Here is a 71,563-nt window from a genome sequence, read left to right as displayed (position 1 = left end):
GTGTGTGGAGGACCCAGGTGCGGACAAAGGCAAGAAGACAAAACTAAACTTGAACACAAGACGAGCCTTTATTTTGGAGCTGATACTCACAAGCATGAAATAAGGCAGAATGAGGGAAAACCAAAACATATACTTAGAAGACTAGCTGTGAGAGAGAACTGAAAAAAACTGCAACTACGACTCTATAACAAAACAATAACCATAACTCAGAAGTACGACTTTAGCTCTGAGAGTAACTAGGATCACGGCTAGGGTAACTGTGACGTGACGTGGGGTAGGTAGCACAGACGACATGACAATGAACAAAGGAAGGCACGCAGACTAAATATGTGACCAGGGGACGGGAAACAATTGGGGATACAGCTGATACAAATTAGCATGGCAACGCCACCAGGGAAAGTGAAACTACAACAATGAACACAGAACACAAGACCTCTTTCAAAATAAAACAGGAAACATGGAGACTTAGACATGACACCATGAGCCTAAGAGACCTGAAACACATGACAGACGAGACAAGCAACCAAACACAGAAAACAAGGACACAGATGATAAGTAATGGCTAACCTTAACCTCCACTAAAACCTAAATAAAAATAACACACTAACTTATAATCACCAGCCTAACAAGATAACCTTCAAAATACAAAATAAAACCCTGTGACAATGGGAAAGGAAAAAAAGAATTATTTGCCTTCGAGATAAAGATACAACCACCCACCACCAACAACAAAAAACCCAACAAAAAAAACAGACTGCTTAACTCTATATAATACAAGAAATCATACAATATACAGAACTCATATACCTTTAGTGTAAATGCACACGAAGAACGAAACCCACTGTAGAGTACTCATCTCCTCTTCTTCTCACTGCCACATCAGCAAATACAGCAATGAATATTCGTAAAGCTGCTTTTAGTTCTTTTTGGAGAAACTTGACTTGTATGGTTTCTACTCTGCTTTTAATGCTCATTGCTTCAATTTTATCAAACACACAATCTCACCTTTTTCACATATACTGTAGAGTAATGTCATATTATGCTGCTTTTTTAAATGTGCATTTTCTTCTGCTTTTACTTTCTTCTTTAACTTTTTAAAGCCACTAATTTGATGCTAACTATGAAATGTAGTCTCACAATTATAAACTTTGTCCGTTTGGTTATGCCTGTAATTCTCAAAGGGTGTGGTGCGCCCCACTGGTGTGGGGCAGAGTTCTGACAGGTGGGGCGCAAGTTACCTGGCAGAAAAGTCATGTGGAAGTCATGTTTAGCATCGGAATCACTTTTAAAGCCGAACAAAGAAATTCGCAGCAGTCACATTATTAATAATATGGGCACCCACTGCATCTGCTGAAAAACCGCAGCTGCGTGTGTAAGTCGACAGCCGCAATAAAGAAGTGTACTGAAAAGTGCGAGCATGGTTTTCACTGCCCTATGCATGGTTTTCACTGCCCTATGCATAGCCAAGAAAACAGTCCTCATGAACTGGAAAAATAAAAATAATCTTAATTCTAACCAATATAGAAATTATCTATTAGATTACATTAGTCTTGATACAGCCTCTGCCACCACATCAGGTCAATTGCTCTGGGCTCCTTTGATCAGCTCCATCACCTAGTGGGGGTGGGGGGTCATAGTTTGGTCCCGCCTTCACTGTTGTGATTGGTGTGGGGGTAGGGACAGGCTTAGGGCGTCGGGGGGTTCCCCGGAGGCATCTTCCTTGGGGGGCTCAACCCGGGGTAGCGGTCATGTCCGGTTAGGGACTCTGTTGGCTCTCAGGTGACTGTTTCCTCGTGGCTACGTGCAGCGGGGCTAGGGGAGGGTCTGTGCTGACGGACGTGGGTTACTGCCCTTGTAGCCTGGCTGCCCCTGGGTGGGTCCGGGATGGGCGTGAGGTTCTGGGGGCGCTCCGTCTCTGGGCTGGGGCCCTGGCCGGGCCTCGGGGGCTTGGGTCCTGGTTGGTGTGTTGCCGGGGTTGTGGGCGGGTGGGTGCATGGGGGCCCGGCCCTAGCGCAGGGTGCCGCCGGTGCGTCGAGCCACCTGGGGGGCTCTTCAACTGGTGGGGGAGATTGTCACATCTTGCAGCTTTCCTCTCTTCAGGAACTCTCTCTGCAGGAGGGGGAGATACAGGAGAGGTGGAGGAAGATCTCAGCCTGGGCGTCTATTGTCTTATGTAGTCTGGAAGATGAGTGGATGGTGGGGTGGGTGCAGTTTTCTCTGTGGTGGGGTTGGGTGGACTGTCCCGGGCTCTGTGGGGCCGGGAGGGGCTGCTTCACTGGGCCCCGGTCTGGATGGGCCTGGGCCCCCTTTCTCTGGCGGGTCGCGGAGTATGGGGGTGCCTACTGGGGTCAGCGGGGGAGCTGGCCCCAGGGAGGGGTCACTTGCCCCTCCCTTCCTTCCCTCCCCATCTCCAGCTGCCTCCCTCTTCCCGCTCCACCACAACCACCCACACATGCAGGGCCTTGGAGTAGGGGTATGTCACCAGGGTGCAGAGGAGGCAACCCCCCCCCCCCCTCTGTCCCCTTCTGGCTGCCTCTGCCTCAATTTTATCCCACAACTTAGACATTCACATTACTCACACTCTCATTACACATACATATAGGACCTTGGGGGTGGGCACGCTACATGGAATCCAAATTACCATCAGGGTGTACACCTCACCCCTGGCGTCGTTGCCCACCTCTCAATGTTAAATACACGTAGACATTGAGGGCTAGCAGGAGGGGCTATGCGCTTACCTGCTGCTCTCTGGCAGGTAGCTCCATGCCCTCCTGGGTTTTAAATGCACCTTAGAACACACATGCATCAACACTACAATGAGCGGGTGGAGGGAGGTTTGGAGTCTTCTCTCACCCCCATTCTCTGCGGCCTGCTGGAGCGGGGGGGCTAAGAGGAGGAGTTGGCCGTCCGACTGCGGTCTGGAGTGTGGGGCCTCCCTGCTGCTGCGGAGTCGGGGCGGTCTGCCTCTCCCCACTGCAGGGAAAAGGGTAACACCACCTGGGTCTGGGTGCAGTTCCCCCCTCCAGGGGCAAGGGTACCTAGACCTGGGGTATAGAGTACGCTTGGGGAGTGTGATCGTGTGTACAGCGTCTCTTTATGTCTGTCTCCACGTTGGTTGAGTGTGGAGTAAGTGCATATGAGAGCATGAGGGTGGGAATGGATGTTTGTATCTGTGTGTGCCTGTATTTCTGTGTCTATATGTCAGGTTGGGTATCAGACGCCACCTCTCTGGGGACATCTCAGGCCCTCCAAGGTTTGGAGGCCTATCTCCCCCTACCACCACTTCCCCTGCCAGTGGCGGACTCCCTCAGACATCGGTGCGTTGGTGGTTCTTTGTGTCCGGGGATGGGCGTCCAGGTACACACCGGCTCACTCCTTGGCGGCCGCTTATCGGGGCCTGGAGCCTGGGGCTCGCTCGGGCCACTTCGGAGGTGGGGTGCCCCCGGCCTCTCGGCCTGGGGCTCGGTCACTCAGGCACGGCTGGCTGCCGGCGGAGCTCACGGGCGCGTCACTACAACTCCCCCTGGCTTCTGCTCCGCGGCTGCTGAGTGAGCCCTCATCTGGGACTCTCCTCAGCTCTTTCTGGGACAGTGGCGCGGCTGCCCCTCTGTTGGTCTTCCTTGGTCTCTTGTGTTCTGGGGGCCTCTGGATGTCTGGAGTTTTGATCTCCTCCATACCTGCTTCATGCCCTGGAGGACGGGGCTGTGGCCCCCCCACACCCTCTAGCAGATCATTACATGAAGGAACCTTTTAAAAAAACAAGCGTGTCCATGCTCACAGGTGTACACACGGGTGATCACACCCACAAACTACACCCTTTTTGGCTCCTATACCTCAAAGCACACTGTGTTCTGTTGATCTTATGTGCTGCACAATAATGTTTAATATTTAGTATTTACTGTCATATTCCCATTTATCATTGTGATGTTGTTTATTCTATTACTCTTGTTCTCTTCTGCTTGTTTTCTTTTTTCTTTCTCAACAGGTGATCCAGGTGATCGATATATGCATTTTTTTTTCTCTTTTTTTTTCTTTTTTTTTTTCTGCCCATTCTGTTGGTTTTTGTTTTTTTGCCCTTCTCCCCCGTCCCTCTTCTCAGCTGTTTCTCTTTCCCTCTTTCTTTTTCCCCTTCTTTCCCCCAGTCAAGTCTGTCCCGTATTCAACAAGTGAAAAAAAAAATAAAAAAAATAAATAAATAAAAAATAAAAAAAATAAAATGTACATTTCTTTTTATTCATTATTAAAGATGTGCAAACCTGTTCTCATTATGACAAACTGTATGGTGCATGTGTGGTGTAACTCTTGTTTTCCTGTAGTTCCCACAGGTCCTGATCATCAGCTCCTGTGTCATAAGCCTGCTGTTGCCCGTCATCCTCATCCTACTGAGTGTGAAACGAAGAAGAAGCTACAGAAGAACAGCTGTTGTCTGCAAACAGTTAAAAAAAAAGTCTGCCTTATGGCTGGAATGAGCTGGACATGTAATATATTACTGCTAAATTAAGAGCTACTGCTGAATTAATGATCAGTAGGAAAAAGCTGAAAAGGTTAGTGGCGTGGCTACTGATGAGGTTCCCAAATATCTGCTGGTGAACCAGAGGAGTGAACTGACGATGTGATCATCATTTGTAAAGCTGTAGCAAGAACTTTATCTGATTATTTTTTGTGTTTTAAATACTTTATACATTCTGGAAATTTGAAATGAGCCCGCACAGAGATTTTACTCTTTGTGTTCTGACATATTTGTGTTAATTTTAGTCAGGAATGTGTTAAAAGTGTTCTTGGTGAGTCAGTCAATTTATTGATGCCTTTTTATAATTTTATTATTACCATCAGTTTAATTCAGAGATGTTTGATGATGTATTCATTAGTTAGTATGAGCAACAACATTAGTAACATGAAATGAACACAGTCTTTTTAAGAAATGAAATCCTGGTGACATGAGATTAAAACTGTACGTTGTGTCAGGGTTTCAGGTGCCTTGACTTGCCTCGGCCACCAGATGTCACTTTTTTGATAAGACTGAAGTCTCTAAGTCTTGAGTCTTTACTTGCATAAGTACAATATTGAGTTCTTTGAGTTTACTTTCCAGACTCCAGCTTACATTTGAACATCATACTTTTCCACATATATAACAAAACTGTAATACTGCATGGTAATAAGTAAGAAAGAAATGTCACAATCCTGTGGCCTTCTGATTGGTAGACAAATTAATTGCCACAGTGAGAAATCTAAGGATTAAAGTGAAGACAGTTGATCTTATTGACATAAGTTTCACCTTCCTCTATTATGATGTGCCACCTGAACAGGTAAACATGTATATGTTTGTACCATCTTCAGCTAACAATTCAAAGGTCTTTTCATGATTTCAATCAGGAAATGACTGAATGTAAAGATTTTACCTCACAGGATGCACACATCATCAGTCAAACCATACAGGGAAAAACCACCTACTAGCTCTCTTGTCTTTGTTTATGTACAATACAGTGTGTGGCAAACAAAGTCAGTATATGCTGTCACTGCTGCAAAGATGATGCCACTGTGCTGGATCATATTATTGATTTGTTGTTATTCTCATTCAGGTATGTCCATTTTTTTTTCTTTTAAAATATTTAAAAGTTTAAAGTCTACTTGGAACAAGACTAGGTGAGAGATTTTTTTAAAAAATAAACTTTTTTTTTTTTTTACCTGTACCTGTATAAATTTTTGTATCATTTATCACTGATATGTATCTGTAACCACTTAAATGGTGATGTCTTATGTTATATTTCACACCCTGTAATCAGACATTTTGCCTCTTTTATAACAGAGAGCACTATAATCATCAGAGAGCCCGGTGAGAGCATCACTTTGAAGTGTTCATCAGAAGGATGCCCCCAAAACAATGATGGATATACAGGGATGTATCTGTATCATACCTTTCCTGAACATAAAGAGGTGTACTTTTATAGTAACTATACCAACAGCAAATTCATGGAGCGACCACGATACAAAGGCAGAATCGAGTCAAACGGAGCTCCCATGAACCACGACATCACCATCAGCAACTTGGGGCACGACAGACCTGACCACATGTACTGTATTGCTCTTTCATTGTGATTTCTTATGTTTCAGTCATTTTTTGCAGGGTTTTAGTTTGTTTCTTGTCTATTTGGGAGCTGACACAGTCTCTAAGGGGATGGGGTTCTGGGGATAACAGGATGAGAGAAGCTGCAGAGAGGCATGTAAGACTGCAACTCTGCTTCCTCGTCCCAACTCTGGATAGTCACGTTTGGGAGGTTTTGATTAATTTGGCCAGATTTCTAAACATGAGATCTGCTCCATCCAAAATGGGATGGATGCGGTCCCTCCTAATAAGGGAGGTTTCCTCCAGAAAGTTTCCCAATTATCTATCAAGCCCACATCATTTGTGGGACACCACTCAGGCAGAGTGGAATTTAAGGAGAACATGCAGCTAAACTTGTCATTCGTGGTCCAATTGGGGAGGGGACCAGAGAAAACTACAGAGTCTGACATTGTTTTGGCAAAGTCATCCTTTCAATATTGATTTTAGTGTCCTCTGATTAATGTAACCAGGTGTCATTACTGCTTGGAATTAGGATTTTAGTGAATTTACATTTACCCTTAGCCAGCAGTTTTAAATTTCCCTCAATAAGATAAGATAAGATAAGACTTTATTGATCCCACAACGGGGAAATTTTTGCGTCACCTCAGCTCAGGTACAGATATCAGAAGGAAATACAAAAATACAAATAAGTACAATCAATGAAAAAAAAATAAGATAATACACTACATACAATGGTAGCATACACAGTATGTGATTATGGATATGGTTGGAAATATGGAAGACATAAACTATATAGCTTGATATAGCTATTGTAATATGATGGAATTAGGTGTTTTTTGTTCTGCAGTTTGCCCTTGAGTGGTTGTTTTGTGTTTTTTCACTCTGCAAGATCTAGTCAGGGGCAGTTTCACCTGTGTTAATCTGTTGCCATCCATGCCTTCACTGTTGATAAACTGCATTATCTATAATTAATATAGTTTGTTATCACTGAAACAACTTGTGTGCGTTATTATTTGTTGTGAAAGAGTGATATAGTTTGTGGTTTGACTCTAATATGCGCATTGAAGGCTCTGGCCTCTGGAAGACAATTGGCTATGGTTGCTGGTGTTTCTAGCTTCACATCTCAGAACAGAATCGCCAATTACTGGAATTTAATCCTTGGATGGTGTGTCGCCGAGTGGAGAAGACACATGAACATGTTGGTGCTACCTCTGGAGCTTCTGTTTAAGACTATGCTTCCTCATCACCATCACCCAGCAGTCCTGTGCTTGGGACAGTTTTCTTGGGACAGCTTGCCAGGGGTCAGCAAGCGTTACAATCAGCTACAGGGGCCTGGCTAGATAGGGGTTTTTTCAAGGGTTTGAAGCAAACTCTCCAATTCAGGGATACTAGCCTCCAGAGCTGCAAATATTTATCAAAAGTTTATCTGTATGTTTTAGCTAATAGTAAATCATATTTATTTTTAATCAAATATATAAATAAAGTGTAAGTCTGATTAAAAAGATACGATCCATGCTTTATTACTGATGAAATGAATGATGATGATGATACAGACAGCACTGTAAGCTCTATGTGCAGGCAAATACCATTGCATCAAATGATGAGTACATAGCCAGGTCTCTGGAGAACTTCAAGACATGTTGAGGAGGTAATTTAGCCATTTAAATCAGCTGTGTTGGATCAGATCACATCTAAAACCTGCAGGACACCCGCCCCTGCTTTGAAACGTATTGCACACCGCTATGTACTTCCCCCTTGTGGTCCTCTTACAATCACTGTTGCATGCAGAAGCTGCATGTTGCATGTAGTGATACAATGAGAATCTTCTATAGGATACCTAGAAGGTAGTAGTGCCAGTCAGATGTTTGTAGCTGTGGGTTTTTGCACTTTTAAAGCACTTAAAAAAAAAGTTCGTGTTCACTTTTAGAGAACAACTCGATGGTTCCTGAGGTTGAAAAACAAAAGCAAGCCTTTATTTAGGCTGATACATGAATAACAAAACCAAAACCGACAACTAAGACTAGACTATGAGTTTGACTATGATTTTAACTGTGACTATGACTATAACTATGACTGTGACTACAAGGGGGGGAACATAAGCAGACGACCTGACAACAGTAAGAGACACAAGACTTAAATACACAGGAGTGTAACCAGGGGCGATTTTAGCCCATTTTTGGGGGTGCTTCAGCATTTAACCTTCAATTACTCTTTATATACTTAGGTAGGAGTCAGACCATGTTTGTTTTTAGCTGAAAAACATTACACCAGGTAACCTGCTGTGTTGAAAACGTGTTTCCTGACTATGTTTGCTACCCTACAATCCGTCCTAATCTGTAGTAAATTCAGCGATATTTGACCGTCCTGTTGCTCCCATTGAAATTTATACAGCCTATTTAAAATCTATAACTTAACATTATTCGTAGCCTGCTGCTGTTACCACTGTCCTGTTTGAAATGTAATGAGAGAAACTGGTTATTTTATCATATGTGCATATTGAACCCAAGGTACTAACTAGCTAACTGACTGGATGCACATTAACCTTATAACTCCTGTTGTGTGTGTGTGTGTGTGTGTGTGTGTGTGTGTGTGTGTGTGTGTGTGTGTGTGTGTACAGAGAGACAGCCAGGTTCATATTGGATATGAGGAAGTTTTTTCAAAAACAGGAGCCACATTCAGGTAAAAGTGTAAGATCAAATGATCCGTCAATAAAGGATAATGTTGGATCAGTGTTTCAATATTTATATCCTTTATTAGTTGTACATGTGCTTTGGTTATTTGCCCTTTGGTTGAAAGTACACTGAGAGAGGACTTTTTTATTAGTGATCTTAATAATATATATTTTTAAATCTAATTGAATACAATCTATTTGTGTATGATTGTCAGTCCAAAGAGGGAGAGAGGAAAGAGGAGAACATGAGGAGAAAGTACAAGATCAGGAAGAACCAGGTAAGAAAACAGACAGGGAGTACTAACAGGTGTGGAGATACAGAAATTATTTTACTGCAACAATATAACCTGCATTATTAACATTGCATTAATAATATACCTTACAGCATTGATATTGCATTAAAGATGTTTATGAAACGTACTGCTATTAACCTTTTTCTTACAGGTGCAGCCCTAGTCAGTTTATACACACATTGCATGTCTGTGCTTTATTCAGAGTTGATGCTCAGTCTCAGTCTATTGAAGGTTTCAAGCTTCGATGAGCGCGATGTCTCAGTCGAAATATTGTGGGTGACTTGGAGCACAGAAGGATAGACACATACACGCTTACAAACACATATAATCCAGAAACCTGCCAGGCCAAAGGCCTGAAATTCATTTAGCTTCTGACTGCATTTTAGTCTACTTGGTAACAGATGACAGAAGACCCGTCAAGAAGAGGACAAGCCCTCAGGGACCATGTAGGGTTGATATTTATTGCCATGTATGGAAGGTGTTATAGAAAAAGGGAACTTTTGTGTCTGTTTTTAGCCATTTAAGATGTATCATTTACTGCAAATCGATGTATCTGATCTGTAATCGACGCGAGAAGGGGCGTGAACCCTGATGTTATAAAACACTTCCACGTGTATTCTTAGTAGGAGACGTTTTGCTGGTGTGATGCTGTATACTTCTCCTCCTGCGTGTGTTTAATAAACTCCTTGTCTGATTGCACTCTCCTGGGCCTCTGTTGGTTTGTTCTGTTGCTCAACATTTTCGAATTCGGGACACAGGCAAAACAGAAACTGTTAAACTAATTTTACTCATACAATCTGGAAGTTGTGTTCTCCCTATATTAAAGCTGCTGTACAGAATCTGCAAAACAAACTGGGTTGTCAGCCCTGGCACTGCATTACCATATTGAGCTTCAGTCAGAGGAAGTCACGGTTGCCAAAAACTTTTTGAAGCTCAAGAATGAGGCTGGTGCCATCCCAGATATGTTAACATTGTACAATCTTCTGGATAATCAGATCGTCCCCACACTGAAAACTGTTATTCAGGTTGCCCTAACAAACCCAGCTAGCAGCTGTAGCTGTGAAAGGTCTTTTAGTGTCTTGAGTCAGCTCCATACCTGGCTGAGAAGGACCATGGGTCAAAGCAGACTCCAGCACCTGGCTGTGATGTCAGTTGAGAAAGAGATGCTTGAGAGGCTTGACCACCAAAATGTGATAGACAGATTTACCAACCTCAAGGTGAGGCGACATAGGATAAAAGAAAAGAACAAATCTGCAGAGCCATAGTAGTATCTGCAGTAAAGATCTTTTCATACATTGTATACATTGTACCAGAGGCCAAGGTGTCTCAATTTTTCTAATTTTGTAATGATATTTTGTACATTTCAAGGACTCTTCTATTTTTGGAGTGTATTTTTATGTATCTGTATTATATTACACATACACATTAAAAGTGTATCTCTGTCCAAAAAATGCACTCACTGTGAGCATCATTCATTATTCTCCCGCAGTAATTAATGTTAGGATGTGTATTTTTTTAAAATTCCAATCCATTCTTCTTTAGCAGCATTTAAATAACCTTTATCAGATTTGATGGTTTTGTTACAAACTTTTCAAAGAAGTGTTTTGCTTTTCTTTCACAAATGTGGGGATTCAATTGTGTTAAAATGTACAAAACAGTGATGTCATGTTTTGTGACGAGGACCCAGGGACAGAGAGACTTGATGAATTTAAGAATCTTATGATTTAATAAAGAAATTTGCAGACTTGCACAGAGAGGGTACAATTATGATGAGTGATAATGGAGATGAAGACAACAGACGATGAGGACAGGGAGGAACAGGGGTTTAAATGCACCAAGGAGACAGTCAGAGGGAACTCGGGACAACTGGAGACATTTAAGGATGCAGGGACTGAAAGAGACAGGAAAGATGTCTCATCTAGACGACTAAAGTTTACCTTGCCTGGATGGGCAGCTCTCTGGGTGCTCAGCACCCCCAAAGCTCTGATCCTAGAATTGCCCCTGAGTGTAACAGAGGGAAGTGAACACACATGGAGAAACAGCGGACACAATTGACCATAATGGCACCACAGTGGAAATACGCACATAGAACATGGAAACAAGACTTTCAGAATAAACAGGAAACAGGACAACAAGAACCACACAGACAAGAACCATGATAGGTAGACACACAAACCAGGGAGACTTACTACAGGGGCAGATGACACAAAAGGATCTAAAAAACAAAGGACTAAAATGGCAGAAATTAACTAGATAAGCTAAACTGAAACTAGAACACAAATGAATAACAAAATACAACGAAACTGGGTCACATGACCCAGTACCGTGACACAACCCATCATTATACGTGATTGTGAATAAGAGAAATGGTATTAGGTTTTTTTTTTCTGATAGTCAATTATGCTTAATTGCTTAATACTGATCAGAATATAATCAGGTATGTTTAACCGTTTCACGCATAGTGGTCACTACAGTAGACAGCTATTCAAGGGCTATTTTCTTGTATTTGTGTCAGTGTCGATGGTATACTTGCACATAAACCACTACACTGGACATTGATGTCTCACTCTATACACTATAAATTGTCCACCTAAGTGAAAAACTCTTTAAAAAGTACATGTTTAAAAAATGAAGTTCTAAAATGTTCTTTTTATGCCTAAAGATGAATAAAAAATACTTAAATATGTATCTAGAATATCTAGAATATGAAAATATCAGAAAAAAATTTAAACAAAAAAGGAATTATGTTATTTTTTTACTTAACCTTTTGTACTATTCTTCATTGTGTTCTTCTTCCCCTTAACTCTGATTTCCAGCTTCCCGAATTCCTGAAAGTTGTGGTGGTGGTTAATTTCTGATGTTTTCAGTTTGTTGTTTTCTGGACTGATGGTGTCCGTTAGTTTACATCACCTTCATATGACTTCAAATATTAATCACTTTTTCTTTCTTTTTTTTTTTTTTTTTACACACATGCTTTACTCCGTGACTTTTGAGCATGTTTTTCTTGGTTTTATTTTGTGCTTTGTAATGTTTAATGAAGAATAAACCATATTCCATTTTATCTATTGTTGCATGTTCATGTTTTTCAATATTTCAAATTCAGATTTTTTGCTGAACCTTTTCAGGAACTGCTATATTTAAATTTTGGTTAACAGCCCCATCTTCTGACCAGTATTAATATTTTCATTGACTACTGAGTCACAGTCTGTTTAAATATCTTTGATATAAAGGTCTGTGTTAACTTGAGTTGAAAGCAAGCTGTCTCTGGCACAGATGATTGTTGTAAGTCTTTGAATTAAGCTTTTTCCACACATTTCTAACAACAGAAAGATCAAACTAATAAAACTCTGAGCAATTCCACTAATCTCGATCAAATATTCAAAATCATTTTTTCAAAGCAGCATTTACTACATTTGTTCACCTTGGCATGCTGGCCTGCAAAATCCAGACCCGATTACCAATTAGTCTCACTCATGTTGCAATTGAATTGCAAGAACTTTGGTCATGTATCAAAATATAAAACAGGCTGTGAGTATATTGCAGTGGTCCTAGGAAACAGAAGGAAATTAGCATAGAATGTGTAACATGGCTTCATGAAGCAAAAACATACATGAATAATTCTGATGGTAGTTTTTTAAATATTTTTATTTTAAAACATCACTGTGTAAACGATTGTGTAAGACATAAAATATGGTTGAATAACACACTTTTTTTGTTCTTTATTTCATTTTGCATAAATGCCCAGGACTAATCTATAGTTATTCTCCACAAATACCCACACCCCATGAAGGTCAAACATCCTTCAACTAGACCTGTGCTGATAGACCAATATCATATAACTTGACTGATGTTGTATTTGATAACCCATAACAGCTCTTAACAAAGGTAATAATAAAGAAAAATGATATTGAGTATAAATAATGAACAACATAGTTTCAAAACATTTTTAGTAATTTGACAAGTTTGCACATAATTTAATCAGACAATATGTTGCGATAATTTTGAACATGAGTACATTCTTAGTGTAGATTTTTACAAACCTACAGTAAGAATGTACAAATGTGAATTACACATTTGTGAAAAAAAAAAAGTCATATATTATATACTTCATAATAATAATTTTGCGATTGAATTTTTAAAAATCTGCAACCTTTGCAACCTAGCAACTTAAAGATTTTTACAATACGTTATTGGTAATTTTTTAAACAATATAATTTGATAAGCCAAAGGAAATGTTCTAGATGAGATTAACAAGAGCACTTTAACAAATACTATTTACTTACTCTATTTTCCAAAGAAAGTGTGAAAAATATATGATAGAAATATGTGATAAAGTTGCACAAGGATGTTTTTCTTGATTCATATCAGAAGACACAAACATGGACTGCAGCTGGTTTTCCACACGCTACACATTGTTGTATATTGACTCATCGCAGTCAGTCTGCACAGAGAAACAAGATTAATTCACTCCCCTTTTCATGCATGCACAAAATAAATGAACTAATGAAGAAAACATTACTTATCCCTACATTGCCATAGACAGGAGAGTTGTTGTACATGTCAGGGCAAGCGATATCCTTACAGTGGTTTTTTCTGGAGAAAGAATGCAAGAGGTAAAGATGAAATCTAATTGCATATCTTCTTAAATCATATTTAATCATCAGTAAGATTTGTTTGTTTTCAAACAGAAGTGAAGAATTACAAAAAAACCTTTTTTGTGGGGCACTATGAGGGAGCTCCACAGGTCTGTCTGACATCATGTTGCTCAGGTTAGTGGTTGTTGTGTCTCTTGATCTCCCCCTGCTGGCAGTAAAATGTTTTTAATTAAATGAGAAAGGAAACTGACACTTGTCACAGCCTCTAACCAAAAAGACTATCTTTTCTCTATCTATCTATCTATCTATCTATCTATCGATCTATCTATCGATCGATAGATCGATAGATAGATATGCACACACACACATACATTCTGGTGTTCATTTGGTTGTAATTATGACTATTATTTCACAAATGATGCAATAATAACAAATGCTTATTTTCAATGATTATGTTCATGACAACTTACCATTTTTTAACAACTCCCACTCCACTTCCTATCAGAATAATCAGAAAAATCACACCTGCTCCAGATGAGATAAGAATATTCTGCATGTTGTCTGTCCAGATAGAAACCATAATGAGTGTTTTTGTCATGTAAAAACAGAGAGATCAGTGCATCCTAAGTCTTTCTTACCATTAACAGGTAAAGAGAGCAAGATGTTGTCATATCCCACCACGTTGTTTGCCAGGCACTGCACACGCCTGAAAGACCCAAAGTCTGTCTGCAGAGTCCCAGTAGTAACAGAGCCATTCATGTCTACTTTGCTGCTTTGCAGGACTCTGTCACCCAAAATAAAATAGACCATGCTGGGAGGCTCGGACTCTACGATACAGTCACACTTTATGATGCCGTTCTCAGAGGAGCACTTTGAGGAAGTCTTGATGTCAGGGGCAGCTTTAAGGACAAGAAATATAATTAGTGGGGATTTATCATATCCTGTTAGCATCACTGGAGAACTTCAGGTGTACAGATTCTCCCTCATTTACATCTGACTTATACTCAACCTTTAAATTAAAGCTTTAAAATCTAAATCAAATCAAAATGTATTCCTATACCACATTTAAAAGCAACACAGTTGACCAAAGTGTTTTACAATTAATTAAGAACAAGAGAAAACAATAGAAAAACAATGCATTAACAAACATAAAACAAGCGTGATGCTACTCAAACTAAACTTGAATTAAAAGCCAACGCTAAAAAAGTGAGTTTTAAGATACAATTTAAAAAGACTGAATAGACTCTGAAGTACAAATATCATCTGGCAGATTATTCCAGAGTCTAGGCACTGCAACTGCGAAGGCCCGATCTCCTCTATGCTTCAATCGAGATTTTGGCTGTAGTAAGAGCATCTGGCTAGACGATCTCAGTGCTCTTTTGGGGTTATACATGTTGAGGAGTTTGCTTAAATAACTGGGCGCCATATCATTTAACTTTAAAAGTAAGTGAAAGAATCTTAAAATCAACATGATATTAGACAGGGAGCCAGTGTAAATTTGCTAAAACTGGAGTGATATGTTCATACATTCTAACACTAAAAGACGTGCAGCAGCATTTTGGTCTAACTGCAAGCAATGGAGAAATGAGTGTTGAAGACCCAAATAGAGAGATTTGCAGTAGTCCAGTCCAGAGGTGATGAAGGCATGAAAAAGTTTTTCTAGGTCTTTTGGAGGAAGATAAGGCTTTGCTCTGGCAATTTCACATAACTGATAAAAATGGGTTTTCACCCGTTTTCACCTGTTTCACCCGAATTTGATTATCTGCACTGGTAGAATTATCTGCTATTAGTATAAACTGATACAGTATACTTACATTTTACTTGAAGTATCTTAGATGTTTCCAGGTGCAGCCCTCGATGGTATGTTATGTTGCATGTTAAAGGCTTGTTGTGATCAGAGCGGTTTGGGCGAAAGGTCAGAGTAGATGTTGAATTCCACTGGCCTTCATGAAGCTGCTGTGTTTGATTTTGCTGTTCTCCAGAGTGACTCCAGATGAAAGAAGGTGGATATGTGGGGCAGGAGTGAAACACGGAGCAGGATGCAGACACATTCTCACCCTCCTTTATCTCCTCTTGCACAGATAAATCAGGTTGACCTGTGTTAACAAAAAAGATTATGATCATAAACCGAATGCAGTTGTGATGGTAAGTGTACTGTATTGGAAATACAAATGCACTTAAGCGGTATAGCTGCTGATGTTGTGTTTTATGCAGCTATCAATTTTGATCAAGTGAATTGATTTGATAAGTATTTAACTGTAAAAAGTAAAATAGATTAAAAACAGTGACTGGGCATAGGGATTATTTAATGGAGAGATATTTCCTATTTTATTGCAAACAAAACAGTGAAAACATCCATTGGATATTACTGATGTTATCTTTTCACAAATATAGTTATGCTAATATTCACAACATGCTTACAATAATTTTTAAAATAAATTATTTTACATACTGACTGAAATTGAGACTTTGTTATTTTTGTAGGAGTACTTGTCATAGTCTTTGATTTCAATCCGAAAATAAAAAGTCCCTCCATCACTTTGTTGAAGATCATCAATCATCAGAGAACAATTCTTCTTGCTGAGGTCTCCCAGCAGCTTTGTCCTAATCCGAAACTGACCTGGAGTTTGAGATGCATCAGAATGATAGACGACTTGATCATTGGCATTGTACCAAACCCCTGTAAAGCTTGTGGTATTGGTTTTTGGATCTGGGTAGTTATAAGAGCAGGGGATCACCACACATGATCCAAGGAGACCTTTCACTGAGGATGACACAGCAGCAGTCCAAGATGAAGCTTCAGGTTGAGTCACTGCAATAAATTTGAGAGCAAAACGTGATGAAGAAAAGAACAAAAACAGGGTAACCAATGAGAGGAAGACAATGCACAGGACAAAATCTTAATAATGAAATTTTTTTCCTCAGCTAAATAAGATAAAAAAAACAAAACAAAACACATACTGTTTAACTCTGTATATTTTAAGAATTTATACATTATACAGAACACACATACCTTTGGAGCAAATGCACATGGACAACAAAAGCCACTGTAGAGCATTCATCTCTTCACTTCAGCAAATAAAGCGATAAAGCTGCTGTTTTTTCTTTTTGTAAAAATATGACATGATAGTTTCTGTTCTTCTTTTGACACAGTACATTTAAGTCAGACCTTCCCAAAGTGTGGGGCCCGCCCCCCAGGGGGGGTGCAGAGCCATTGCAGGGGGGGCACGGTATGAAAAGGGGGGGAAGAACAAACAAAACGCTTGAACACTGCTAGCACAGGGCGCCCACAGAAATGCAAAGCAGGAGATGAAGCATCGCTGAATATGTTTCGAAACCAACTTCATTCTAAGCCAAAGACTAGAAAATATGGCGAAGCATATCTTCCCTTTGGCTTCACCTGCACAAGTGCCGAGGCAGGTCTCCCCTGCAGGATTGGTTTTCCCTGCGTTGGGAGCACGCACTGGGCTCTCCAAATCACGGACAAACAGTATCCCACAGTTGTTTATGTTTTTAAGCCCATTTTGCACAGAGAGGCATTTTTTGAAAAATGCATTGATAGCAATGTTGAATATTATTACACACATACAGTAAAATAATCACACCGTGACGCCTCTGCCTTTCTAAATGGAGGGACAGTAACTGCGTGTGTATATGTTAGTGTGTAAAACTTGAAGACAGTAAGATTAACAGCATTTTGTCTCTACCTGCCATTCTGTAATTCATCTCATGTAAACAATAACGTGGCGCACAGCGTGACGTGAAAAAGGCACATACCTTTGACGTTGCGTGACGAACTCTGTATTCCTCGTCCACACGTAAACAGAAAAAAAGGAGTTTTAAAAAATCTGCGTTTTCGGTGATTCGAAACGCCGTTTACGTGTGGACAAAACAGCTGTGTTTTCAAAAATACCCATGTAGGTGTGGACATAGCGCAATAGAGTTAGTAGTTTACTTTCTTACTACCTGTAATTTATTGCAGATTACTTGAATTTGCTTAATTGTTTACTAAATGTTTGAGGTGTGAAATAAACCGCAATGGAGCAAAATATGGGTGTGTGTGGTTGAAGGATGTGGTTGTGCGTGTGCGTGTGCGTGCACGCGCGAGAAAGGGGGGGGGGGTGCGAACATTTTTCTTGTAAAACAAAGGGGGGCCTAGCAAAAAAAGTTTGGGAACCACTGATATAAGTCAAACACAAAATCTCACCTTTGTTTCATATATTGTATGTCTGTGAAAGGTCTCAGTGATCCAGGTCATCTTAGTCTAAGTAGCTTGGAAAGAAAAGTGTCTGGACTTCTTTAAGTTGCTTTAAGACCTTTCACATCTCATTCAAGAAGGTCAAATGGTGGAGAGTCCCAGATTTTAAGCCCTGTGGGAGTGTCCCCAAAAGGAACATGGACCCCCTATTTGTCCTCTACCTAATCACATGAGCAAAGGTGTGAAAACGGGTGTGGGTCACAATCAACCAAGGTTTCAGGTGAACCCACCATGAAAGCTAGCCCCACCCTATCATGTGATTTACTGAGGTCAAATGGCCCAGGATGTAGGTGGGTGTTAAGGTGTCTGGGGAGGGATCTCAAAACTGGATTATAGATGGCAGAGAATTGGTGTTGTAAGCCACTAACCTTGTTCAAAGATGGCCGTTCACAGAGGACATAGATGGCTTATTTTACTCTTCTTTTAAACCATTTGTCTTCTCTTTCCAAAATGTGAACATTGGCATCCTTGAAAGAGTGACCTTTGTCCTTTAGGTGCAGATGAACAGCTGAGCCTTGTTCCGCCGAGGTGGCTCTTCTATGTTTTGCCATGTGGCTCTTCACCCTCCACATTTTCTGGAGCTTTTCTCTGGGCGCTTGGTACTTCTCCAGCTTCTTGTGTACATTCTTCCTGATGTTGCTGTCATTCGGTATCGCTATGTCTATCACTGTAGCCGTCTTACTCTGTCCAACACTACTATACAACCACTATACCTAAGATAATATAACTATATTTATACACACACACATGAGCACATGAGCGTGGCACAGAAAGGAATTGGCAAGAATATCAGAGGAGCGAAACACCAGTAGAACAGTCACCTGAGACTGCAAGGCTAGACGGACCAATCTGTGCATTGCCTGGATTGGTTACAACAGTGACTCCCAAAACTTTTTTTGCTGGGCCCCCCTTTGTTTTTACAAGAAAAATGTTCCCCTTTTCATACTGTGCCCCCTGCAATGGCTCTGTGCCCCTCCCTAGGGGGCGGGCCCCACACTTTGGGAAGGTCTGGGTTACAAGAAGGATCATGAAATGCCTGGAATGCCTAGAACTGTACAAGATCAACAGGACCCTAAGAGCCTTCATCAGGAACTTAATGGGACTGTGGCATACAACACTAGAGGCCAACTTCAAGCCCATAGCACAAGTCACCATCAAGCCAAGGCGATGCTCTGTCCCCAGCGCTGTTCTGCATAGGCCTGAACACCCCACCAGCCGCGTGCTCAGTGAATACCCTAAGCAGAAACCCAAGAAAGAGGAGGAAGAGGAGGAACTACCATGGAAGGACAGACCCCTGCACTGTATACATCACTGGCAGATAGAGGAGGTGGCTGACATCCAGAAATCCTACCAGTGGCTAGACAAAGCTGGACTGAAAGAGGCACAGAGGCACTAATCATGGCAGCACAGGAGCAAGCTCTGAGCACAAGATCCATAGAGGCTGGGGTCTATCACACCAGCCAAGACCCCAGCTAAGATACTGCACAGGACCCTCAAGCTCCCAGGCCTCTGATAGAGGACCTGAGCCTGAAGGATAGACCGCAAAAGGGGAATTTTATTTTTATTTTTTTTTACAAATATAAATCACGTGACAAATGAGGCCTCAATTCTCTGAAATGACACGGCATCGGCTTTTTATGTTATTCGAACTGTTCAAAAGACGCAGGAATTGGATCTGAGGTGATTCTGAGGTTGAGGTGGATATTGTAAGCCCATTATTGTGCCATCAAACAGGTTAAAAAACACACACATATAAGCACTGTTTAATGAGGCTTTGTGTGCTCAACCTTTTGGCAAAGCAATTGGCCGTCTGTGATGAGTGAGCACAAGGAGAATAAAAGTTTACAGGACAAAAGACCTTTCAGCAGAGAATGAGGCCATGAGCTGGTCCATAAATGCTGACTCTTAACTGGAAATGATGGGATGCACTTGTGTTGGGAAAAGAGTGGGAAGCTGGACTAACCAGGAGGAAGGAACCTGGATTTTGTGGCAGGAACAGGAAAAGACTGTCCCACAACTTAACACTCAGCCTGGACTTTGCTACAGCTGGGTTCATGCAGCGTTTTCTGCTTTTTCAGAAACAAAGGCAATCTGTACTTAAGTTACAATCATTTAAAGATTAATTTCAAATTACTTGGGGTTTTTTTTGTTTTACTAGTTTATGTTTGTGGATTTGATGTATTCTATTACATGCGTATGATATGAAGATTAACTTAAGAAGAAATAGCTGTTTCCTATTAGTCCACAGACCTAGATTTGTCTACATAGAATAGGAAGAAATAATTAGCAGAAGACAAGTTTTTACTAAAGGTGTCTTTACTAAAGGAAAGTAATGGAGAAAGCAAAAAGATATTTCTGTACGATGCTGTATTTTGTGTTGTGGATCTTACCGAGGGCGGCCTCAAGGTTCAAGGTTCAAGGTTCTTTATTTGTCACATGCATAGTTATACAAATATAACACACAGTGAAATGTAGCCTGACATGCTCTCTCTATATATAGTATATACATTGGGTGAATGTGCAGTAGTAGCAGCAAGCAGGTGAATTCTGTACATTAATATGAATAGACATCTGACTATTTTACAGGATAGACAATATAAACATATTTAAAATTAAAGGAATTTGAAATGTACATTGTTCCTTGGTTTAGTGTCTGGAAGAGTCCTGTCTCAGTCAATTATAGATGATGTGAGAGGGCAGGTGTGTGTGTTTAGGGCCCGGATGGCTTGGGGATAGAAGCTCCTCTTGAGTCTCTCTGTCCTTGCCCGGAGGATGCGGAACCTTCTACCAGATTGCAGAAGTTGGAACAGTTTGTTGCCAGGATGGGACGGGTCCTTCAGTATCTGCGCTGCTCTAGTCCGGCATCTCCTGGTGTAGGTGTCCTGAAGCGGGGGGAGAGCAATCCTGCAGCAGCGTTCTGCTGTACGGATCACTCTCTGGAGAGCTTTTTGGTCCTTCACACAGATGTTCCCAAACCACGATGTCATGTTCTGTGTGAGGATGCTCTCCACAGCGCCTGTATAGAAAATCCTGAGGATCTTTGGAGAGACCCTGAACTTCCTCAGTTGTCGTAGGTGATACAGGCGCTGCACTCTAAAAAGTAATTCATCAGGCCTTTTACCACCACTTGATTAAATCCATGGCTGCAACATAAAAATTCTAATTTATTGATTAAGATAGACCTTCTAAGTTGCAAACTTTATTTTTTTGGGTTGTGTTGAAATAATAATGTTGGTAATTACATTAAATTAATTTTATATGTAATTTGAAATTAAATCCCAATGTTAGTGGGTTCAAAATAAAATTCAAGTTGTAATTACTTAAAGAAATTGAATAGATAACTTATTTTTTTTCCACTGTAACTTCTGATTTCAAATTCCCTCCCCTACCGACTTAACTAGCCCAGGCAAATTCACACATGTTGGGTTGCATGGTGCAAGCTTTTGTAAAAGACATTTCAAGGTAAGTAACATTTCATTAACAAATAACAGTTCTACCAAAGCAAAGCATTTGTGCTAGTCACCTGTAGTGGATTTGTGTATGATGTGATACTCATACAGATAAGGAAATACTTTGCACTACCACATGTAGCTAATGCTAGCCATTCTAAACTTTAGCACAGCAGAGGATAAGACTTATAAAGTTTCATTTGACAAAAGTCTTCAGCTAGAGAGTGCAACTGTGGCTAGGAAAAGCATGGTTAAAGTTTTGCTACACAGTGCAATCTAATTTCGATTTTAGGCTGATTTTGTTTTTCTTTTTACCAAAATTAGAAGCCTTAAATTGTGAATAGTTTTGTCAGAGGGATAACCTAGAGGCTTCTTTTTTCCATCTGGCTCACCTATTTTATGTCTTTATAAAACTTGCATGACCTATACGTAATATTACATTGTAAATGGTTTTGGTTAGTATTGTGATACAGCTTAAAGTAAGTATTGTTCTTGATCTTAAGAGCTGTAGCTATCTTTTTTTTTTTTTTTTTTTTTTTTAAAATCAGATTGTGTGAAATATTGTTAATGTCATTCCAATAGCAATATTCTGGCATAGGCTATGTGAATCTACTTAATATTAAGACTTTATGTAAGCAGTTAGTATAGTGTGATAATCTAGGGTCATTAGTGCTTTGTTAAGTTGGGACACATTTTTTTACAAAATGGGCTGGGAGTGAACAATGTGTAAATTCGAAACCTCTGCAAAAACAGGGTTGCTAAAACATTAGAGATTACACCACGGTTATGGTGGGGAAGTCTCCCTTGTTTTCACCAAGATTGTTTTTGTTCCCTCAAAACTTGGGGTAGCCTTAGATCACTTCTATCCTCTTTAAATAATGTATTACAGCATTCATTAATGCAGTATAGCTAATAGTCTGCAAGGTTTAATTCTTCTGTTTGTGTGGTCTACAGATAAAGGAGGAGTTCAAGAGAATAACCACTGTAAGCCTTGAATGGCTACACTTGACCATTGCACCCCAAAACTGATGGATGTCATTTTATCAAGGGGAGGAGCTAAGGGAGTGAGAATCAGGCAGATCAAGGACATGCTTCTTGAGGTAGGACAACTATTTAGACTTTGGGTAGCTTTGAAATGCACTTTGTTGTCAGTCACCCATGTATTTTATACTCATACTTTATTTTTTCTTAAATAGCACAATACAATTGAAACACGCAGAGAAGTAGCCATCTGCTGCCTTATCACTTTCCTTGGAGAGAAGGACGAGGACCTTTTCATGGAGTTTGGTGTAAGTAATTCAGCATTGTGTGTGTGTGTGTGTGTGTGTGTGTGTGTGTTCCATTGATCATCTGAATTCATTAAGATTCAGTAAGTATAAAAGTCTAATCTATAATTCACTAACCTATTTTTTAAAATTTGCTTTACAAGGACACCAAAGAACTTAAGGCAGGTGATGAAAACTGCCATCATCAGTGACCGGTACACCCCTGGATCTAACCATAAGACTGCAACCATTGTGGTGGAGGAAACAAAAATCATGGAGGGCCAGAATTTCCCAAGGTGCTGTGTTTTGCTCATGGGCATAATATATGCTCTCAATCTGAGCTAATGCAAGGATCTGAAATATACTTTTGAAGTTGTTCAGAAGCTGTTCCTTGACCTTGATGGAACCATCATTATGTTAAAGATGTTGACTCTGTTTCAAAAATTGTTAACTGTTTTGAATCCTGTATGTGTAAAATTGATCTTAAAGGTGTTTGCTGCATTGTGTAATAGAAAGATGCAAGATCTTGTAAAGTTTGGTAGGCATTGATAGTTAACATTTACTGAACACTTGCATGGAAGTATTACTGCAACAAAATGTTTTCTAAGTAGATTTTTTACCAATTGAACACATTTGTTTCTGTGGTGTTAAATACATAAAAGGCATATTCTATAACTTGGCTGTGATGGTATAAATCTAAATTTCTGGTTTATTTTCACTTTTTAAATACAAAGTGTTGAAATGCCTACTGTTAAAAAATAATTTCAAATAATGTGGAAAAAGTAATTGGAGGAACATAATTTTTATGAGTAAACAACTTAAAAATATGTTTTTAAGCTACCAAATATTTAAGCTACCAAATATTACGTAAATGGTAATTAAAATCACCTTTGATTATGGAGGATAATTTAATTCCCGTAACTCAATATAGTTTGTTGGTTCAATCTAATTTCAACATAAGTTATCATAACTCAAAAAGAGTAATGGAAACTGTTGCGTTAATTTTTTTTGTTGAGCTTAAACAATAGTTTTTAGAGTGTAGTCTTTTTGGTCTGGACCTGAATGTGGGCAGCCCATGTCAGGTCTGAGGAGATGTGAACACCAAGATACTTGAAGGACTGCACCCTCTCCACTGGAGCTCCATTGATGATAATGGGCTTGTAGTCTCTGTGCTGTGGGCCTCAATGGTAAAGTGCAGACAAGAACCCTGTAGGAGGTCCTTAACTACAGGAATCTGAGTAAAACGTTTCTGTAGAGCTGATTAGAATTCAGCTTCAAGTCAATGGCACTTTTAACTGTTCTGTTAAAATGTTTAGATTCTTGTTTAAGCCCTGTTCGTTGTTTACTTATTTTTATTTGAGTACTAAATTTGTCTTCGGCTCATTTGTTTCTTAAACAGCAGAAGTAGCTGCTGTGGATGCGTAAAAAACCCTCACACGTCTTGTAGTCCCATTTCTCCTTTTGTCTGAGTTTTAAATTACCAAGACGATGTTAAACCAATTACATTTATGTGTTATTCACTAGACCATACACAACTGCGAAAGAAATTTGCACATTCATTTCAGAATAGAAAAAAGTGACACAGCTCACGAGTTTTGAACAGACAGTATTTAATCACGAGTGAGATTCTTTGTTTAAACTTAAGATGAAGAATCAAAACCTTTTTGTTGGGGCATAATGAGGGAGCTCCACAGGTCTCTCTGCTTTCATGGTGCCCAAGTCTGATGTTGGCGTCTCCCCTGATCGCCCCCTGCTGGCAGAAAACAATAAAATAAATAAGAACATGAGAAAGACAGCTGTCAGTTTTGGTAACCTCTTAAGTAGAGCCACATTTGGCTGCTATATTTGGATGGGCAAACAAAAATAAATGAATTTCAGATGCAAGCGCTGAGATAAGTTTTTTTTGTACATGTTGGGTGACAAAAATAAGCATCATTACAATGATCTCATGGAACATAGCAGCCTATGATGGTCTGAACTGAAAGAGCAGCAGCAGCAGTTTCAGGAGTCAATATGTGCATGTTTCATTTATATAAGAGAGATTATATTTTGAACATTTTTATTTTTGTCAACATACTTCTCGTGAGTAATGCTACTGAAGTAAAAGCACAATGAATAGAATAAGTGGATTTTGTTTATATTAAAAAGAAGAACACAATTAGCCTGTTTTTTTTTCTCTTTTCCCCAACTAAACATGAAGAGAGAGGAAGAGGGGTGTGTGTTTGTGATTTAGGATAATCTGTTTTTAAAGGAACATTTTTAAATACCACAGTTGTCTTTGATACTAGTTGTTAATGTTGCTATGCTGCTCATTTAACAGTCTTTCTATAAATGAAAAATAACAAAGAATTCAACACCATAACACACATCTAAAGGAAAAGTTGATCCTCACAGCAGCAGCTTCTCTCTGTGCTGATACTCAGAAAAGATGCAAATAAGATCTGAGATAGATTTCATTAAAGTATTGACTGTTATAACTCACCAAAGCAGAAGTAAGAAATGAATGTGTGTGACTTCTTCTTTCAAGCTACAGGATTGTGTCTGTGTTTTATTTGTAGCTCTGACTTCATAGTTAATCAGCTCTGTACTTTCCAAGAGACATGGTGCTCTGCTTCTTACTCTGAATACTTTTTTAACTCCTGTGTTATGTGCTGCTTTTTCTATTAACTGAATAACAAAGGACATAGGCAATACACCTTGTTTAGGTGGTCTGGCTGTCAAAACCTCAAAAAAATGTCTGTTATTGTGTAGATTTTTCTTCCAACCACCATTTCAGAAATACAAATATTTTCTAAAACTCACCATTTTCTAAACAACTCCCACTCCAGTGGCTATCAGAATAATCAGAAAAATCACACCTGCTCCAGAGGCTATGAAAATATTCTGCATGTTGTCTGTTCAAAAAGAAGGCATATTGAATATTTTTTGTTTTGCCATGTAAATATAAACTACAGGAATCTGAGTAAAACGTTTCTGTAGAGCTGATTGGAATTCAGCTTCAAGTCAATGGCACTTTTAACTGTTCTGTTAAAATGTTTAGATTCTTGTTTAAGCCCTGTTCGTTGTTTACTTATTTTTATTTGAGTACTAAATTTGTCTTCAGCTCATTTGTTTCTTAAACAGCAGAAGTAGCTGCTGTGGATGCGTAAAAAACCCTCACACGTCTTGTAGTCCCATTTCTCCTTTTGTCTGAGTTTTAAATTACCAAGACAAGAGTTAAAGTAATTAAAATTATGTGTTATTCACTAGACCATACACAACTGCGAAAGAAATTTGCACATTCATTTCAGAATAGAAAAAAGTGACACAGCTCACAGTTTCAGTTCCTCTCCAGTGTTTATTGTGAGAGAAACAGTTCGTGTATGAGCTCTGCAGGGCCGTGCAGAGAGGTTTAAAGGGGCGGGTGCTTAAAGCTAAAAAGGGGCACATTGAGCCAGGCTGAATAACAACAACACACATTCATCAAGAATCTAATATGGGCAACAAGGCAAAGCAAACGTAGCCGATGCTTTACCTGATGGGTACAATGTTGCTGTTGAGGGGTTGCTGTGGATAGTGCTGGAGGGCAGGGCTGTGTTGATCTGAGACTGTAGACATTAAAAAAGTCCATAGGAGAGATGGTAGCTGATTAAACAAGTGTCATGAGATAATAACTAAATGCAAAGATTGGTGACAGCACTTAGGCTCTGCCTGTGAATCACTCTTTGCTTCTCTTCTTCGTTCCATCCCATCTTTTCATATATCACTCTCCACTTGCTGTCTTTCTGAGAACAAGGCACAACTTGCTATTGCAATAAACTATAATTTAATTATCCACACCTAACAACTCCAGCACTTAATCTATAATAAAATGATGACAGAAAAATGTTATAGCACTGCCTTTAGTAGCCTCACACAGTTCCTACTGTTTCCTCCTCATGTCCTTACCAGGCATGTCTGGACAATGTTATATCATGAATAATAATTTAAAATAACCCATATACATAAAACACACACATGCACGCACACACAGTGACATTTTAGACCTTCTTCAGAATACTGTATATACTGTGGGCATCACTGTGCTGATCCAGAATCCTTACATTATTATTTATTACTAGAGCTACAATAATAAAGCAAAGAGGAGGGGGAAGTAATAAATATGAAATAATGTCATTATGATGATTCCATTTGTTTCACTATCCACTCTGTGCAGGGGCAAAGTTTATTACATTTTTAAACTGTAGAGATACAATCATTTTACTGCTGTAAAATCCAACTCTTGTCTTATTTAAAATATAAATCTAATATAATCTGCTTCTTAATGTATGTTCTTTAAAATACAGCGTGTGTTTTTTAATATATTATAATTATAATAATTATTATGTGGACATGCATATTAGATCGTTTTTTAGTGAAATATAATCCCTCCAGAAAGGCAAGAAAAGCCCGGAAACTTACTTTAAAACTAAATATGTTCTAAATACTTTAAAACTAAATATGTTCCCTAAAACGGTGACAGAGCTACAGACCCATGACAGCCTTACACAGGTAGCCAGCAGCTATGACCAGCACTACTTGTGCAGTTAATAAAAGGACAGGTAATGTTTGTCGCGCTGTTGCACACACAGCACGCTCGTTTGTTTCAGTTCGTCAGTTGCAACAAGACAGCTTACCAACGTGTACGTAATAAGCTAATACTCCTGTGTGCTACACACTACAGTGTACGCTGTACACCTACTTACTGGTTTTGTGGCATCAGTCTGTATGGAAGACATATAGTAAGTCTGTGTCTCTGAGTTAACTTGTGTTTCTCCTACAGCTCCGGACCGCAAAAAATGCGCATGCTCTTTGTGAGCTCGTTCCCGGCTCGTAACCAGCGCGTTCTGCCGTCAAGGGCGATCATTGGTTAAATGTGATCATGTGACTGGTGCAAGCCAGATCCTTTTATTTAGCAAAACTGTGATTAATAGTTAAATATTATTGTTGAGGGGCACAGACAGGACTCCGCACGCACACACACATTAAAAAAATAATAATAATAATATTTTTTTTTTAAAAGTTGCCTCAACAAAAGGGCACCTTGGGAACCCATCAGGAAAGGGGCGGGTGCTCAAGCCCCTCTAGCCCCCCCCCTCTGCACGTGCCTGGAGCTCTGTCCTGGTTCACATGGGCCTCCTAAATGTCTCTCTACTTATTGAGCCATCCCTTGACTTTTTGTCAGATAATTAAAGTGACAAAAATTTGTGTTCAGGCTCAATATCTATTGTTCTTGAAAGTTAAAATATCAGTGAATCAAAATCAAATCTCTCGTTCTTTTTCAGTGCACCTGACCTTTAGTGTGGGTCAGCCAGTTGCAGCTTTTTGCCTCAGTCACAAACTTCTGCATTAACATTTAGCTATACCTTGTCAGCTCTTTCCAGACCTTTTTCCCCTCACCACATCCTGACTTTCCTTTCCAAGTGATATTGTGAATATGTGTTACTATGGTGCTACGGCTAATTGTAGCCACATCTGTCACTGCAGCCGTCTTCCTCTGCTTGTCCACCACTACTATGTCCGGTTGGTTAGCCAACACCAGTTTGTCTGTTTGTATCTGGCCACAGGATATTAGCTCGTTCATTTTCAACCACCCTAGGGGGCTTTTCTTGTTTTGCCTTAGGGACTTCCAGGTCATACTCAGCACAGATGTGTCTGTATACTATGCTGGCCACTTGTTTATGGCGTTCCATGTATGACTCGCCTGCCAGCATCTTGCACCCTGCTGTTATGTGCTAGATTGTCTCAGGGGCATCTTTACACAGCCTGCACCTGGTGTGGTAGACCCCAGCTCCTCTATTTCTTGTGCTTAGAGATTGTTCCTGTGCTGCCATGACTGGTATGTCTGTGCTATCTTTCAGTCCAGGAACCGGCAGGACTTCTGGATGTCAGCCAATTCTTATATCTGTCTGTAGTACATACCATGCAAGGGCCTGTCCTTCCGTAGTGGTTCCTCCTCTTGCTCCTCTTTCTTTGGTTTCTGCTGCCTGAAATATTCACTAAGCATGTGATTGGTTGTGACCATCCTCCCGATAGATATATAGATATGTAGATGAATATGTATGTATAACTATGTGTCTACTGTATGTCTCTTGTGTCTCTGCTGAAATTTCCAATGGTGGACTTCTGAGATCCAATCTTCTGAACTGCTCATCTCAAAGGTTATTTCATGTCTTCATTTTATGTTACTTTACTTAGATTTGTCCTTAGCACATTTTCACAAGAATATTTATTTTACCATTTGTTATTTATTGTACTCCCTTTTAAACCAGTTGTAGTAACATTTTGTCTTTAAAACTGTTTGTCTATCAGACTTTACTCAATACATTTATTAAATCATAGACATTTTTAAAGTAGACATTCAGAGATCAGAGTGCCACACACAGTGCATACGCTTCGTCATATTTCCCGTCTTAGCTTTCAGGAGACTTTCGTTTGTCTCATTATCTCCGTCTCTCTCCACCTTTCTTTTCGTCACCGTTAAATATTTTTTCCATTTTTCTTGCAGGTTTGTTTACGACACTTCATATCTCCTGCTCTGTGCTCTGTGTGTGTGTGTTCGTGCATGCTTGGTGCCAAAAACCCTGCCACCTACTGTAGTAGACCTGCAATTACAGTTTATTCTAGGGGAAAAGAAGCATGTTCCGCGGGGTCACAGATGGCGCGCCCCACTATTTGAGAAGGACTGCCTGAATCTATTGGTCAGGTTAAACAGATTTATATTTACTTAGTTATATTCTGATCAGTAGAAGCATAATTAACTATCAGCAAAATTTGATTCTTTGTTTGAGCATTACAACACTTAATGCTATTTCTCTCATTCAAAATCATCTATAATGATGGGCATGAATGGATTGGTGACACAGCCTCTTCTCAGTCCCAGGTGTGAATATAAAAGCTGGATCGTGTCTACACACAAAATCCAGACATTAGACCAGACATGTTCACTACTCCAACCACATTTCTCAGTAAAAATATTGATCAGGCTCATATTTTTGATTTTTCTTGTGGTTTTTGACTAAGATTAAAGATCTTAATCTACCATTAGGATATATGGAAAAATAATAAATGAGAATGGTTCTGTTTCAGCCTTCAGATCAACTTTTATACATGGGTGGGGCAACTTCAAGCATGACCCCATATCGCACAACAATTTATATTAGGCCTGCATTTTTGCAGAACTGTTTTCAAAGTCTGAAAGGTTTTGAGGGAAAAAAAACTAAACATTTTGTTTTTTTTGGTTCACTCGCTGTTTTGAAATTTGCATGAACAAAATAAAAAAATAAAAAAAATAAAGAAGTGAAAAGAAAAGAAAAAAAGAAATTGTGTTTCAAAACCAAAAAAGAACAAGAACAACAGCAAATTAACAAGAAACTCAAAATCCTGGGTCCAAGACCCAGGAGACCCAGGAACCATTACTTTTAGTTCCAATCAGGCTATCTTCAAAGTAGCCAAATGTTTCAAGTCTATTATCAAATGTGCCCCATTTTATACACAAACATTGAAATTAGGCACACAGTTCTGAAAATACAAAGTCATGTATCAACATCATCACTCCAAACTGCTACACTCTCCACTGGTCTCACTCAAATAATATAAATCAGGCAAATGATATAGTTCAGGCAAATCTCTGAATACAATCATGGCTGATGTTATGGCTGCCTCTCCCAAGACAGCCTCAAGAATGAAGGAGGAGATACCAGAAGACAGGCTGTTACACAAAGAAAGCTAGGCAGGCCATAAAAGTAATACCAGCAGGACTGGCATCTCTTCCTTTCTATTCCACTTGGGCATATTTATGATTAAGTTATTAGAAACAGGCTCCAAAACGGTGGCATGAAGGCCCAACATCCTTTAGCGGAACCTGTGCTGACAGACCAGCATTATCCACCTTAACTGGTTTTTGATAACTCATGACACAAATAATAAAAGACATGATTGAACTCAAATAATGAACAAAATAGTTATTGACTTAGCTAACTTAATAATTCTTCTTAAGGGTAAATAATTGATAGCACATTACTGTCAGACACTATGCTGCAATAATAACTCAGAATTATTATTACTAGTTATTATTAAAAATGATCTATTTCTTATATTTTGTTACATAAGAAATTATTTAGGGCAGCACTGTGGTGGAGTGGCTGGCACTGTTGCCTCACAGCAAGAAGGTCCTGAGTCTCCACCACCTGACCGGGCCTTTCTATGTGGAGGTTGCATGTTCTCCCTGTGTTTGCATGGGTTCTCTCTGGGTACTCTGGCTTCCTCTCACAGTCCAAAGACATGCAGTTAGTGGGGTTGGTCTAAATTACCCGTAGGTGTGAATGTGAGTATGAATGGTTGCCTTTTTTTTTAATTACACTCATTTATATAATGAGTTAAATAAAAATCAAAGCTTAAATATGTTTAGTAACCAGACAACTTTGGTATTATTAGAGTACTTTATTGGTAATAATTCAAAGCACATCATTTGATAACAAGTAAAGAAATCCTCTGAGAGCAACAAGCACAATTTTAAAGATTAGTATTTACTTAATTGTGTTTTAGAAAGAAAATGACAGATGACAGAAATAAACAGTTAATATTTCAAATTGTTTAAGGTTTTTCTTTTTTCTTGACTCATATAACAACATGGACTGAAGCTGATCTTCCACACGCTACACATTGTTGTATATTGACTCATTGCAGTCAGTCTAGACAGAGAAACAAGATTAATTCACTCACTTTGTTTATGCATGCACATTATGAATGAATTATTGAAAAAATCATTACTTATCCCTACATTGCCATAGACATGATCATTGGCATGAATGTCAGAACAAGACATATCCTTCCTGTCCTCTTTTCTGCAGAAAGAATGCAAAAACATTAAATCTAGTTACACATCTTCTTAAATCATATTTAATCACAAGTGAGATTCTTTGTTTAAACTTAAGATGAAGAATCAAAACCTTTTTGTTGGGGCATAACGAGGGAGCTCCACAGGTCTCTCTGCTTTCATGGTGCCCAAGTCTGATGTTGGCGTCTCCCCTGATCGCCCCCTGCTGGCAGAAAACAATAAAATAAATAAGAACATGAGAAAGACAGCTGTCAGTTTTGGTAACCTCTTAAGTAGAGCCACATTTGGCTACTATATTTGGATGGGCAAACAAAAATAAATGAATTTCAGATGCAAGCGCTGAGATAAGTTTTTTTGTACATGTTGGGTGACAAAAATAAGCATCATTACAATGATCTCATGGAACATAGCAGCCTATGATGGTCTGAACTGAAAGAGCAGCAGCAGCAGTTTCAGGAGTCAATATGTGCATGTTTCATTTATATAAGAGAGATTATATTTTGAACATTTTTATTTTTTATTTTTGTCAACATACTTCTCATGAGTAATGCTACTGAAGTAAAAGCACAATGAATAGAATCAGTGGATTTTGTTTTTATTAAAAAGAAGAACACAATTAGCCTGTTTTTTTTTCTCTTTTCCCCAACTAAACATGAAGAGAGAGGAAGAGGGGTGTGTGTTTGTGATTTAGGATAATCTGTTTTTAAAGGAACATTTTTAAATACCACAGTTGTCTTTGATACTAGTTGTTAATGTTGCTATGCTGCTCATTTAACAGTCTTTCTATAAATGAAAAATAACAAAGAATTCAACACCATAACACACATCTAAAGGAAAAGTTGATCCTCACAGCAGCAGCTTCTCTCTGTGCTGATACTCAGAAAAGATGCAAATAAGATCTGAGATAGATTTCATTAAAGTATTGACTGTTATAACTCACCAAAGCAGAAGTAAGAAATGAATGTGTGTGACTTCTTCTTTCAAGCTACAGGATTGTGTCTGTGTTTTATTTGTAGCTCTGACTTCATAGTTAATCAGCTCTGTACTTTCCAAGAGACATGGTGCTCTGCTTCTTACTCGGAATACTTTTTTAACTCCTGTGTTATGTGCTGCTTTTTCTATTAACTGAATAACAAAGGACATAGGCAATATACCTTGTTTAGGTGGTCTGGCTGTCAAAACCTCAAAAAAATGTCTGTTATTGTGTAGATTTTTCTTCCAACCACCATTTCAGAAATACAAATATTTTCTAAAACTCACCATTTTCTAACAACTCCCACTCCAGTGGCTATCAGAATAATCAGAAAAATCACACCTGCTCCAGAGGCTATGAAAATATTCTGCATGTTGTCTGTTCAAAAAGAAGGCATATTGAATATTTTTTGTTTTGCCATGTAAATATAAAGTGATAATAATTAATGCTTGAGATTCTTGAGATTGAAATTTTTTTCTTACCATTAGCAGGTAACAAGAGTGTGAGGTTAGCATTTCCCAGTATGTTGTTTGCCAGGCAGTGAACAAACTTAAAGGACCCAAAGTATGTCTGCAGAGTTCCAGTAGTAACAGAGCCAACTGTCTCTATGCTGGTGCTTTGCAGGACTCTGTCACCAAGAACAAAATGGACCATGCTGGGAGGCCTGGACTCCACGATGCACTCACACTTTACCACATCATCCTCTGAGAAACACTTAGAGGAAGTCCTAATATCAGGGGGATCTGTAAGGACAATAGAGAGCTATAATTAGGAGATAAAAGATAGCTGTGCATTTATTATATACATTATATGGATAAAAGTAGCTGCTCAGCAATCTAAATTTATGCCATGTTGCCATGATGTAAGCAGAAGTTTTGAACTTTGGAGTTATTGAGTCAGATGACTCAATAACACTATGCGCCTCAGTACTTGGTGACACTGCTTTGTAACTTTATGTTAATTTTGAAATTTCTTCCTCCTAGATATTCCAAAAACTGGCTTCTCAAAACAGTAACATCCTATTACAGTACCACACTTAAGTTAAACGATCTCTCGAGAACGACCCATTCTTTCACAAATGCTTGTAAAGGCAGACTGTACGGCTGGGTGACTGATTTTATACACCAGTGGCAACGGGACTGAAAACACCTGAATTTAAGGATTAATAGGTGTCAATAAAGTTTATCTTTGACTCACATGAAAATCTATTTTGTTGTTATATTTCTTCCATTTTGTACTCACATAACACATTGAGCTTCATGGTGCTTGATCTGTCTTGTCCTTCCTCATTGACAGCAGTGCAGTACACGGACTCTATTGAATGTCTGGAGACATTTGACATTGTGTAGGTTTGTCCCTTATTCAGCAGAGTACCAGATTCATTGTGCCACTCATAGCTGCTGCCAGGGTTAGCATCACTGGAGCACTTCAGGTGTGCAGTCTCTCCCTCATTCACTGACTGGTACTCAACCTTCACATTCACTGGAGCATCTGCATAGAAACATTTAATCCTTTATGTTACTGTGCAGCATTTTATCTTATTTTACATACTGTCAGGTCAAGGTTGAGCTTATTTCAACATTCTGACATGATGGTGGCGCCAAATGAAAAAGTTCAGGAAGTCGATGAAAGTCACCAATATTTTGGAGATGATGAATATACTGACAAAATATCAAAGCAGTCAATCCAGTAGTTGTTAAGACTAAATCGACTTTCAGCCAGTGAGTCATTGTCATACCACTAGACTGACGTCGCTGTTCATTAAACAAACAAAACAAACAAACAAAAAAAAATAAGAGAGAAAAACGAATTTATAAATAATTCATAAAAACATTTTAAAAAGGATGCATATAGAAAGGCATAGAATTTACAGTTCTTTTTGGCACAAGCTCATTCAGTGCAATTATCAGGCAACTGAAAGATGACTTATCGTGTCAGCAAGCAGAGGTTTTGGCAGTTTGCAGGTCTGTAGCATTTTGGGTGTGTGTTAACCCAGCGGTCCCCAACCCCCGGGCCTCGGACCGGTACCGGTCTGTGAGTTGTTTGGTACTGGGCCGCGAGAGTTGAGGCTCAGGTGTGAAATGTATAGTTTTCAGGGTTTTTATCGGTTTTCAGTATTATTTTGTTATCGTTTTTATCGTTTACTCGGTTTTCCTTGGTCTTGTCACGTGTGTTATGAATAAATTTTCTTTTTTTCGGTACCGGTACTAGTTTTATTTTGTTGTATTTATCCGCGACACCTTAAAGGCCGGTCCATGAAAATATTGTCAGGCATAAACCGGTCCATGGCGCAAAAAAGGTTGGGGACCGCTGTGTTAACCACAACACAAAGGAAGAAATACATTAGCAGCTAAATTAGATAAGTGGTTGTTTTTGCCCATCATTCTGAAATGGATCATAAGGCCATTTCCAAATAAGTTTCTCATTCTGCAGTGTGAAAGCTTATTCTCACTGTAGGAAACATTCAAGAAAGTTTGCAGTCTTTCCAGGAGTTGATGTCCCAACAAATTCACCCCAAAGTCAAACTACAATGCTAAAAAAACAAACTAGTAATAAAAATGCAGTGTTAAAAAAAATAAATTAATAAATTAAAAAACCCACCAAAAATCTGGGCAGCATGACTGCAGTCATTCACTCAACCATGAACTCCTCAGTATATCAAAGTATTCTAGAGTCAAACATGAGGCTACAGCTTGTTTGCAGCTTGGTCTTAACTGGTTAATAATCCCAAGGACATTACCTACCAAAGAATGACTGACAAAGAAAAGAATCAAGGTTTTGTAGTTGCCTCGTCAAAATTTAGATCTCAGATTTAAATTGTGTGGTGACAATTTAAAAGAGAGCTGTGCATAAACAAGTGTTCACAAACCTCAAGGAAATGAAGCAACCTTCTAAAGATGTGAAAGATTTCAAAATGATGTGAGAAACGGCTACTTACTTTACAAGTCATTGTAGCCAAAGGTGGTTGTACATGCTACTGGGTTTTGCTTAGTTTTCAAATTACTTTGGAGTTTTGTGTAAGTGTTCTTTAACATGATTGCACATACAGTGGCATGCAAAAGTTTGTGCAACCTTGTTAATAGTCAATATTTCCCTGTATTAATCGTTGGTTGTTACAATAAAAAAAAATGTCAGTTAAATATATCATATAGGAGACACACACAGTGATATTTCAGAAGTGAAATGAAGTTTATTGGATTTACAGAAAGTGTGCAATAATTGTTTAAACAAAATCAGGCAGTTGCATAAATGTGGGCACTGTTGTCATGTTATAGATTCCAAAACCTTTAGAACTAATTATTGGAACTCAAATTGGCTTGGTAAGCTCAGTGACCCCCAACCCTACATACACAGGTGAATCCATTAATGAGAAAGAGTATTTAAGGGGGTCAATTGTAAGCTTCCCTCCTCTTTCAATTTTCATTGAAGAGTAGCAACATGGGGTCTCAAAACAACTCTTAAATGATCTGAAGACAAAGACTGTTCACCATCATGGTTTAGGGGAAGGATACAGAAAGCTGTCTAATAGATTTAAGCTGTCTGTTTCCACAGTTAGGAACATATTGAGAAAATGGAAGACCACAGGCTCAGTTCAAGTTAAGGCTCGAAGTGGCAGACCAAGACAAATCTCAGAAAGACAGAAACGACGAATGGTGAGAACAGTCAGAGTCAACCCAAAGACTAGCACCAAAGACCTACAACATCATCTTGCAGCAGATGGAGTCACTGTGCATCGTTCAACCATTTGCCACACTTTACACAAGAAGATGCTGTATGCGAGAGTGATGCAGAGGAAGCCTTTTCTCCACCCACAGCACAAACAGAGCCGCTTGAGGTTTGCTAAAGCACATTCGGACTTCATTATTCATTCTGGAATAAGGTGCTGTGGACTGAAGAAACTAAAATGTAGTTTTTTGGGCATACCAAGGGGCGTTATGCATGGAGGAAAAAGAACACAGCATTCCAAGAAAAACACCTGCTACCTACAGTAAAATATGGTGGTGGTTCCATTATGCTGTGGGGCTGTGTGGCCAGTGCAGGGACTGGGAATCTTGTCAAAGTTGAGGGACACATGGATTCCACTCAGTATCAGCAGATTCTGGAGACCAATGTCCAGGAATCAGTGACAAAGCTGAAGCTGCGCAGGGGCTGGATCTTTCAACAAGACAACAACCCGAAACACTGCTCAAAATCCACTAAGGCATTCATGCAGAGGAACAAGTACAACGTTCTGGAACGGCCATCTCAGCCCCCAGACCTGAATATTATTGCAAATCTGTGGTGTGAGTTAGAGAGAGCTGTCCATGCTCGGAAGCCATCAAACCTGAATGAACTAGAGACGTTTTGTAAAGAGGAATGGTCCAAAATACCTTCAAACACAATCCAGACTCTCGTTGGATCCTACAGGAAGCATTTAGAGGCTGTAATTTCTGCAAAAGGCGGATCTACTAAATATTGATTTCATTTCTTTTTTTGTGGTGCCCAAATTTATGCACCTTCCTGATTTTGTTTAAACAATTACTGCACACTTTCTGTAAATCCAATAAACTTCATTTCACTTCTCAAGTACCACTGTGTGTGTCTCCTATATGATATATTTAACTGACATTTTTTTTATTGTAACAACCAACGATTTATACAGGAAAATGACTACTAACAAGGTTGCCCAAACTTTTGCATCCCACTGTACAACATTTTTCTTCTAAAAATGAGCACTCTGCTTTTTTTACTGTTAGTCATATGAACTCATTGACAATCACAAATCAATCTATGCCAGCTTGTAATAAATATATATTTAAAGATAAACAGTTTCACATTCTGTGTAAAAAATAAATAAATAAAAATGAAAATATATGAGTAACAAATTAAACTGTAAAAGTTTTAACTTCTTCTGCTTAGTTTTTGTTTTGAATGTAATTCTCAATATTTATGTTTCTTTTCCCTAATTTCTTTCTAATTCTAACAACTGCAAACACATGTAACAACGCAACCATGCCTAGTATCGGAACACCCTTAATTTTCATTATGTTGGTTTGTGCTTTCTTAGCCTGGTTTGTTGCAATTTCACTCGTGGGTTTTACGATTTCTATAGTCTTCTCTTTATAACTATAAAGACCATTGTATTCTAGATTTTTTAAAAGTGATCATTTTTACAATATTTATAAGATTTTCTTTCATCTACATGTATTTGTCAGTGCACACTTACATTTTACTTTAAGGGTCTTGGATGTTACCCGCTGCTTTCCACCGTGGTATGTAACTCTGCATCGTAAAGGTTTGTTGTGATCAGAGTGGTTTGAGCGAAAGGTCAAAGTAGATGTTGCATTCCACTGGCCATTTTGAAGCTTCTGTGTTTGATCATGCTGCTCTCCAGAGTGACTCCAGTGGAAAGAAGGTGGATATGTGGGGCAGGAGTGAAACACAGAGCAGGATGCAGACACAGTTTGACCCTCCTTTACCTCCTCTTGCACAGAGAAATCAGTGGGATTTGGTTCATCTGTGTTAACAAGAAAGATCAAGATGATTTTAAGACCCAAACTAACTGTGATTTTTTTTGCAAATCCAAAGACTAATCCAATTGTTGAATTTCCAAATACCATAATGTGTAGAACTAATATAGGAAACAGATTAAGGTGAGGAGAAGGGAATAAGAGAAAAAACAAAGCAAAACACCATTCTTATAAAAATCTAACAATATGATAATGTGGACTTCACTTTACTATGATTTGACTTTATGCTGTGTGGCAGGTAAGCCAGGACCCAGCACTGAAAGACCAAATAGTAAACTAAAGAAGCAGCTTTATTGCTGTACGGAAAAAAAACTCAAAAAATTCTAACACTAAGCTAAGGAACAAAACACAGAACTCTAAAACACAGAGAGACGCATACAACAGTGGGAAATGGGAAACTGAGGACATAAATATACACAACAGGGTAACGAGAGGATGGGTAGCAGGTGGAAATACAGCTGACACTAATTAGGAACGAGGAATATTCCAATAACACTATTTAGTCCGGAAACATAGAAATAACGAACCAGTACCATAACACTTTCCACATGAGTGGATAATTTGAGTGTAACTGTATAGCATTCATTCAGTTAACTTACCGATCACTGAAACAGAGATTTTGTTCTTTGAGTAGGAAAATACAGTATAACCTTCCATTATAATCCTGAAATGAAAGGTCCCTTCATCTCTTCTTGTAAGTTTATCAATCATCAGAGAACAATTCTTCTTGTTGAGGTCTCCCAGCAGCTTTGTCCGATTTCGAAACTGAGCTGGAGTTTGAGATGCATCAGAATGACAGATGACTTGATTATCATTATTATACCAAATCCCCGTGAAGGTCTGGGGGCTTTTTTGTGGTTCTGGGTAGTTATAAGAGCAGGGGATCACCACACATGAGCCAAGGAGACCTTTCACTGAGGATGGCACAGCAGCGGTCCAAGATGAAGCTTCTGTTGGAGTAACTGTAATAAATTTGAGAGTAAATTATGATGAAACAAAACAAATAAATAAGACTACCAACATAAGAAGGACAATGTAAATGTGTGTGAAAATAAAGAAAAGATCATGTAATACCAACATTATGTGTTACACAAAGATGTATGAAAATGTGAGAATTAAAATTTTCAGCTATACTTTAAAGGTCTATAGTATCCATACCTTTAATGCAAATGTACATGAAGAACAAAGACCATTGTAAGACCATCTTTTCTTCTCACTGTCACGCCAACAAATACGGTGACAAGGATGTCTGTGTTTTTTTTAATTTCCTTCAGAAACATGTGACATGAAGTTGCCTCTTTACTTTTCACACATTTTGCAACCACTTTATCACACTCATCTTACTTTTTTCTGCATGTTCTGCAAAATAGAGAAGAAAATTAACTTCATAATCGTATCTATTTTTTTCTTTGTTAGGTTTTGTAAATGGTTTGTGCTTGATCACAGCGTGTGGTTTCCTGCTGGTTTTGCCTCCTTATTTACACATCAGTTTGACATGTTCAGAGTGAAATGTGGTTACCCTCTCACGTGCACACACACACACGCACAGCAGAAAGTCCATTTTGATGGCTCTACATGTTTAAGAGTATGAGTTATTGTAGATATGCATTTTAGCCTTTGCATTTCTTACACTGACCCCCGCCCCTGAAAAAAAAAAAAAAATCGCTGGTCGCCTCATATGTGAGCACGAGAGAGGAAGACACCCTACAGTTCATCGAAACATTAACTTGATATTTATTCCTCCTTTAAACAAATTATTGTAAAGGAATTTTTATTTTGTTTTTATATGTATCTATTTTTAGTGAAATCAACTTATAAACTTATAATTCTTTTCTTTCTCGACATATTTTAAGTGACCTATATTTGACAAGAGCATAATAAAACTGAAATTCTGTTTATGGTGCGCCACCCCAATATTTTTAGTGGCCTCGCTATGGCCACCCCTATGAAACAACTCTGGAAGCACCCATGATTCTATCTATGAAAAAATTATTTTTGTGTATCTAAAGGAAGAAATTTGCAATTTGTTTGGATTTCAGCTCTATTATATTTCTCATTAAATTAACAGGGAACCGGCTTCTTTGGTATATAGAATGACTACCAAAATAGTAATGGATTATTTTTAATTTGACAGCACTGTTTCACTGTCCAGCTCTGTTTTAGTCAAATGCAATGTCACATGACAGTGCAGCAAGACCTCACTCTTCATTTTGTGGCTTTTCTAAAGTAATGTGGGCAACAACCGGTGAATATAACATTTTAGCTAACGTGCAAAAGTACACTACCTTTACTCTGTGCTTTCTTGTAAAAAAAAGTGTTTATATGGGTACACACGTGTGCAGGTAAACACGAGTTCATCTTTTATTTGGCTACACTGGTTGATGCGTTTGTGTACTTGCTATGGGAAGCAGAGCCAATCCACACCAAATGTTTCGGACTTGTGGCGCTGTGAAGGAGGAAAACTGGTGAAGGTAACTAAATGGTGTTGACAACGCCACCTAGGGAGGGAGTTACACCCCAGGAGAGATTACAATAGCCAGTGTAAGCATCGTAACAATTACAAATGGCACACAGGCTCGTTATTAACAAACAGAGTCCATTTCACCGATTATTGGACAAAACAAATATAAATAAAGAGCTGCAGAAAAGACAGCAACTTAAGTAACAGGGTTAATTAAGACACTTTATTAACAAACATTACTTAAAAGAAGAGGAGACCACCACTTGGGGAGGCAACCTACACTGAGGAGTTCCCAAGGTTGCAGTCTCTCTGCAATCCTCACTGCCACTCTCACTGCAACTTAAATGGTGCGTTATACTTGCTTCCCGGTGTGTACATTCACAGGCATAAAAGGGAATTCCACCACACGTGCCTAGCCTCTGCCCCAGCATTGGCGGTGTCTCCACTCAAGAAAAGATTTAAATTATAAATAAAGCAATATAAAAACAACCCAGTAAATAAGATACAAAAGAAAAAGGAGTAAACACACACGACACACACACAGCCTTTAAGATACAGGTCCTTTTAAAAGCTTGATTAAAATATAACAAACAGTTAACACTGAAACGCTATAAAACAATGAACAAATGCCAATCAACACGACAGCAACAAAGCAAAAACCAGGCTACAACAAGACAACAGCAGTGTGTAGGCCTTTAACAAGAGAAAGAAAGTAGTCAGCCAGGGTTCACGCTACTTTAAGCCAAACTGCAGACAGTCAGGATCCTACTTACCACCCTTTTACAGTTACAAAGCTTTAAACAATTGGCAGGACAAAAGAATGTGATCTGCAATACTTAAAGACAACTTGTGATCTTCACCACCCTCTACAGGAATGAGTGCAAGTTGCCAGGAAATGGGAGTAGGCTACAGCTGCTTACATTAGGCGTGAATGTTCATGCTGCGTTCACAAACACCATGCATTAACCAAACATCTACCAAATCTAACCCACTACAAAGAAAAACAAGTTTTTTAACGGCTTGTTTCAGGAATTTCTGTGTTTGTCTGGGAAGACTAATTAGAAAGTTTTTAATAGTGGACAACTGATCACATTGGCAATGTTTTGTCTTTTTTGTATTCTGAATGTAAACACGTGGTATGTAATAAATAAAAATAATTAAAAATACAATTAAAATAAAATACAGACAACTGAGAGTAAAGCTAGAATATGACAATATCAAAAGACAAAATAAATAAACTCTCTGTCTGAATGAATACCGCCCTGTTGCACTGACATCCCTCATCATGAAGTGCCTTGAGCGGCTGGTCAAAGGTCACATCTGCTCCTCCCTTCCTGACACACTGGACCCTCTTCAGTTCGGCTGTCGGACAAACAGAGCCACAGAGGATGCCATCGCCCTGACAATGCACACCGCCCTCCCTATTTTTTAGATTTAGATTTTTTAGATTGATAAATATAAAAATTTTATTTGTTAAATTTAAGAGTACCGAGATAAATCATATGTATTTCTTAATTTAAAAAGGAACCCAAATTGTATTCAAAATTGAGCCACACTTATGGAGGTTAGAGCAGGGCGATAACAAACAGAGGTGACACCCCCATCACCTCTGTGGACTCATTCCGCTTCCTGGGTACCACCATCACCCAGGACCTGAAGTGGGAGCCCACCATCACCTCCGTCATCAAGAAAGCCCAGCAGAGGATGTACTTCCTGAGGCAGCTGAAGAAATTCAACCTGCCAACACGGACGATGATGCAGTTCTACACTGCTATCATCGAGTCCACCCTCACCTCCTCCATCACCGTGTGGTACGCTGGAGCCACTATCAGGGACAAACAGAGACTGCAGCGTGTTGTGCGCTCTGCTGAGAAGGTGATTGGCTGCAGACTCCCATCCCTGCAGGACCTGTACACCTCCAGGACATTGCGGCGTGCAGCTCGGATCTCAGCTGACCCTTCTCACCCTGGACACAGTCTGTTTGACCTGCTCCCCTCAGGCAGGAGGCTCCGGTCCATTCGCACCAGAACCTCTCGCCATAAGAACAGTTTCTTCCCCTCTGCTGTTGGACACATGAACAATAACCATATGACTGTCCCCGCCACTATCACATGACCCTACGCTGTGTCACTGCATCATTCCATGTTTGGCACTGATCACCACCTGCACTAATGTATATATCTTTCTACGTAGCACTCTTAATTCTTATTCTCATGTATATATCTCATGTATATCTCATGCACATATCTTTCTACGTAGCACTTTTAATTCTTATTCTTATTTTTATATCTTTATAACACTATGTTTGCACTGAAGCACCGCAGCAATTTCCTAATGTTGTAAACCTGCTCAACATTTGGCAATAAACCCCTTTCTGATTCTGATTCTGATGGTCAAAAATATTTATCACGATATATATTTGAAAATTTGCGATAACGATATAACTGACGATATAATTGATGCGAGACAAAATACAACTCCACAACATTACTAGCGCAAAAAGACAACCTTCCATTTATTTTCACTTAAACAAGAAGCTGGTTTTTATGTACATTAAAGCTTTATAAAAATGTAACAGTGCAAATGCAAATTCCTTGCTGAAAGTTTAACCAAAAGGCATTTCCAGTAGAAATGGGCTGACATATCCTGAGCATAACCATGTATAATATCCACTGAAGTTAAAAAGAGGTGCTTTGCAACATTAAACTGCAGTGTGCAGTAGGTATTTTTCGGACCATAAGGCGCACGGGATTATAAGGCACATTAAGCGAAACAAAGCAGTCAGATAAATCAAACTTTATTAAACTCATTCTTCTTGCTTCCTCCACTTCTGTACCATTGATTCATTGATGTTGAATTCTCTGGCAGCTGCTCTATTCCCATGTTGTTGCAGTATATTAATGACTGACCCGTAACATCACGCTCCAAAGCCCTATAGTGGATGGATTATCTCAGTTGTTCTCCTGACTGAAGTTTGGTCCGTGTACAGCATCCTGCCATGCGATTGCATTTGTCTCTAACTATCAGGAACCTTAACGTTAATTTTTATAAGTGGAAAAGTGTTAGTGTTCGTCCTCCAGCTTCACTGTTTATGTTATGCTAACATAGCTGTGTCGCTAGCGATCACGTAGCACATCATTATATACCAGCTAGCCCAACTTCAGTAACCCTACAAACGTTACTGCTGTTTAGTTTCCTGTCTTCATTTATGTTGGAAGTGATAGCAGAGCTGTACGTTTGAATTTTTTCAGAAATCTCTCAGTCAGAACATGCTATATCATGTTTAGGTAACTAGCGAAACTAGCGAGCTAACTTCCGCTAGCTTCCTGCTAACTTCTAACTCCGTTAAATGTAATAAATTCTGTTTTCATGGATGCCTGGAAGTTAAACTTCATAGTTACACCCGGTAAAGCAGCAATGCTGATCGTTTTATTACAGATGAAAGAATTTAGACAGTTTTTAACTCTCAGTGATGCTGCAGTGTTCGTTTGACCAGAAGCATACGGAGTTTAGGACCCAGATTACTCCCAGATTTAAGAGCATCTTAGTCCGACAAATACGACAATAACGACGGCCGCTTGCATGTTCTGAAAAAGAAATGTGCTATGTCGTATATCTGACGGACAAACACCAAACCAGTTCCACATCACTGAAGTTGCACCATTTTTACAAACCAATTCTTGTTCATCTGTTTCACTCAACAATCGGCCATGTGCGTATGAAAACAAAAGCACTGCGCATGCGCGTTTTACTCATATTCTATCGCGATATTTCATTTTCCTATCGTTGCCTAACATTATACCGGTATTACCGTGAACGGTATAATATGGCCCAGCCCTAATGGAGGTCCACAATTCTTTTCCTGGTGTTTTAATTCAGCGGTCCTCAACCTTTTTTGGGCCACGGACCGGTTTGTGCCCGACAATATTTTCACGGACCGGCCTTTAAGGTGTCGCGGATAAATACAACAAAATAAAACTAGTACCGGTACCTCGCAGGCAGCAGCTTCTCCCCCCTCGCTCACATGTGTAAGTGCTGTGCTCAGTTGCCTAGTGCCTGAGCTCGGATCATACCAAAATTAGGGGGAATTTACGACTGTGCGCTATGTGCTTCGAATAATGTGTGTAGCTTTTGTTTATACAGTTGTCAGTCAGGCATCTAACTATGAAACAAATTGGGCTTCTGAAAAAGAAGCCCAATTTGTTTCCCTTCTGTAGGGGTCTGAGAGGGTACAAGATGACAACAGTCGATCATATTTATTTGTCAAAGCTGAATTCAGGGCAAAGTACGCTAAATTAGCGTTTTTAGCTAACAGCTACAATAAGCATAAAAGTTACTGTACGGCTATCATTTGTTAACATGACGCTTGTTCTTATACATGTAATACATTTATTACCAACCTGAGAGTTTATCCGCTGGTCATTCGACATGATGAATGACTTCTGAAGTCTTAATTCTGTCATGGTCCTGGGGAATTTTGACCCAGCGTTTTGTGTTTCTTTGAAGTTCATTTTTGTGCCTTGTGTTTATTCTAATTTTGTATTAGTTTAGGGTTGAACCTGAAGTTTAGTGTTTTATCAGCCCTACCTGTGTCTGTCCTCAGTGCTCTGTTCATGTCCCCGTGTTGTGTTGTAAATCAGTCTGTGTGTTTCCTGCTTTACTTTGAAGGCTCGTGTTCTGGATTTCCTGTTTTATTCTGAAGGTCTGTGTCTGTTGTCATTGTGTTCAGCTTGTATCATCCAGTCATCATGTGTATTAGGATCAGCTGTTCTCCCCTCCTGTGTGTGATTACCCGGTTACCTTGTGTGTGTATATTTAGTGGGTGTCGGTCTGTGTTCATTGTCGGCTCGTCTGAGTTCATCTGTGTATCTCTGCGTTCCATGGTACGCACCATTCCCGTCTCTGTGTCTCTGTGTCCCTCTGCCCCGCAGCCCTTTTCGTATGCTCTCAGGTTTGTTATTTAGTTTTTCGCAGTTTAGGTTTCCGTTAGTATTTCTCATGCTTCGTTGTCTGTTTCTGCCACTGCCACTTGTAAATAAACGTCACACTCTTCATCAGTCGCTTGCTTGCATTTTGGGTCCTCATTCATCTACAACACGACTGCTGCCCCAGCCGTGACAGTACCAGCCGACCAAACATGGACCCAGCAGCAGCCGCACCCTCCCAGGAGTTTCGGGAGGAATTAATCGACTCTGTCTCACGGTTGGTCAATCTGTGGCTCGAACATGAGGGAGAGGAATTACACCGTGCTGTAGAAGCCAGGCTACAGCAGTTAATTTCTGCTCACCCCTGGCTACTGGACTCTCTTCACCCGCTCGCACAGGACTTCATTCTGAAAGAACTCCACCTTCACCCTCCAGCCGCTACCGCTTCCCGACCCAGCCCGGCGGTGACTGTTTTGCACTGCCCGCCGGGGAATCTGCGGCCCGGCCCGCCGGATGTGGAATTACCCGGCCGGTCGGTGCTATCCCCAAGAAGGAAGCGATGTTCAAGCCACCGACGCCCATCGCCACAGCCGGGTCCTGAGACCTCTGCGTTGCCGGCTGTGGTGAGTAAAAGAGACAATAATCATGAGCTTTCCAATTTAAGGACTGTTTATTCTGGGGCTGTTTTCTGTGCTGCCAGTTAAGACAACGGTGTTTTCCCTGGCTCGCCTGCAACTGTCGTTAATAGGACTGTGTTTCCTGAGACCCTAGCTGCCCGGCCTGAAGCACAGTTAGCTGCCCGGCCTGAAGCTCAGTTAGCTGCCCGGCCTGAAGCTCAGTCGTCACCTCCATCACATTCAGCCTCACAACCCATAGCTCAGTCAGTACCACAGCCAGACTTACTACAAACTATGTTACAATCCATAGCCCAGTCAATAGCTCAGTTGGTAAAAGAATCATCCGCCTTATCATCAGCTCAGTCTCCAACTTCACCACCATTATCGTCCCAACCTTTACTCCAGTCGCCCTCAGATCAGCAATCTATTCAGCCATCATCTGCACCTACTCCTCCTGTACAGCGAGCTGTGTTTATTCAACCCATAAAGAACTGTTCCTCTAATTCTAAGCAGAGAGACGAACCAATAAATATTGTAATCAGTCCTCAAAAGCTGGCTGTTTCAGAGACTGTGACGCACTCCAGGGCCTCCCCAGAGGCTGGGTTTCAACCCTCAGCCCACTCTGAACCCCTGGAGGCTAAGAACCCAGCTGAGGACTGCACCCGGGTGTCGCTGCCTGACAGTGCTCCGCGCAGCTGCAGTCAGCCATGTGTGTGCCAGGGGCCCCTGTGCCCACTGGTTCAGTGACTGTTTCCGCTGGGGGTTCTGGAGAGCCCGGCCAGCCCGTCCTGGTCTCTGCTGGAGGGTCCGAGGGACCGCTTCGGCCTCCTGTCTTCGCTGGGGGGTCCGAGGGACCGCTCCGGCCTCCTGTCTCTGCTGGAGGGTCTGAGGAGCCCGTCCAGCAACCTGCCTCGTCAGCTGGAGGGCCCGAGAAGCCTGTCCAGCAACCTGCCTCGTCAGCTGGAGGGCCCGAGGAGCCCGTTCAGCAACCTGCCTCTGCTTTTGGATCTGTGTCGCCAACGTGGCCGGCCTCAGGAGATGAACTGTCCTGGACTTCTGAGTTGTCAGCCTCCGGGCCGGCCTCCTGAACTATGTTTTGGGACCCTGTTCATGAACTCCAGCATGTGTGTTTGTGTTTTGAACAATTCATTTGGTTCGCTGGAGCTTGTTTTTGTTTGGTGTTGGTCCCTCCGTCCTGGACCCCCCTCCGCCCGCCCTGTTTTTGTTTTGGGCTGTCTGGAGCCAGCCCTTGGAGGGGGGGTACTGTCATGGTCCTGGGTCATTTTGACCCAGCGTTTTGTGTTTCCTTGAAGTTCATTTTTGTGCCTTGTGTTTATTCTGATTTTGTATTAGTTTAGGGTTGAACCTGAAGTTTAGTGTTTTATCAGCCCTACCTGTGTCTGTCCTCAGTGCTCTGTTCATGTCCCCGTGTTGTGTTGTAAATCATTCTGTGTGTTTCCTGCTTTACTTTGAAGGCTCGTGTTCTGGATTTCCTGTTCTATTCTGAAGGTCTGTGTCTGTTGTCATTGTGTTCAGCTTGTGTCCTCCAGTCATCGTGTGTATTAGGATCAGCTGTTCTCCCTTCCTGTGTGTGATTACCCGATTACCGTGTGTGTGTGTGTGTGTGTGTGTGTGTGTGTGTGTGTGTGTGTGTGTGTGTCGGTCTGTGTTTGTTGTCGGCTCGTCTGAGTTCATCTGTGTATCTCTGCGTTCCATGATGCGTCGTTCCCGTCTCTGTGTCTCTCTGCCCCGCAGCCCTTTTCGTATGCTCTCAGGTTTGTTATTTAGTTTTTCGCAGTTTAGGTTTCCGTTAGTATTTCTCATGCTTCGTTGTCTGTTTCTGCCACTGCCACTTGTAAATAAACGTCACACTCTTCATCAGTCGCTTGCTTGCATTTTGGGTCCTCATTCATCTACAACACGACTGCTGCCCCAGCCGTGACAAATTCAGCTCAAGACGTTGTAGATTCCCGTCAGTAACACTTTCGGTCCGCTAGTAAAACGTAGTTCTACTAATCTGCGCTTGATTACTCTTGAACCGGAACCGGATGTAAGTCCCAAAAAACTTAATTTTGAAACTGAAATTGAATTGTAGAACTGAAACTGAATGGTGAGAAAGGAATCTGCAATCATTCGAGAGCTAAATTTTTAAAGGATAAAATACGGTTTCAAAGCAAATGGATTCATTTTCAACTATAAAATTCAATTTCAATTTAGTGATGATCATTTTCAAACCAATAAATTGAATTTCAAATTAGGCTAATTCATATTCAGTTTGTAAAAGCATTTATTCAAGTTACAATTCAGATTCAATCTGAGCAATTCAAATTTAACTTATTCAAATTCAGTTTCTGATGGCACAGATTTCTGCCCATATAATCATCCACAACTATTTTCAGTTGCGGATGATAAAGGATTCAGAAAGTTTATTCATGCAGGCCCGTATGACAGAGAATATGCATGTTCTTTTTGTTATCATATTTTAATTTATATTTAATTGTGTTGTGTTTTGTGTTGTTTCATTTTAAATTTGTTTAAAAGGAAAAAGCTGAAAATTTAAATAGTTAAAAGTTGAACTGTGACTAGTTGGTTTTTGTATTATATGATTTATTTATTACATTTTATGTGGAGTGAATAAATAAAAGTATATTTACGGTGGCCCCTAGAGACGAAGCACGTGCAAACTTCAAAACATGTACGAACTCTGAAGCACGTAAAAACTCCGACGCCCGTACAAACTCCAAAACACATACAAAAGACAACAGAAGTGCTCCAGGATGCCAGGCGCAGTGTTGAGCTTTTGTTACCTAGTGGCTACACAAGCCAGGAAGTACCAACGACTGGATTTGGTGGTAGTAACAGGTAAATGAACATTTTTTTTTAATTATTTGAATATATATATATATATATATATATATATATATATATGAGTGCTTGTGTATAAATACACAAACAATACAGATATGTTTTCAATTGTGTAACTTAAGTGATCTAGGTAGCTCTGTTTTGGAAGTTTAGTTAATGCTAGAAATGTGTTTTGGAGTTTGTACGTGCTTTGTCTCTAGGGGCCACTGCCCCTAGACATAAACCTTAGAACTGAAGAAGCTTCTCGGATGAGAGGTGAAACGTCTTCAAGCAACTTAAAGAAGTCCAGACGCTTTTCTTTGCAAGCTCCTTTGACTACGATGACCTGGATGACTGAGAACGTTCACAGACACCACACAGAGACTTTCAGAGTTGCGGAATATATATATATATATATATATATATATATATAAGGGGTGCAACGATATTCGTATCGATATTGATCGTATCGATATTATATACAGTGCTTTCGGTTCGGTACGCATATGTATCGAACAATACAAAATTTGTAATTTATTTTATCAACTTTCCTTCTGACGATGCTGTCTGTGTTGAGCGCTCAGTGAATCTGCGTTCGACTACTCCACCTAGGCTGCACTGTCGAGCGCAGATCCACTGAGCGCTCAACACAGACAGCATCATCAGAAGGAAGAGCGCAGGGCAAGCTAGCGAGACAGAAGTTAAGCTCTGCTTGCAACATGGCAAATTGAACCTCCCCCACCCTCATTCAGATCTGGCGTTTGGAATTATTTTGGTTTTCATGTGACGTATGACCCTGAAGGTAAGCGCGTCATGGACTAAAGTAAAACAGTATGTTGGATGTGCCACGCAATGTTCAATTACATGGGTGGGAACTAGTGTGTTAGCGCAGTTAGCTCGTTAACGTGTTGGCCGTCCAGCCCCACGCACAGGGCGATCTGCGATAGCTCGTTAACGGAGATTTGCCGTGTTGTGGCGTTAAGGTCATTTCAACGAGATTAACCTGAAAGCACTAGTGGGAACACAACGAATATGACTGCACATTTACATCATCCTAGTGCAAAGACAAGTGGAAGCAGACAAAAACGACAAGCATGCATGCTACAAACTTTACCCGAGTCATTTAGACAGCCGTTAGCACATGATTCTCCTTATGGGGACCTGATATGTTTAATATGCTGCTGAGAATATAGCAGGAGAAGCGTATAGTATAGCTTTTATTTTGGAAAGAGACATTTCTCTGTAATAAACTCTCTTTTCCAAAGATGAGTGATTCCTCAATCAGATACAGGGCTCGCAATATCACTAGCCCGACGTCCTGGGGCTAGCGATTTTTCCAGTCGGGCTACCAAAATCTATCTCTGCCCTACCCGTCGGGCATATATATATATATATATATATATATATATATATATATATATATATACATACATACATACACACACAAATGAGGGAGAGAGAGAAACAAGCTCCAGGTGGCAGCATTGCGTCATTTAGAGATTGGATAGAGGAACTGTTCACAGGAATTAAAAAATAAAAAAAAATACAAAAACATGAATTCTGATGAAGTAATCTTGTTCCAGTTTTTTGCAGTTTATGACAGGAATCACAAGATCATCACAGGTTTAGACATTAATATTTACTTATTGTATTCTGCAAATAAAATGTGAATTATATATGACAGATATAAGTGATAAACATTGAAAACTGAATGAGATTGGGGAAAAAAACCTTGACTCATTCTTAACTCATATATCAGAGGACATAAACATGGACTCCAGCTGGTCTTCCACATGCTACACATTGGCATATATTGACTCATCCCAGTCAGTCTGCACAGAGAAACAAGATTAATTCACTCCCCTTTTTAATGCATGCAAAATATGAATGAACTAATGAAGAAAACATTACTTATCCATACGTTGCCATAGACAGGATAATTGGTGTACATGTCAGGGGAAGGGATATCCTTACGGCTCATTTTCCTGCAGAAAGAAAAGCTATTATTAAAACAAGTGACACATCTTTAAACTTATATTATGATTACGATTTTTTTTTGTTTGTTTGCAAACAGAAGTGAAGAATTAAAACCTTTTCGGTGGGGCACTATGAGGGAGCTCCACAGGTCTGTCTGACATCATGGTGCTCAGGTTAGTGGTTATGTCTCTTGATCTCCCCCTACTGGCAGTAAAGTGTTTTTGATTAAATGAGAAAGGAAACTGACACTTTTCACAGCCTCTGAAATTAAAGACAGGCTGTCAGGACCTAAAAAAATTGTTCTGGTGCTCATATAGTTGTAATCATGACTGTGACTATTATTTGATACATGTTGCAATATTTACAGATTCTCCTGCATGCATGACATACTTGTTTATCTGCAATGATTATGTTCATGACAACTTACCATTTTTTAACAACTCCCACTCCACTTCCTATCAAAATAATCAGCAAAATCACACCTGCTCCGGTTGAGATAAGAATATTCTGCATGTTGTCTGTTGACAAAGAAACCATGTTAAGTATTTTTGTCATGTAAAAATAGAGAGATCAATTCATCCTAAGTCTTTCTTACCATTAACAGGTAAAGAGAGCAAGATGTTGTCATATCCCAGCATGTTGTTTGCCAGGCAGTGCACAAACCTGAAAGACCCAAAGTCTGTCTGCAGAGTCTCAATAGTAACAGAGCCATTTTTCTCTGCTTTGCTGCTTTGCATGACTCTGTCACCAAGAATAAAATAGACCATGCTGGGAGGCTCGGACTCTACGATGCACTCACACTTTACCACGCCGTCCTCGGAGGAGCACTTTGAGGAAGTCTTGATGTCAGGGCCATCTGTGAGAACTAGACATATATTAAGACATAGCCATGCATATATTATATATGTTTGAATGAAATAAAAAAATCTATTTTCTTTTTGGATTTACTCTCGCGTAATGTAACACATAACATGAGCTGCACAGGGCATGTCTGGTGACAGCTGACAGTTTAACTGTGCCACTCATAGCTGCTGACAGGGTTAGCATCACTGAAGCACTTCAGGCATACAGTTTTTTAGTGTGTGTGTATATAAAAAAAACAAAAAACAAACCCAAAAAAACCCTGGAAAACCGACAACTTTACAGTGATTATAACATAGATGCATCATGACTACTTTGAATCCCCTGATAATGAAACTAGTGCAACAAATTGCAAATGTTATAAAGTAATAAATATATATTTATGTATAACACAGCTGTGTTTGGGAGGAAAACTACATCTAACACAATAAACTGTTGATGCTATTGTTTCTCCATACACTAGCTGATTCTTACAGTACTTTTGACCCTTCTAGTTTGTTTAATTAGTGTAATCACTGTGTGGAGTACCCAAGAGTGTTAAAATGAACAGGGCCCTGGAAGGCCTGGGTGCGGTGCAGTTGAAATAAGCATGCAGTGTGATTGATTGTTAGATAATTAAGAAATATAGTATGTAAGAAGGCAGTGTTTCACAGCTTTCCCTTTCAATACAAAAAGAAAAAAAAAAACTCCAGTGAACTTCATTTACTGGCAGCATGAATAAAGTTTTCAGGTGAGTAGTGTGAGGGCTGTCATACTCAGTCATGGTGAGAGGCAACTGTGTCTACTGTGACCATACAACAAATTGTAACTTTCTTTATTTGTGCTCCCTTCCCCTATTTTGTTCTATTTTATCATGTTTTAATCCACATTTTTAATGTTTTTTTCTTTTTTTCTTTTATTTGATTGTAAATAACGTTTTCGTTTAAATGTCAAGATGCATGCTCAATCATCAAGGTAAGTGAATCTCCAAAAGTTGATTCTGTTCATCTGGACGTAGCGTTTTGTGGGAGAAACGTTTCGTCACTCATTCAAGTGACTTCTTCAGTCTCAGCTGGCTGCAGGTAAGATTGGGAAATCTTATAAGATTGGGGCATTGCGTCCAGATGAGCAGATCAACTTTTGGAGATTTTAGTTTAAAAAGGCTTGATACTAGCTACAGCGGTTAATACCCTGGTAAATCTGCAGTATACTTACATCTTACTTGAAGTATCTTAGATGTTTCCAGGTGCAGCCCTCGATGGTATGTTATGTTGCATTTTAAAGGCTTGTTGTGATCAGAGTGGTTTGGGCGAAAGGTCAGAGTAGATGTTGAATTCCACTGGCCTTCATGAAGCTGCTGTGTTTGATCGTGCTGCTCTCCAGAGTGACTCCAGATGAAAGAAGGTGGATATGTGGGGCAGGAGTGAAACACGGAGCAGGATGCAGACACATTCTCACCCTCCTTTACCTCTTGCACAGAGAAAACAGGTTGACCTGTGTTAACAAAAAAGACTGTGGTCATAAACCAGAACTCCATCATGGCAGTAAGTGTATACTGTAATGGAAATACAAATGTACTTAACCAGTACAGCTGCTGATTTTATGTTTTATGCAACTTTAAATTTTGGTCAAGTTAATAAACTGTTCACAGTAAAGGGTTTTGAGAGTGATTTCAAGCTTAAAGATGAATGAAATAAGAAATAAACTAGGTGATAATTACTTTCAATATCTGACTGACAAAGAAGAAGAAGATGAGCAGTTTTACAATAAACAATTTATAAAGAACAAAGCGAATTGATAGTTGATAACATGGTTGGAGTATAATGATAACTTCTATTGCCATTGATTTTGATTGATTATCATAATTTGATGAGTTGTACAAATACATTTTTACATCTAAGGTTCGAATGAGTAGTTCAACAACTAATGCAAGTCTGCAAAAATTAATGCAAAATGTTCCAGAGCACTGCAACCTGACCCTACAATATTTACTTCATATTTATATTCAAATGAGTATAAAAGACTTAGATCAGACCTGTTTCACTAAAACTAAAATGCTCAGGAATGCTGAATGTCAAACGTCCAACATGATGGTAAAAATACTGGAAATAAAAAGAGAACTATTAGAGCTAGAACACAAGACTTTACTGGTAACCATATTTATTTTACTTACTGACTGAAACAGAGACTTTGTTATTTTTGTAGGAGTACTGGTCATAGCCTTTAATTTCAATCCGGAAATATAAAGGCCCCACATCACTTTGTTGAAGATCATCAATCATCAGAGAACAGTTCTTCTTGCTGAGGTCTCCCAGCAGCTTTGTCCGATTCCGAAACTGACCCGAAGTTTGAGACTTATCCGAATGACAGATGACTTGATTATCCTTATTATACCAAATGCCTGTAAAGCTTGTGGTACTGATTTGTGGATCTGGGTAGTTATAAGAGCAGGGGATCACCACACATGAGCCAAGGAGACCTTTCACTGAGGATGGCACAGTGGCGCTCCAAGATGAAGCTTCTGTTGGGGTAACTGTAATAAAGTGCAGAGTAAAATGCGATGAAATAAAGCACAGGAATACGACAAAGAAGGACAGCAGCATGGAATAATACAGACCAGATCATCTAACACTTGTCATAATTTGCCTGTAAAAAAACACAAAGGCCTATAAAAGAAGTGAGAATTAAAGATTACAGCTAAATATATGAACTATCCATACCTTTAAAGAAAATGCACATGAAGAACAAACACAAAGACCACCGCAATGCCATCTTTCACCTTGTTGTCACTCAAGTAAATACAGACAAGTTTTGTTTGTCGTCACATTTATTTCCTTCATGTGTGAGGTGATTGCGAAGTTTCAATTCTATTTTTAAGATCCTCTGAATTGAAATGCATGCCATAGCCCTGAGTCTGTGGACTCAGTGGTTTTGTTTTTATTGTTATTATCCATGTTTTCGATTTTATTCCGATTAAGGTCTTCTAGTTCTGAGGCCATTTGCTATCTTAGTGTGTCTAGTTTTTCTTCCCCTTGTCTCATTATGTCCAATTAATCCCAGCTGTGTCTCCCTCCTGTTTCTCATTCCATGATTGCCCCTTTGTGTTTATGAGCCCTGTGTTTTCTCCTGCGTTATTTCCCTGCGTCATCATGTGTAGTTTCCCTGCACCTCCATTTCAGGTTTCAAGGCTGTTTTTGGTTAGTTTTCCCCAGTTTAGGTTATCCTTAGGTTTTATTTTATGCCTGCTACGTTCCTGTTTGTTTCACCTACCATATTAATAAAGCTCACTCGCATCAGAAGCTGCCTGCAACTTGGGTCCTTTATTAAAACTCATACAGCTTGCCCAGCTAGCCGTGACGCTTCTCGGATGAAAGGTGAAACATCTTTAAGAAATTTAGTCCAGTCTCTTTTCTTTGCAAGCTCTTAGATAGCCCTCTGAAGCCACTTTATCAAACACAAACTGTCACCTCTTTCCCTCATATGCTGTAAGGTTGAGAAAATAGTCATGTTAATCATAATTTCATTTTTTTCTATGATAACCTAATGGCATTATAGTACCATATCACCCCATTAGAACACTTCACTCTCACACTGCAGGCCTACTTGTTGTTCCTAGTAGTAAAGTAGAATGGGAGGCAGAGCCTTCAGTTTTCAGGCCCCTCTTCTGTGGAACCAGCTTCCAGTTTGGATTCGGGAGACAGACACTATCTCTACTTTCAAGATTAGGCTTAAAACTTTCCTTTTTGCTAAAGCATATAGTTAGGGCTGGACCAGGTGACCCTGAATTCCCCCGTAGTTATGCTGCAGTAGTTTTAGGCTTCTAGGGATTCCCATTATCCATTGAGGATTTCTTCATCAGTCACCTTTCTCACTCATAATGTTTTGAATCATACTTGTTATTGATATATGGATCTCTTCCACAGCATATCTTTTATCCTGTCTTCCTCCTCTCAGCCCAACCTGACGCAGCAGGTGGCCACCCCTCCCTATAATCAGTTTCACTGTTTCTTTGAGACTGACATCACAACTTGATCATTACATGCCTTTCTTGTTGCCTTTTTGCTTCTTTATTTAGTTTCTCATTATATTATGTATTAATATATTTAGGTTTTCACTTTTTGGTCCATTTCTTTCTTTCCGTTTTTAAAATAAATCTTATTTGTTTTCCATTAAATTGATTCTTTTATGTAGTTTCTACCATACTGAGTTATTGTCTTTACTGCAAGCTGACCTCTATGTGTCCCTTGTATAAAGTCATTCCTTTTGTGTTTTGCAAGAAAGGTCAACCTAGTTCACAGGTGTCGAACTCCAGGCCTCGAGGGCCGGTGTCCCGCAGGTTTTAGATGTGTCCTTGATCCAACACAGCTGATTTAAACGGCTAAATTACCTCCTCAACATGTCTTGCAGTTCTCCAGAGGCCTGGTAATGAACTCAGGTGTAATGACCAGGGTCAGATCTAAAACCTGCAGGACACCGGCCCTCGAGGCCTGGAGTTCAACACCTCTGACCTAGTTTAAATATTTCTCTGGTTACTGGAATTGTCATGTTACATTAAAAGAAAACCAGCCTTTAGTGCTATATGTAGAATATTTACCATAATACAAATGGGTTTATTTTTAACATTCATCAGAAGGGTTACACTTGACAGTCATGCATCACTTCACAGCTCTGTTTTGCAATGCAACACGTTAACCACAGTGCAGCATCCCACCTCAAGCTTGGTGCTTTAGCTAATTACCATAAGCTTTGCTAGAATAAATAGATGAATAAATAGATTGTGGATAGATAAAGATGATATTCTAATGTTTGCCTTTGCTGACTTATATTTGGGGGTTTGCTGTTTTTAGCAGTAAAAACTATTACACTCACCACAGGCCAGTATGGACAGATGTGCACTTAATACTCTGTTATGACCCAGGTCATGATGCTGTATGTTGTTTGTGGTCCTCACACCCAAGGGTGACATTGTTCATTCTCTGTGTTGTTTGTGCTTGTGTAAGTTCCACGTGAAGGTTGTTTGAATTGTGTGGTTAGCCACAATGGGGTTTCATTTAGATAAGTTTGCCGGGAATCCAACGTAGCAGTTAAATAAGTGTTGAAAGATAGATTTGAGGCTCATTGAAAACCTTTCTAATGTGCAAACACCATTGGCTGTGAGGAAAGAACAGCTGTGGCAGCTTGTAGCTGGTTGAGAGGGTTCTGCTGGCAGATGTGGCAGTTGCAAATGGGGCAGGCAAAGCTGATGTGGAGCCTCTAGCTCCTTCCACGGGTCCTCCTGTAAACACTTCTCTTTTAGCTCCTCCCAGTTCTATGATGGGGACGTCAGCTGAGGAGCTCCAGCTAATGCTCTGCATTATGGAAGTGGAGTTGAGAAACTGGGAGCTGGAGGTGGAAGCGATGCATCTATGGGTGAAAGCTTTAGAGCTGCAACGCCACCATAGTAGCTCCATCCAGTCACCGCTCACACTGCAAGCTCCCCCTATCTCCCCATAATTGCTTTGATTTGCGCATTAAATTGTTACTACCCTTTAGAGAAACTGAGGTGGATTCATACTTTGCTGTGTTTGCTAAAGCTTTGAAATGGCAAAAGGAAGTTTGGGCCTTGCTGCTGCAGTGTAGGCTTGTGAGTAAAGCTCAGGAGGAGTGTGCTAGCCTCTCAGTGGACCAAAGCTTAGACCATGATGTGGTTAGGGCTACAGTATTGTGTGCTTATCAATTGGTGCCTGAAGCATACAGACAGAAATTCCGAAACTATGGGGAAAGGGACAACCAAGTGTGTGTAGTTTATGTGTGAGAAAGGGTGCTTTTTGATAAAGTGTGTCAGGCTAGCAAAGTCAAAGATTTTGCACAGCTGAGGGAACTAGTGCTTTTGGAGGATTTTAATAAATGTTTGCCGGAGCATGTGGTGATTTATTTAAATGAACAAAAAGTTGAGTCTCTTGCAAACGCTGCGGTCTTGACAGATGAATTTGCCCTGACTCACAAGAGTGTTTATTCATCTCTGACACGTCAGGACCCTATTGCGCCCTGAAGAAGGGCGCTGCTCTTGCGGCGACCAGCAGGTTGTCTCTGTCTGTCAGTGTCAGTGTTTTAACTTATTTTATTTCATTCTTTTATTCCTTTATTTTATTTTATTTATTTATTTTTGCCTGAGGAAAAAATAACTTAAGGGTGGCCTGGGCAGGCATGAAACACATGACTGATCACTGTTACAGTGACTGTAATAAGATAAGTCTGCCTGGTTTTAGTTCAGACTCTCAGTTAGCCAATGAGCTGAATAGATTTTATTTGAGATTTAATGATAATTATAGTCCAAGGAATACACTTGATTTCTTAATAGAGAGCACCAGAGGCCCCCCAGCTTTGTTCTTTGATGAAAGAAGGGTGGGAAATCTTTTTAAAATGAGTAAGACTAATAAAAGTCCAGGTCCTGATAATATATGTGGCCAGGTGCTTAGAACATGCGCTGAGCAATTATACAGTATTTTTTATTACACCTTTCTTTTATCTCTTCAGCAACAGAAGGTTCCAGAGGTATGGAAAAAATCAATTATTTCTCCAGTTGCTAAGACCACAAAACCTACATCATTAAATGATTTTAGGCCTGTCGCTCTAACATCCTTAGTGATGAAGTCCTTTGAAAAACTTGTCAGGAAGGAGATCCTGCAGCAAGTAGAGAAGCTTATAGATCCACTACAATTTGCATACAGGCCTTGTAGAGGTGTGGATGATGCAGTGGTCACTCTGTTGAACTTCCTTTATCGCCATCTTAATGGCGCCAAAGCTCATGCTCGGCTCTTATTTATTGATTTTTCTTCAGCTTTTAATACTATCCAGCCACATCTTTTAGTTGATAAGCTTCTTAACCAGTTTAAACTTGATTTTAATCTCGTTGGTTGGATTTTAGACTTTTTAACTGACAGATCTCAGTGTGTGAGAGTAAACTGTTGTTTTTCCAAACAGCTGAACTCTTCTACTGGCTCACCACAAGGTTGTTGTCTCTCTCCTCTACTGTATATTTTGTACACTAATGACTGTCGCAGTACACAGGCCAACAGGCATTTCATTAAATACGCAGATGACACAGTCATTGTAAGCCTCCTTCATGGTGAAGAGGATTCCCATGGGCCTGTTGTGGATAAGTTTGTTTCATGGTGTGATCAGTCCTTCTTAATGATTAACACCTTGAAAACCAAGGACACGGTTATTGACTTCAGGAAGTCATCCCTCCATCCTGCGCTAACAGTGGTAAATGGTGCAGCCATTGAACTGGTGGAGGTTATAAGTATTTGGGGGTTGTTCTTGATAAGTCTCTGTCCATGAAGTCATATCTTGCTGCTACAGTGAAAAAGGTTAAACAAGGACTGTACTTTTTAAGGAGGTTGAGAGGTTTTAATGTTTCATCTGAAATGATGACTCTTTTTTATAAAAGTTTTATTGAATCTGTTTTAACTTTCTGTATCATTGCTTGGTACGGTAATATGTCCCTGAATAATAAGACCAGACTTAACAACCTGGTTAAAGTGGCTGGCAAGATTTCAGGGAGGTCTCAGGTCCAGCTTGTGGACTTTTATAACAGGCAGGTGCTGAGGAAGGCAACCTCTGTCCTGTTGTGTTCAGATCATCCTCTCTTTAATGATTTTCAACTGCTTCCATCAGGTCGTCGTTATAAAGTGCCTGCAGTGAAGACAAAGAGACATAAATTGTCTTTTGTACCTAGTGCTATTATCCAGAGGTGTGGACTCGAGTCACATGACTTGGACTCGAGTCAGACTCGAGTCATTAATTTTATGACTTTAGACTTGACTTGAAAAAATGTTCTAAGACTTGTGACTTGACTTGGACTTTTACACCAATGACTTGGGACTTGAATTGGACTTGAACCGGTTTACTTGAAAAGACTTGATATTTTACCCCAAATATAAAATTTAACATGCATATTATATAGAGATTGAAAATGTGACGTCATTCACGGGTAGAACCGCAAAGGATTCTGGGAACTCGTGGCAAGCGGTACTAGCGCACGCAGGCTTTCAATTAAAATCAGTTACACAGCGATAAAAAGAAACACAAAAATGTCAAGAAGCTGTTGTATTATTAACTGCAATAGCCGGTCGCATGACAGCCACGGGAAGCCGACGGGTAAAGAGATCGGTTGTTATCGGATTACTTCGTTGAAGAGAAATTGTTCAAGCCATGTTTCCGAAGTAACAAAGAGGCGACGGATGGCCTGGATTGCAGCCATTCAAAGATCAAATATAACGTCCCAGAACACTCCAGCTCACAGGTTAGTCTGCTCCAAGCATTTACACGAAGGTCAGTGTTTTTTAGTAGTTAATACGCCATTTTCATAACATAATTAGTGATATAGGTTACAAGCAAGTCTGGCGCTGAACAGAAATTGTCGCGCTATGCTCCTTTGTTTATTGTGCATAAATAGTGAATTGTCCTGACACAATATTGCGTTTCGCTTCTGTTATTATGGTACATTGACAAAAACATATACTTTTATTCACAGGATAAAACAGTTGTTTTGTATCACTAATTGTCCAGTACGATTACAGCATCCAATATTGTTGTCACTGCTACATTTCTGTGATGGGTACCAGAAATTATTTCCACTACTAATTAATTACCGTTGAGCTCAAAGGTCCTATTAATAAACGGTTAACGAATGTGTATTTATGACGACGATTTGTGAGACTGGTAAACTTATGATATGTACGATGGTCTTTCGTTCCACACGGTGCATTTCAAGGTCCTGCACCCATCCGTCGGTAAACTGTACCTGGGCTTGTTGCAGTGACCTGAAGTTACTAAACTTCATGAGTGTATGCACTCACTCCAAGAACCGTATAATTATAAATATGCATATAAATATGCTATGATGAGATAGCTGACTTCATCTAACTAGCAAATGTTGTCCAGGCTACGTTGGTGATGCAGTTTTTTTTAATGTGTATGATATTTTTGTCATGCGATTTTAAAGCCAGTCCTACAACCGCATCCAAGAATAACATGCAGCTTATCTCAGAACTGTCGGTGAAAATTATTCTTGGAGCTAGGTTTAATTGAGCTGCATTTTAAAGAGGTGCAATTTCACAATTTGTGTATATTTTCTAAGTTCACTATTTTGTCATGTGTTGAGAAAAACACAGATTTTAAAATTACATGGTCTAATATTTACATTTAGCATATAACTGCAACATTATTTTTTCTTTTTTTTTTTTTAAAGACTCGAAAGGACTTGAAATTCAAAGTTTCAGACTTGTGACTTGACTCGGACTTTTACACCAGTGACTTGAGACTCGACTCTGACTTGCCTGACATTACTTGAGACTTGACTTGAGACTTGAGGATAAAGACTTGAGACTTACTTGAGACTTGCAAAACAATGACTTGGTCCCACCTCTGCTATTATCATAGTTAATAACACTAAACCATAAGTGTTGTTGCCATTGCACATTGCACTTTTTTGATGAAAAATCTAGGTTGTTTTATCAGGCTTATATTATTTTGGTGAGTGTATGTGATGCGTTGGTTGTCTGTTTGTTTGTTTGTACGGACATACTACAAATCAATTTCCCGTTAGGGACAATAAAGTTACCATTGACCATTGACCATTGTTTCCCCTGGCATGGGGAGGGCACGTTCACCTCAAGTTCCCTGGCGCAGCCACACAGTTTTCAAGCCTTTTATCTCTAAAGGTTTTCTATCACTGACTGAGAAGAAGGGGGACAAAATTCCCATCACAATTTTATGAGATGCTGGTGCAAAGTACTCTGTGGTGTGTCATGGTATAGTGCCTTTTTCTGACCAGTCGTACTGTGGCTCAGATTTGTTGGTGTGGGGAATAAGAATGTGTATGTTGTGCATGCCACTTCATATAGTTACTCTACTTTCCCCCTTTGTCTCAGGCATAGCAGGTGGGGGTGATAGATCAGCAGCCAGTTGCTGGTGTTGATGTTTTTCTTGGCTGGGGAAAAGATGTTCCCTACGTAAATCTACCACACCTGAAACCACTGAAAACCCTACTGTAGACATCTTTGGTCACGCCCTCTCTGGGCTCAGTGCCTCTGCAATTTTTGCGGCATGTGTGGTTACTCGTGCCCAGGCCGATGTGGTGGACATTTCAGATACGTTCTTGAAAGAGCCTAAAATTCCTGTCAAACTTCCTCCTGGAATAAGAAATTAATCTAGGCCATTTAATGAGATACCAAATGACTTTTTCTTGGCAATAGACAGAGAACAGTTCATTAAAGCTTAGCAGTCTGATGTTACTTTGTCTGCCTGCCTGCCAGGCAACAAGCAACCTGTGTCGTACCTATTTGACAATGGTGTATTGCTACATAAGTGGTCCCCAGTGTCTAGAATGGGGTGTGTCGAGATGAAATATTATTTTACATTCATAATCTATGTTACTATTCATAATCCTTATTATTACTGTTGCATCATTTATGATTTATCATTATTGTCATTTCATTGACACATTTATTGAAACTGTTGATGTTATATTAAAGTCTGTATTTCAGGTGTTAGCATAAGCACATAATAATCTTTCATTGCAGGTGCAACTGTAAGCATGTTATACACATATTGCGTAATTAAAGGGTTGAAGCTCGGTCAAGTTAATTAATGGTTTGAAGCTACGAGCAGCGCGATGTCTGGCCGATCAATGAAGCAAAGTTCAGCTATTGAAAGGTTGCCTACATGTTTACAGTATAATTTGCTACATATGGCCTGTGTGCATTCAGCAGCCTGCTGCACTGAAGTTTGCCTGGTAACAGATGACGTTGAGTGAGGTCATGTACTGAGGTTAACAACACAGACACATAGTCTGTCTGGGTAAACTGATTGCAAATGTTGTGTAAGTCTAGGAAAGTGAAATAACAGGAAGCATCTGGAGGAACAGAGGAAGTAGCGGTTCCTTTTTAGAATATGTCCTCGCTGGAGTTACTGGTCATCATAAGTATAAATATCACACACACACCTATTGTCAGACGGGAGATGGAGCCTGATGTTTTGCAGAGCCCATTTTCACCACATATATGTGTTATAATAAAATCATTTGTGTTGACCCACTATGGACTTTCAGTCGTATGTCTCTTCCTCAAAAATTCGAACCGCGACAGGTGTGACCACTCAGATTGTGGTACCAAAAGAGTACCGTCTACAAGTGTCCTTGCCCATGATAACCCCCTATCTGGCTATTTAGGAATCAGGAAAACTTATGACAGAGTTTCCCGCTTTTTTTTTTTTGACCAGGGTTGAAATCTGAGGTTGCCAGGTTCTGTCGATCATTTTATCCACGACTAATGGTTGGTAAATGGCTCAAGCATTTCTTGAGAGGGAGAAATGCTTGATTTTATATCAGGGAGTGTTATGACCAGGGCTGCACATAAGTGGTCCGCAGGTGTGCATTCGCTGTCAAAATAAAAGCTGTGCATCAGATAAGAAGTTGGAACGCGCGTTTGCGTACATAAGATGTTCTGGAGGAGGACAGATATTTGTTCAGAACTCTTAAAGATGTTGAAGAAGCAATCTCCGTAAGCAATTACTCTGGTGTTCCTCCACCGCAAAAGAAGCGCGTATTCTCGGAATTTCACATGAAAATATGTGACGCTATTTGTTTCTGATCACTGTCCTGTTGTGTTTGATATACTTTTATTTCTACGCCATTTTACACCTCTTATTCCAACACGCCATTGTCGTGTTTTTAACCCATCTGCAACAGAACAATTTTCTATTGCTTTTAAAAAAGTTTTAAGAGCTCCTCTTGGCTGTGGTACTGAGGAAATGACATCTAATTTTTATGATAAGTGCAAAACTGTCCTTGATGAGGTTGCTCCTTTTAAAACTATGAGCTCGAAACCACAATCAGACCCATGGATAAAAAAGGCCACTCCTTCAGCCAGACAAGAGCGCAGGAAGGCTGAGCGTAAGTGGAAAAAAGATGCTTTTATTACATGACAGCTGGACTATTGTAACTCCTTTTATGCTGGAGTTAGCCAGACCTGCCTGGCAAGACTGCAGTTGGTCCAGAATGCTGCAGCTCGTCTTCTGACACGCACTAAAAGATGTGAACATATTTCCCCGGTGCTTGCCTCTCTTCATTGGCTCCCTGTCGACTTCAGAATTCATTTTAAAATGTTACTCTTGACTTACAAAGCCCTGAATGGACAGGCTCCCAGGTACTTGTCTGACCTCTTGCAGCCTTATGCCCCCTTTAGATCTCTTAGATCAAGTGATCTTTTGCTTTTAGCCATACCAAGATCGAGGCTGGTTCATAGAGGCGATCGAGCATTTACAGTTTTAGCGTCTAAGCTGTGGAATAATTTAACCCATACACATCAGACAGGCTCCTACTGTCAATCTTTTTAAATCTTATCTTAAAACACATTTGCATTTACTGGCTTTTAATACAGTATGGGAGTTATTTGTTAATTCATACTGGATGTTTGCTATCAATATTATAATTTATTTTACTAGGTATTTTGTATTCTTGTACAGCACTTCGTTCCTATTGTAATTAAATGTGCTATATAAATAAACAAACTATAAACTATAAAATGCTGCAGCAAGAGTTGTCATGGTCCTGGGTCGTGCGACCCAGTGTTTTGTGTTTTAGCCTATTTGGATGTTTATTCTTTGTTTAGGGTCACTAAGGCAGTCCAGCCATTTGTACATATTACCCGTGTATTAAGTCTCCCTTGCCCTTCGTGTGTTTATGTCTGCGTGTCTTATATTGTCAAGTCCATGCTGTCAGTTATGTCATCTCCCCTGTACTATGTCTCCCCGGTTCATGTGTCTTGTCTAATCTCCATGTTTCCTGTTTTACTTTGAAAGTCTGTATTCACGGTCAGTGTATTCAGTTTCACTCCTTTTGTCCTGTCGTTAAGTTCATGTGTGTCAGCTGTGTTCCCATGTGTGGCCACTTCCCCTGATCATCCCTCATGTGTATTTAGTCTCTGTGTTTCATACAGTCTGTCTGGCGTCGTCTGTGTTATCACCCCCCTGTGTTCCACCCTCGATGTTTCCATGCCCGGTCTGTTGTGTTCTCAGTCATAGTTCATAGTTCAACCTTAGTTCATTCCCAGTTTAGGTTTCTGTTTAGTTTTGCTTTTGTGCTGCCCTTATCCTTGTTCATTTCTCTTGCATAACCAGCCACAAATAAAGGCTCGCTTTTTGTTAAAGTTCACTACGGCATCCTCGGTTTGTGTTCGCTCCTGGGCCCACCGCACGCATTCCGCACGGTCTGCCTCCGCAGACTGTGACAGTACGACGCCAGCATGCCGGACCCAGCGACACAAGAGAGGGAGATCATCCGGACGGTGGAGTCGCTATGTGGCGAATGGCTGCAGTGTTCCGGAGTGGAGGAACGGGAGGAGTTAGCCCGCCAAGTGGGAGTGTGCGCGGCTGTATTTCCCTGGTTATGGGAGGCACTACCCCCGCTGCTCGCTGACTTCCTCGTCACCGCTCTCCGACTCCGTCCGCAGCCGCAGCTGCCCAGTGTGCGGGCTGCGCTGCCAGAGCCCTGCTGTTACCCAGTTTCCCCGCTGCTTCGCGAGCCAGAAGCAGTTAGGGTCGGAACGGTGAGGCTTGCCACCGACACACCATCCGCTCGCGCCTCATCGGCTTCCGCATCTTCGCCACCGCCGGTCTGCGCGGAGATGCCCGAGGCTGTCGATTTCAGTGAGGAGGAGCGGCAGCAGGTGTTGCGGGCGTATCGGGAGGACGAGCTCCGGTGGAAGCCCTGGCTCATCCCGGAGGGGGACCTCTCACCCGCTGCACAGCCTACCAGCCGCTCGCCGTCTCCAATCCGCTCAGACTTCACTTCGCCTGCCTCGTTTCTGGCACGGATGTGGGAAGGAGACGGGGAGGTCGCCGCTACGTCCACCTCTGCATCGGTGCCATCAGCGCCCATCGCGCCAGCTTCCTCTGCACGAAGGAGGCGGCGCGCCCGCCGCCACAAACCGGACAATGCTACGGCTACAACACATGAAGTGGACGGCGGGTTCATTTTTGATAGAGCTATTTTTGTCGACCCTGAGCCTGCCATTACACGGACTGTTTTTTCTGAGCCTGCTCCTCTTCCTACTCGTGTTTCTCCTTCCAGGTCAGTTCAGTCAGCTCCCTCGCAGCCACCCTCAGTTCAGTCAGCTCCCTCGCAGCCACCCTCAGTTCAGTCAGCTCCCTCGCAGCCACCCTCAGTTCAGTCAGCTCCCTCGCAGCCACCCTCAGTTCAGTCAGCTCCCTCGCAGCCACCCTCAGTTCAGTCAGCTCCCTCGCAGCCCTTCATAGCGCAATCAGCTACCCACCTGGAAGCCCCCGCTGCCTGGTATTCACAGCATCAGCATCTTTTCCCGTCAAAGTTTATCTCCAAATCATTCGACCCTCCCTTAAGAGAGAGACTGCATCCCCGCTACCTTCACCCCAGTACACCAGTGTCACCTACCCCGGAGCCACCTGTTCCAGCTCAGTTTCCAGTGCCGCCTGTAGCGCAGGCCCCAGTAGCTCCAGTGCCGCCTGTAGCGCAGGCCCCAGTAGCTCCAGTGCCGCCTGTAGCGCAGGCCCCAGTAGCTCCAGTGCCGCCTGTAGCGCAGGTCCCAGTAGCTCCTGTAGCCCGGGTTCACGAGACAGCGAGAGGGGACCACACGTCGGCTGTACAGGCTGCGTCTCAGCCTGCTAGGAACGGCGTGAGTTTTCTCTCCGCCTCAGACTGCCTTCTGTGTCGGCCGTCTCTTCCAGCTGGAGGGCCCGAGGAGCCCGTCCAGCCTCATGCCACGTCAGCTGGGGGTTCAGGAGAACCGCACCAGCCTCATGCCACGTCAGCTGGAGGGCCCGAGGAGCCCGTCCAGCAGCCTCACGCCACGTCAGCTGGGGGTTCAGGAGAACCGCACCAGCCTCACGCCACGTCAGCTGGGGGGCCCGAGGAGCCCGTCCAGCAGCCTCATGACACGTCAGCTGGAGGGCCCGAGGAGCCCGTCCAGCAGCCTCATGACACGTCAGCTGGGGGGCCCGAGCCGCCCGTCCAGCCTTCGCCTGCTGCCGCCTCAGAGCCTTCGCCTGCTGCCGCCTCAGAGCCTTCGCCTGCTGCAGCCTCAGAGCCTTCGCCTGCTGCAGCCTCAGAGCCTTCGCCTGCTGCAGCCTCAGAGCCTTCGCCTGCTGCAGCCTCAGAGCCTTCGCCTGCTGCAGCCTCAGAGCCTTCGCCTGCTGCAGCCTCAGAGCCTTCGCCTGCTGCAGCCTCAGAGCCTTTCGCCTGCTTGCAGCCTAGAGCCTTCGTCTGCTGCAGCCCTAAGAGCCTTCGTCTTGCTGCAGCCTCAGAGCCTTCGTCTGCCTGCAGCCTCAGAGCCTTCGTCTGCTGCAAGCTCAGCGGGGGCCTTCGTCTGCTTGCAGCCTCGTCAGAGCTTCGTCTGCTGCAAGCCTCGTTCAGAGCCTTTCGTCTGCTGCAGCCTCGTCGGAGCCTTCGTCTGCTGCAGCCTCGTCGGAGCCTTCGTCTGCTGCAGCCTCGTCGGAGCCTTCGTCTGCTGCAGCCTCGTCGGAGCCTTCGTCTGCTGCAGCCTCGTCAGAGCCTTCGTCTGCTGCAGCCTCGTCGAGCCTTCGTCTGCTGCAGCCTCGTCAGAGCCTTCGGCCTCGCCTGGTCCAGCCTCGTCAGAGCCTTCGGCCACGCCTTCGGCCACGCCTGGTCCAGCCTCGTCAGAGCCTTCGGCCACGCCTTCGGCCACGCCTGGTCCAGCCTCGTCAGAGCCTTCGGCCACGCCTTCTGCCACGCCTGGTCCAGCCTCGTCAGAGTCTCCGGCCTCGCCTTCTGCCACGCCACCGCCTGGCCCGGCTCCGTCGCCTGTGGCTGCCACGCCACCGCCTGGCCCGGCTCCGTCGCCTGTGGCTGCCACGCCACCATGTGGTCCTGCATCGTCTGGTCTTGTGCCCACCAGGCCATGGCCAGCACGCCTGCGACTGGAGGGCCGCCGCTGCCTTCCGCGCGGCCGGCCTCCTGAACTGCTCCTTCGTCGCCGCCGCTGCCTTCCGCGCGGCCGGCCTCCTGAACTGCTCCTTCGTCGCCGCCGCTGCCTTCCGCGCGGCCGGCCTCCTGAACTGCTCCTTCGTCGCCGCCGCTGCCTTCCGCCCGGCCGGCCTCCTGAACAGCTCCTTCGTCGCCGCCGCTGCCTTCCGCCCGGCCGGCCTCCTGAACTGCTCCTTCGTCGCCGCCGCTGCCTTCCGCGCGGCCGGCCTCCTGAACTGCTCCTTCGTCGCCGCCGCTGCCTTCCGCGCGGCCGGCCTCCTGAACTGCTCCTTCGTCGCCGCCGCTGCCTTCCGCGCGGCCGGCCTCCTGAACTGCTCCTTCGTCGCCTTCGTCGCCGCCGCTGCCTTCTGCGCGGCCGGCCTCCGGACCGGCTCTGTCGCCTGTGCCGCCCGCCTGGTCGGCCCCCCGACCGTGTGACCCGTGTACTCTTGTGCCTGTGGGCTCTGGGTCGGCCCCCTGAACTTTGTTTGGACTTTGGTCTTGTGCTCCTGTGGGTTCTGTTGTTCGTTTTGTTTCCTGTTCTGGTCCCTCCGTCCTGGTCCCCCGCCTCCCGCCCTGGGTGGGGTTTTTCTGTTTTTGTTGGGTTTCTCGGTTTTGGGCTGTCGGGAGCCAGCCCTTGAGGGGGGGGTATTGTCATGGTCCTGGGTCGTGCGACCCAGTGTTTTGTGTTTTAGCCTATTTGGATGTTTATTCTTTGTTTAGGGTCACTAAGGCAGTCCAGCCATTTGTACATATTACCCGTGTATTAAGTCTCCCTTGCCCTTCGTGTGTTTATGTCTGCGTGTCTTATATTGTCAAGTCCATGCTGTCAGTTATGTCATCTCCCCTGTACTATGTCTCCCCGGTTCATGTGTCTTGTCTAATCTCCATGTTTCCTGTTTTACTTTGAAAGTCTGTATTCACGGTCAGTGTATTCAGTTTCACTCCTTTTGTCCTGTCGTTAAGTTCATGTGTGTCAGCTGTGTTCCCATGTGTGGCCACTTCCCCTGATCATCCCTCATGTGTATTTAGTCTCTGTGTTTCATACAGTCTGTCTGGCGTCGTCTGTGTTATCACCCCCCTGTGTTCCACCCTCGATGTTTCCATGCCCGGTCTGTTGTGTTCTCAGTCATAGTTCATAGTTCAACCTTAGTTCATTCCCAGTTTAGGTTTCTGTTTAGTTTTGCTTTTGTGCTGCCCTTATCCTTGTTCATTTCTCTTGCATAACCAGCCACAAATAAAGGCTCGCTTTTTGTTAAAGTTCACTACGGCATCCTCGGTTTGTGTTCGCTCCTGGGCCCACCGCACGCATTCCGCACGGTCTGCCTCCGCAGACTGTGACAAGAGTACTGCCAAGGACTAGACAGAGAGAGCATATTTCTCCTGTACGGGCTTCTCTTCATTGGCTCACTGTTAAATCCAATACCAAATCTGAAATCCCTCTCCTCACATACAAGTTTTTCAATATTCAGGTCCCCTCTTATCTTAAAGACCTCATAACACCATATCACCCTATTAGAGCACATTGCTCTCAGACGGCTGGCTTACTTGTGGTTCCTAGAGTATTTAAAAGTAGAATGGAAGGCAGAGCCTTCGGCTTTCAGTCCCCTCTTCTGTAGAGGGACTGCAAGGTTTTGAATTTTTTGCTTGGATTAATAATAATAATAAAAACAGTTTGAATTCGGGAAACAGACACACTCTCTACTTTTAGGTTTCAGCTTAAAACTTTCTTTTTTGATAAAGCATATAGTTAAGACTGAGTTGGGTGACCCTGATTCCTCTCTTAGTCATGTTGTGACAGTAAGCCTATTACAGGCTGCTGGGGCCTCCTATTGTGGACTGAGTGTTTACTACGGCCCGTGGTCCATTTTTAATTGGCCCGCAAGAAATTTTTATATATATATATATATATATAAAATCATAATAAAAACAGAGATTGTAATTTTGTATATTTGACTAAACTTTATTATTAATCTTTCAAACTAGATCATTGGTCTGACCAAGAAAACATGAGTCATAGATTACAGACATATAGAAATATAACAGATAAAAAAAAAACAAAAAAAACCCAACCCCAAAACAACATTTTCCTTGACTCAGCAACATGGACTGTAGTTGGTCTTCCACACAATACACATTGTCATATATTGACTCATCTCAAGCAATCTGCAAAGAGAAACACAATTAATTAACTCCCTTTTTATGCATGTACATTATGGATGAATCAATTAAGAAAGCATTGCTTATCCCTACATTTCCATAGACAGGATCATTTGCGTAAATGTCAGGAGAAGGGATATGCTCCCTGTTCTTTTTCCTGCAGAAAGGATGCAAAAAAAAAAAAAAAAGTAATGTATTTACACATCTTTTAAAATCTTATTTTATCATGGTAGGATTTTGTTTGTTTTTTGCAAACTGAGCTGAAGAATAATAAAACCTTTTTGTTCGGGCATTACAGAAGTTTGACAGGTCTCTCTGACTCTCTGGTGCTCTGAAAACTGTTGCTATATTTACAGATTCTCCTGCATGCATGACTTACTTGTTTATCTGCAATGATTTTGTTCATGACAACTTACCATTTTTTAACAACTCCCACTCCACTTCCTATCAAAATAATCAGCAAAATCCCACCTGCTCCAGACGAGATAAGAATATTCTGCATGTTGTCTGTTGACAAAGAAACCATGTTAAGTATTTTTGTCATGTAAAAATAGAGAGATCAATCCATCCTAAGTCTTTCTTACCATTAACAGGTAAAGAGAGCAAAATGTTGTCATATCCCACCACGTTGATTGCCAGGCAGTGCACAAACCTGAAAGACCCAAAGTCTGTCTGCAGAGTCTCAATAGTAACAGAGCCATTTTTCTCTGCTTTGCTGCTTTGCAGGACTCTGTCACCAAGAACAAAATGTACCATGCTGGGAGGCTCGGACTCTACAGTGCACTCACACTTTACCACGCCGTCCTCTGAAGAACACTTTGAGGAAGTCTTGATGTCAGGGCCATCTGTGAGGACATGAAATAAAAATGGAAGATAGCCATGCATTTATTATGTATGTTTGAATGAAAAAAAGTGTTTTGTAATTGAATTCATTCTAGTGTAACATAACATGCATAACACGCTGAGGTGCAGGATCTAATTACCCCTTTTTCACTGATAGCAGTGCAGCACAGGGCCCCTACTGAATGTTTGGCAAACCTGATCTGGCCCACCAAAGGGCCGTCATTCTTTGCGGTATGTGGGCCATGTGTAAGTTGTGTGCAGCCACGGGCCAGTTGCAGACACACTGCTGTCCCTTTGCTGGGGCCAGAGCTGAACAGTGTCAGCCTAATGTGTACCTTAATCAAGCCATGTAATAACAACATGTGCAGTAACAAAACAGTGCAAAAGCAACATGACGAATCTCTTTTCAGAGATTACTCAATGTGCTCTAGACAAAATGTCACATTCACCCAATCATACACTTTTTCAACTGAGTGCTTCCTAACTACATTCATACACATTCATGCTCTTGACATGAAGAACGGAGGAACCAGGGATTAAACTACTAACTTCTGATCATTAGGTGACCCGCTCTACCTCTGAGCTACAGCCACCCAGTGGTAAACATGAGTAAACCGTCACTAGGTTGTGGATAAAGTGCACACTCACAAACCTGTCAAACCTGCATTTGAAACGTTGGCTACCATAGCAGTGTAGTATTGCAACATGGCATTTGGGTCTTCTAACTAAAATACGAAAATAGGAACATAAATAGTGCCATCATTGCCAGACCTGGCCAACATCTGGCTGACATACACCCTGCCATGACACCAGTCAGTCAGAAGTGCCAGCTTGATGCCAGATCCGGACCAGACCTCTTTTCTATGAGCCTGGGCCACATACACCAAACCACAATCGGGCCAGATTTGGCATGCCATCACATAAACGGTGTCATCTACGCCAGGCCTGACCCATATCT

At 41.1% G+C, this 71,563-nt stretch overlaps 3 protein-coding genes and 2 long non-coding RNA genes across 11 annotated transcripts in view; 2 read left to right on the top strand and 3 right to left on the bottom strand.

Annotated features, from left to right (window-relative positions):
• Window positions 1–13,404: 13,404 nt before the first annotated feature.
• Window positions 13,405–41,292, bottom strand: LOC120732108 (sialoadhesin-like). 6 transcript variants are annotated; one of them, XM_040029458.1, is made up of 10 exons: window positions 41,170–41,292; window positions 39,094–39,294; window positions 38,535–38,897; window positions 37,632–37,922; window positions 33,668–33,916; window positions 32,908–33,168; window positions 32,713–32,803; window positions 31,565–31,657; window positions 31,396–31,459; window positions 13,406–13,469 (listed from the first exon to the last, which is right to left on the bottom strand). In XM_040029458.1, exons 2-10 carry the CDS (start codon window positions 39,137–39,139, stop codon window positions 13,434–13,436), a joined length of 1,494 nt encoding a protein of 497 aa, XP_039885392.1. In that variant the 5' UTR covers window positions 39,140–39,294; window positions 41,170–41,292; the 3' UTR covers window positions 13,406–13,433. The 6 variants fall into 6 exon arrangements, with proteins under 6 accessions (XP_039885395.1, XP_039885392.1, XP_039885391.1 ...); XM_040029461.1 differs by having other exon boundaries at window positions 13,405–13,469; window positions 31,565–31,654; window positions 39,094–41,281; XM_040029457.1 differs by having other exon boundaries at window positions 39,094–41,281.
• On the top strand, window positions 17,769–38,815 carry LOC120732116. Its single transcript, XR_005695532.1, has 4 exons — window positions 17,769–17,961; window positions 18,493–18,498; window positions 21,170–21,172; window positions 38,804–38,815. It is a non-coding gene; the product is annotated as an uncharacterized LOC120732116 (long non-coding RNA).
• Window positions 22,164–23,146, top strand: LOC120732114. Its single transcript, XR_005695530.1, has 3 exons — window positions 22,164–22,430; window positions 22,527–22,619; window positions 22,760–23,146. It is a non-coding gene; the product is annotated as an uncharacterized LOC120732114 (long non-coding RNA).
• Window positions 41,293–50,265: 8,973 nt separating the features above from the next.
• LOC120732104 (sialic acid-binding Ig-like lectin 12) lies at window positions 50,266–54,733 on the bottom strand. 2 transcript variants are annotated; one of them, XM_040029453.1, is made up of 8 exons: window positions 54,320–54,733; window positions 53,773–54,132; window positions 52,815–53,093; window positions 51,355–51,624; window positions 51,187–51,277; window positions 50,874–50,963; window positions 50,704–50,767; window positions 50,266–50,614 (listed from the first exon to the last, which is right to left on the bottom strand). In XM_040029453.1, the coding sequence occupies exons 1-8, from the start codon at window positions 54,369–54,371 to the stop codon at window positions 50,579–50,581; spliced, it is 1,242 nt and encodes a 413-aa protein (XP_039885387.1). In that variant the 5' UTR covers window positions 54,372–54,733; the 3' UTR covers window positions 50,266–50,578. The 2 variants fall into 2 exon arrangements, with proteins under 2 accessions (XP_039885387.1, XP_039885388.1); XM_040029454.1 differs by having other exon boundaries at window positions 51,355–51,615.
• A 14,785-nt stretch (window positions 54,734–69,518) lies between these two features.
• Window positions 69,519–71,563, bottom strand: part of LOC120732106 (myelin-associated glycoprotein-like) — a 3,456-nt gene continuing 1,411 nt past the window's right edge. Inside the window, exons 3-6 of the mRNA XM_040029455.1 lie at window positions 70,347–70,607; window positions 70,179–70,269; window positions 69,856–69,919; window positions 69,519–69,768 (exon numbers count right to left, since the gene is read on the bottom strand). Coding sequence (XP_039885389.1) covers window positions 69,760–69,768; window positions 69,856–69,919; window positions 70,179–70,269; window positions 70,347–70,607 — 425 coding nt within the window. The 3' untranslated portion in view covers window positions 69,519–69,759. The remainder of the gene's footprint in view (window positions 69,769–69,855; window positions 69,920–70,178; window positions 70,270–70,346; window positions 70,608–71,563) is intronic.

Source organism: Simochromis diagramma, unplaced genomic scaffold (genome assembly GCF_900408965.1).
Source record: "Simochromis diagramma unplaced genomic scaffold, fSimDia1.1 OVJJ01000361.1, whole genome shotgun sequence".
Classification (NCBI taxonomy): domain Eukaryota; kingdom Metazoa; phylum Chordata; class Actinopteri; order Cichliformes; family Cichlidae; genus Simochromis; species Simochromis diagramma.
This window is presented reverse-complemented; position numbering and strand designations above follow the sequence as displayed.

What these genes read in the sequence shown, in the direction of transcription:
- LOC120732108 (XM_040029458.1), bottom strand. Translation starts at nt 39,139, where the DNA reads ATGGTCTTACAATGGTCTTTGTTCTTCATGTACATTTGCATTAAAG. An exon ending in CATGTACATTTGCATTAAAG is followed by an intron (nt 38,898 to 39,093) that starts GTATGGATACTA and finishes AATTTATTACAG; the next exon opens with TTACTCCAACAGAAGCTTCA. An exon ending in GTGGGAGTTGTTAGAAAATG is followed by an intron (nt 31,658 to 32,712) that starts GTGAGTTTTAGA and finishes GTTTTCTGCCAG; the next exon opens with CAGGGGGCGATCAGGGGAGA.
- LOC120732104 (XM_040029453.1), bottom strand. Translation starts at nt 54,371, where the DNA reads ATGGCATTGCGGTGGTCTTTGTGTTTGTTCTTCATGTGCATTTTCTTT. An exon ending in CATGTGCATTTTCTTTAAAG is followed by an intron (nt 54,133 to 54,319) that starts GTATGGATAGTT and finishes ACTTTATTACAG; the next exon opens with TTACCCCAACAGAAGCTTCA. An exon ending in ATTATCCTGTCTATGGCAAC is followed by an intron (nt 50,615 to 50,703) that starts GTATGGATAAGT and finishes TTCTCTGTGCAG; the next exon opens with ACTGACTGGGATGAGTCAAT.